Source organism: Ursus arctos, unplaced genomic scaffold, assembly GCF_023065955.2.
Source record: "Ursus arctos isolate Adak ecotype North America unplaced genomic scaffold, UrsArc2.0 scaffold_20, whole genome shotgun sequence".
NCBI lineage: Eukaryota > Metazoa > Chordata > Mammalia > Carnivora > Ursidae > Ursus > Ursus arctos.
The window spans coordinates 35,349,765-35,421,853 of record NW_026622875.1 but is presented as its reverse complement, the minus strand read 5'-3'; positions in this window follow the sequence as shown (position 1 = coordinate 35,421,853).

Genomic DNA, 72,089 nt, shown 5'->3' with positions numbered 1-72,089 from the left:
AGAATACTTATCAAATTCTTCTGTGGGGTACTTTTTGTTCTCCTGGTCATGGTTTTAAAAGCTTTAAAAGAGTCCTTGGTAGCATAGCTAAACAGATAGCAAAATATGAATATGAAATATATAACATTTCTTCCTTTCAGCATATAGAAGCATACAGAAAGAGAAATATAGTAAAAAAGATATAATTTTAAATTTTGTTTCAAACATATTGAAATTATAGATAAAGTATAAAAGACATAGATAGGCTCAAAATATAGAGGAACATTTCAATGGGCAGAAAAATCAAAGTTTGATTGAGGTTCACACTGTGGATTTGCTGGGCTTTGGGTGAACATGAAAATAGGGACTATATGGGGCTTCCTGTTTAATGTCTCTCTCTCTGGAAATGAGACAGAAAGAGACTATTGTGGGCTTATGACTAATAGGAATCTATAAGCCTGGGGAAGTTGGGATTCAGACTTAACTGAACAAGCCTCCCACTGGCTTGGAGACTGAACTGGATTTTTGTACCCCAAATCACTCAGGGATAAACCCTTTTTTTTTTTTTTAAGATTTTATTTATCCATTTGGAGTTTATCTTTGTGTATGGTGTGAGAGAGTGGTCAAGTTTCATTCTTTTGCATGTAGCTGTCCAATTTTCCCAGCACCATTTATTGAAGAGACTGTCTTTTTTCCACTGGATGTTTTTTCCTGCTTTGTCAAAGATTAGTTGCCCAAAGAGCCAAGGGTCCATTTCTGGGTTCTCTATTCTGTTCCATTGGTCTATGTGTCTGTTTTTGTGCCAGTACCATGCTATCTTTGTGATCACAGCTTTGTACTACAGCTTGAAATCCGGCAATGTGATGCCCCCAGCTTTGTTTTTCCTTTTCAACAATTCCTTGGCGATTCAGGGCCTTTTCTGGTTCCACACAAATTTAAGGACTGTTTGTTCCAGTTCTTTGAAAAATGTCATTGGTATTTTGATTGGGATGGCATTGAAAGTGTAGATTGCTCTGGGTAGCATAGACATTTTAACTATGTTAATTTTTCCGATCCATGAGCATGGAATATTTTTCCATCTTTTTGTGTCTTTTTCAATGTCTTTCAAGAGTGATTTGTAGTTTCTAGAATATAGATCCTTTACGTCTCTGGTTAAGTTAATTCTGAGATAATGTATGATTTTTGGTGCTATTGTAAATGGAATGGATTCCCTCATTTCTCTTTCCTCAGTCTCATTGTTTGTGTATAGGAATGCAACTGATTTCTGAGCATTGATTTTGTATCCTGCCACATTACTGAATTGCTCTATACTTCTAGTAGTTTGGGGGTGGATTCTTTTGGGCTTTCCATGTAGAGTATCATGTCATCTGCAGAGAGAGACAATTTGACTTCTTCTTTGCCGATTTGGATACCTTTTATGTGAGACAGGAATCCATCAAAATCCTAGAGGAGAACATAGGCAGCAACCTCTTTGACATTGGCCACAGCAACTTTTTTCATGACACATCTCCAAAGGCAAGAGAAACAAAAGAAAAAATGAAAGTGTGGGACTTCATCAAGATAAAAACCTTCTGCACAGCCAAGGAAACAGTCAAAAAAACTAAGAGGCAGCCCACGGAATGGGAGAATATATTTGCAAATGACACTACAGATAAAAGACTGGTATCCAAGATCTACAAAGAACTTCTCAAACTCAAAACACAAGAAACAAATAAACAAATCAAAAAATGGGCAGAAGATATGAACAGACACTTTTCCAATGATGACATACAAATGGCTAACAGACACATGAAAAATTTTCAAAATCATTAGCCATCAGAGAAATTCAAATCAAAACCACACGGAGATACCACCTTATGCCAGTTAGAATGGCAAAAATTGACAAGGCAGGAAACAACAATTGTTGGAGAGGATGTGGAGAAAGCGGATCCCTCCTACACTGTTGGTGGGAATGCAAGTTGGTACAGCCACTTTGGAAAACAGTGTGGAAGTCCCTTAAAAAGTTAAAAATTGAGCTACCCTATGATCCAGCCATTGCACTACTGGGTATTTACCCCAAAGATACAGACATAGTGAAGTGAAGGGCCATATGCACCCCAATGTTCATAGCAGCAATGTCCACAATAGCTAAATCGTGGAAGGAGCTGAGATGCCCTTCAACAGATGACTGGATTAAGAAGATGTGGTCCATATATACAATGGAATATTAGCCATTAAAAAGAACAATTTCTCAACATTTGCTGCAACATGGACGGGACTGGAGGAGATGATGCTAAGCAAAATAAGTCAAGCTGAGAAAGACAATTATCATATGGTTTCACTCATTTATGGAACATAAGAAGTAGGAAGATGGGTAGGAGAAGAAGGGGAAGAAGAAAGGGGGGTAAACAGAAGGGGGAATGAACCATGAGAGACTGTCAACTCTGGAAAACAAACTGAGGGCTTCAGAGGGGAGGGGGGTGGGGGAATGGGATAGGCTGGTGATGGGTATTAAGGAGGGCATGTATTGCATGGTGCACTGGGTGTTATACGCAAGTAATGAATCATAGAACTTTACATCGAAGCTAGGGATGTACTGTATGGTGACTAACATAATATAATAAAAAAAATAAGTATTTAAAAAAAAAAGAAAAACTTTACAAAACTCCAAAAAAAAAAAAAAGATTTTATTTATCTATTTGACAGAGAGACGGCCAGTGAGAGAGGGAGCACAAACAGAGGGAGTGGGAGAGGAAGTAGCAGGCTCCCAGCAGAGAAACCTGATGTGGGGCTCGATCTCAGGACTCCGTGATCATGCCCTGAGCTGAAGGCAGATGCTTAACGACTGAGCCACCCAGGCACACCAGGGATAAACCCTTTGAATCATCAATATAAGTTCACCTGGAATGGAGAGAGAAAGAAAGAGAGAAAGAGACAGACAGACACACATGAAGAAAAAATGTTCCCACTCAAAAAAGAGTCTGAGACTCAAAATTCTACAACAAATGAAGAAATTTTAAGCTAAGATTGAAGGTAAAGTAAATCAACAATCAGATGAAAAAATTAGTCCAGATAAAAACAATAAACAACAAATCCCAAAGCTATAAAGCAAATGGACAGTCTTGACTGTGTAAAGATAAAAGAAAATTTGTATTATAAAAGTCACTGCACTGATGGTGGTGGTTAAGATTTGTTTGCTAAAGAAGATTCAAAAGACCCCAGATGACAGTGTTTTTAAACCTGCAGTTCATTGTGGGAAAATGGTATAATATAGCAACAACATTAAAATAAGGAAATGCATCAGCTAAGAGCAGCCTGGCCGCAAGGGGTCTGGAGAGGCCAGGTGCCAACTCCAACTATACTCTGTCTGGAGGGCCATACCAGGATGCACTTCATCTTCCAGATCGGTAACCACTGATGTGTGCAGACATTTCAGAATCTGGGAGCCTCAAATGGAGTCTCAGCTAGGGCTTCTTTTACCTTGCTGGTCATGTAAGCATGTTACTTCCATGTATCCAGCCTGTGTGTCAGAGCATTTCTAGGGGCCTTAATGAGACTAGATATAAATCATCAGTCTCACTATCATCAAGGAGCAATACTACAAACTGGCATAAACTACTCCCCAACTCAGCTGAAATTCATAGTTACAAAGCAACATTATTAATCAGTTCATTTCATACTTTGACCTGGAGGTCAGTGCTGTGTAGGGACTTCAGCAAAACAGTTCCGGCTAATTCCAGACCTGCAGGAATTAGTCCTCACAATACAGCCACCATGAACAAAGTCAAAAGACAAGTGACAAACTAGGAAAATGAATTGCAACTTAGATTGTAGATAAAAGATCAATTTTATACAAAGAATTTTTACTAGTGGCTGCCTAGAGCTGTGGGGGATAGAGAATTGGGGTATGATGTCTAAGAGATATGGAGTTTGGTGGATGGGATGAAAATATTCTAAAATTGATTGTGGTGATTATTGCACAATGCTATTAGTACACTGATAACCATTGAATTATACATTTTAAATTTGAATGTATGATATGTGAATTATATCCCCCAAAAGCTGTTTTTTAAAAAAGGGAAAAAAAGAATTTTTACAAATCAATATTGTAAAGACAGCCCAATTGAATACCAGCCAAAGGATATGAAGAGACATCTTGCAGAAACATCATCCTTAAACATGTAAAAATAAGCATATGAAAAAATGTTTAGTCTTATTCATGGTAAGGAAAATGCATATTAAGACAACTGAAATGCCATTTCTCACCTATCATTTGGGAAAGATCAGCAACTTTGAGTGCACATTGTGTTGGCAAGGTTGTCAGCAAACTACTCTCCTCATAGCTAGGCAGTCAGTCCTTTCTTGATAAGTTATCTAGGAATCACATTTCATTGTCTACATTATAAAACATCTTTGATGTAGGATTTTTATACCTATAAACCCTACTATCAGGAGCAATTTTCTTAGTGCATAAATCAATGTCCTTCCATTGTACCAGCCACTATCTTAGTGTCCCTATTCCTTGCTTCTTACATTCCAAGGATCATTGCACATGCTAATCCCTTCACCAGGGATGCAAGAAATAACAAATGAAAATTGGTATAATAAATTAGTCTACCATGGGGCGCCTGGGTGGCTCAGTCGTGAAGCGTCTGCCTTTGGCTCAGGTCACTATCCCAGCATCTTGGGATTGAGCCCTGCATTGGGCTCCCTGCTCGGTGGGGAGCCTGCTTCTCCTCTCCAACTCCCCCCTGCTTGTGTTCCCTCTCTCACTGTCTCTGTCAAATAAATGAATAAAAAAATCTTTAAAAAATAAAGAATAAATAAAATAAATTAGTCTACCTAATTATTATCTAATAAGAAAACTCCCTAATTTTAGGAAGTTAAAATGATGAATATATATGTATGAATATATATATAAATAGATAAATATATATGCACACATATATACATATGTATATATGTATATACATATGTGTGTGTATATATATGTATATGAAATTTACGAGATGTATAGTGTTGAATGGGTATGTGTAGTTGAAATATTTTAAGTTCCCAATACTAATTGGGATTGAAATCTGAATACCTGAAATATTTTATTTAAAAACATTTAGCAGTGAAAATGCTTGAAAAAGTATATAGGATTCATTCATTCCTTCCCTCCTCAAACATTTATTGAATGCTTTTTCAGTAAGTGGGCTAGACATTGTGGGGGAATATCAACAAAAATGAGACAATGATTCTTTCCTCTAGTAGCTTATGTTATGTCTACAAGAGAAGTTAAATGAGTACAGAAATAACCTGGGACAGGGGTTGGAAAATTTTGGACCTGTGAAGGGCCAAATATTAAATATTTTAGGCTTCACCAGCCACATGGCCTCTCTTGCAACTATTCAGCTCTGCTGTCATAGTGCAAAAGCATCCACAGGACAGTAGGTTAAGAAATGGGTGTGGCTGTGTTCCAATAAAACTTTATGAACAAGTGGCAACCTGGATTTGACACATGGGCCATTGTTTGCTTATACCTGAAAGATTTAAAGTAATAATTTCATTTCAGAAATTCTAATAAATGGGGTTTGGAGGAGGGAGAGCTTTCATCTAGACAGCAGTCATCTGCAAGGACTTCATGGGGGTGATGGTACTTAATCTGGAAACTTAGTGTGGGTAGAATATAAATTTGGGGATATGATAGGGAGAAAGGTGAGGTTGAAGCAGGAAGGATGTTCTTGGTAGAGGAAAATATGCAAACAGAAGCATAGTGGAGTTAGTTAGCCAGTGCGTGTATAGTAGCAACTCAGTTTGGTTAAGAATAGTATACATTAAGTGGAGTAATAGAAACATAGCTGGGAAGGAGTGTTTGGGCAAGACCAAGAAAGGCTTTACAATTAGAAAAAGGAGAATGGATTTATTATGTTGTCAACTTGGGAGGGCTGGCGGAGAACCATTGAGTCACAGAGTGGCATGGTCAGTCATCCCTTAGGAAAGTTAAATCTGGTGTTCTAGAGGTCCTGAAGCTTAAACAGTTAGGGGTATTCTTCAAGAAAAAGAATACAATACTACATGTTTGACATTAGATATAGGACTTTAGAAGGGCTCAAATAAGTGTTGGGCGCCAAAATCTAAGTTTCATAACCTCCTGAAAAATCACCTCTGTGTGTAGTATTATGTAGGGTGGCTACAACAGTAGTCTTGGCAAAAGATAACAAGAAGGTGACATGGAAATGACAGCGGGAATTGGGAAGAAGGGCAAACATCAGAGTCTATAGAGGTTAAAGTGTAGGGCTTGGCAACTAGCAGACTAGCAAACTAAAAATGCACAGATTTACATTATCTGCTGGAAACAAAGAAGAGGGGACAAAGATGGATCTGAGATTTACAGTTTAAAAGGTGGTGATGACGTGAATAGAAAAAGATAACACAGAGGAGGTGCAGCTTTGCAAAAGAAAAAGATGCAATCAGTGTTGAACAGAATGATCTTGAAAATGTCTAGCTTAAATTATCTAGCAGGCCATTGAAAATGTGAGATTAGAGGTTGGGAAAGAAGTCTGAATTTGGGGGTTACCCACATAAACACGAGTGTTGTGAGAGAATGAGATTATCTAGGGAGAGGATGCAGAGAGATCCAATGTCTTTGGATAGAACTGCCTCCTTATTTGGTGGAGGTTAAAACGGAGGAAAATGGCTGCTCAGAGAACTGATATTCTGTCTTGATATTCTTATTTGCTTTCTGGCTTCCAAACTTTTCTTTGGAGATCCCTTAACTTTAGCAGATTATTTGGAATGAAACTACTTTTTGTGCTACTTTATTATCCATTAGAGGGCATAGGTATTGCCCTGAAATATAACATTTAAATAAATTATTTATATTCATTCTGACTTTAAGCACCTATTTCTTAAGATGACATTCACTGTGTTTTTTAGCCTCCTTTCATGAAACTACAGAAATGTGTGAAGTATATGCCCCCCCCTTCTGACAGATAACCTTTAAATCTGTCTTTCTTCCCTAGTATTTATAATTACTCTACCTCAGAAGGGATCAAATCTCTAGAAATGGAAGGAAAGAAACACTCTTGAGAAGCATGTAATTATAAGTAATAGTTATGCTCTTTTACTGTAATTACAGTTCCATTTCAGAGCTTCCATTTGTCCCTTCGTGATTCCTTCTGACATTAGCAGGTTCTAAAAGTTTGGTACAAGCGTCTGGAAAAAATACTTCGTGAGAGCACTTGCTTAATTATCTGGTCTCAAATGGCTGGTACAAGAAACCAGGATATTCAAAATGTTCATATCCATCCAATTAGTCATCTTTCCTTTAAGAAACCTCATCATAATGTACGTCATACTTTTCCCCCATTGTTGTTTCTCTATTGCCTTAATGATTTTTTTTCATGAATTCCCCCAGTAATTATTTTCACTGAGTATTTTGAGAAGCATATTCCCCTTCCTAGATTTCTTGGGATTATTTGAAACATGGGAGAAGTACATTTGCCAGAGAGTTTTTTAGAAAAAAATATCATAAAACTGCAGTTTCCAGCCTGGTTCATTATCCAAATCACCCGAAAGACTAAACCTACACAGATTTACATCAACACATTGTGCCTTTTCTTGGGTTAGCACGCAATACTTTCCTTCTTTCTTTCCTTATGTTTTACTGACATATGTCACCTATTCTTAAGGCTAAAAATATTACCTATTTTCTGATGACCCCCAGTTTTATGTCTCCAGTCCAGTTTTTTTTTTTTTTTTTTTTTACCTGAGTCAGCTACATGCTTAGCATTTCCACTTGGGTGATTCACTTATATCTTAAATTTAACATGTCCTGAACTCATTCACCCCATCCAACTTGTTTTTCTCCATATCTTTTCCTTTATCAGGGAACAGCCACCATACATGCACATATATAGGAACCACCCTTGATTTTACTTTCTCTGACATCCTATCCCAGCTCTACATCAGTTCCTGGACAATTTCTGTAGAGTCTTTCTAAAATATAGCTGAAAGCTGTCCATCTCCATGCCATCAACATCATCCAAGCTTCGATGTTCTCTCATGTGGACTAATGCAAATATCCTAATTGGATTCCTGGCCTCATTCTTGCTTCCCCATCCAGTGGTCAGTGGCGTTTAACCTGGTTGTATATTGGATTCAGCTGAAAACACACAAACTACTGGTACTTGGGTCTCACCCCCAGAGATTCTGATTTAATTGGTCTGGGGTGTGGCCTGGGTATGAGGCATTTAAACAATTGTCCCAAGTGATTATAATGTGCAGTTAAAGTTGGGAATCACTGCTCCATCGCACATGCAGTGTGGAGAGCCAAATCCTTAATACCTTAATCAGTCTGCTTAAAACTCCTCTATGTCCTCTCATTGACCTCAAACACTCATATTAACATCTCTACTCTATTGCATCTGTTGATCCCTCTGACTAATAATGCATCCTCATCCCTTCATCCACTTATTCTGCTTTGCTTCTGGGTTCAGCTTCCTCCCTTTCCAAGTACATTCTATGCAATGGATCTTGGAAGTGGTTAGGTGCATGTAACTTGTTGGCTATTCTTCTGCAAAGCAATCCCATCTCATTTTTCAATCTTAATTTGGACTAAGAGAACTTCATTCCTCTATCCCTATCCCTATTCCTACTTTGTGGTTAGGAATGTGACCTAGGATTTGTTTTTCAGAATATCCTATCAGGACTAATCAGCATCTTTTCTGATAGTTTTTAGCTGGGCATACCAGGAGTCGTGAATTGCTGAAGTTATAAACCTGCTGCCATGTCCCCTTGCTGCATGCAGAGAGTCATCTCCGGTAGGAGGGAAAGTGACTGGAGTGTCAAGAAGAGAGAGGCTTTGAGATGTAGGGTGCTACATTTATATGATTTCATTTAATCCTCAAAATAACCCATCAGATTATTGCTATTCCCATTTTGCTGATGAGAAAAGTGAACTCCAGAGAAATTAAGTAATATGCTTACATATTACTGTTTGAGTTAGAATTCCATTTTAGATATAAGAAATATTGGCTTATAAAAAATAAATTTCTGAAGTATATTTTACAATATTAATTCTCTCCACCCAAGAATAAGTTTATTGTGAATATTTCACATCAGTACACAAAAGCAATCCTTAAGAATATGCATAATTACTTACTAACACTGTTGAAGAAACAACACACATTTTGAATAAGGTTAGTGGTAGTGGTTGTTGCCAGAAGTATAACATGGCTCTGAATACTGTTGGCTCTGATGGATTATGTCAGTTAAAACAGTACTTCTCTGTGTGTGTGTTTTTAGATTCCATATATAAGTAAAATCATATACTATTTATCTTTCTCTGATTCATTTCACTTAGCACAATGCTCTCTAGGCCTATCCATGTTGTTACAAATGGCAAGATCTCATTCTTTTTATGGCTGAGTAATATTCCATGGTGTGTGTGTGTATGTATTCCATGGTGTGTGTGTATATGTATACATATATATATACACATATGGAGTATATATACCACATCTTCTTTGCCCATTCATCTATTGATGGACTCTTGGGTTGCTTCCAAATGTTGGCTATTGTAAATAATGCTGCAATATTAAGCATAGAGGTACACATTACTTTTTGAATTAGTACCCAGTGGTACTAATTCAATGAATTAGTGGATCCTATGGTATTTCTATTTTTAATTTTTTGAGGAACCTCCATACTGTTTTCCATAGTGGTTGCACCAATTTATTCTCCCACCACTATTTCATGAGGGTTCCTTTTTCTCCACATCCTCACCAACACTTGTTATTTCTTGCCTTTTTGATATTAGCCATTCTGACTGGTGTGAGATGATTAAAAAAAAACATACTCATAAATACAGAGGACAAACTGATCATTGCCAGAAGTGGGGGGCAGGGATAGGTGAAGGGGATTAAGAGGTACAAACTTCTAGTTGTAATATAAATAAGTAACAGGGATGAAAAGTACAGCTTAAGGAATATAGTCACTATCATTGTAATATTGTGTGCTGACATAATGACTACACTTATTGTGGTGAGCAATGCGTAATGTAAAGAATTGTCAAATCACTATGTTTTACATCTGAAAACGAATATAACATTGTATGTCAACTGTACTTCAATTAAAAAATAAAAACCCAGTGCATCTCAAAAATGTAATGTGACTAGGAATCACCTGGAATCTTGCTTAAATGAAGCTGCTGATTTAATAGGACTGGGATGTGATCTGAAATCCTGAATTCCTAATAGGCTCTCAAGTGATGCTCGTGCTGCTAGTTTCTGCACCACTCTTTGAGTAGTAAAGGATTAGAATTTCAGTGATGTAAGTTATATTCATTGCACCAATATCCCTGTAGCCTTCTCATAGATTATAGCCTAAATTGTAATCATACCCAATTGAATATCACACGAAATTCATTGACACTTAAAACAAAAAGACTACATCATGGTTGGCGCTCATGTGACTACTTTAAGAGCTAGATACCCACTGTACTCTCATTCTGAGGATAGCTTGGGGGAAACTTCTATAACTCTTCTGAAATTCTGGGTGAGGAATAAGTTTTTCCAGAATAGTAAATTGAAATTCTGGTGATGGGGAGACTCCAGAAAAAACACAAATGATGGAAGTGAAGAATCTGCAGAAAGGAGATATTACTACTTAAGATGTAAGTTCTTCCCAAATGTCAAACAATATACAGGTGCCAGAAATAAATGACACTTGTTATTCAAGTGTAGAACCATTCTTGGTAAATAGAAACCTTAACATTTATATTTTTAGGGGTGCCTGGGTGGCTCAGTCATTAAGCGTCTGCCTTCGGCTCAGGGAGTGATCCCAGGGTCCTGGGATCGAGCCCCACATCGGGCTCCATGCTCCACTGGGAGCCTGCTTCTTCCTCTCCCACTCCACCTGCTTATGTTCCCTCTCTCACTGGCTGTCTCTCTCTCTGTCAAATAAATAAACAAAATCTTTAAAAAATTTATATTTTTAAACAGTGAGGGTTTTTTTCTTTTCTCTCTCTCTCTCTCTCTTTTTTTTTAAGAGTGGGAGTTTTATTTCTCTCCCTGTCTATCTTTCAAGCTGGTTTTCTAGGAAAAACAATTTGTTTTGTCTGTCTGTAAATAAACTAACTTGAGGGCTAAAAATAAGTCAGGTTTCTGAAAAGTTGAATATCCTGGAGTTCCTTTGCCAAATATGAGAAAAAAAAACTATCCGCTGCCAGTAGATACATAAAAAAATTAATGAGGTATAATGTTCCATGAAAATTTACGAAATTGAAGTTTTGAAAAATTTTACATGGGAGAAGTCATACTTTTGTTTGTTTCAAATTTTTATTTAAATTCTAGTTGGTAACATATAATGTTATACTGGTTTCAGGAGTAGAATTTGGTGATTCATTACCTACATATAAACCCAGTGCTCATCATAACAAGTGCACTTCTTAATACCTATCACCCATCTAGCCCATCTCCCTCCCACATCCCTCCATCAACCCTTAGTTTGTTCTCTATACATAAGAGCCTCTTAATAGTTTGCTTCTCTCTCTTTTTTTCCCTTCCCATATATTCATCTTTTTTGTTTCTTAAATCCCACATATGAGTGAAATCATATGGTATTTGTCTCTCTCTGACTGGCTTGTTTCGCTTAGCATAATACACTGTAGCTCAATCCATGTTGTTGCAAATGGCAAGATTTCATTTTTTTGATGCTTGAGTAATATTCCATTGTATATTATATACCACTTCTTCTTTAGCCAGTCATCAGTTGATGGACATTTGGGCTCTTTCCATAATTTGGCTATTGTAGATGCTGCTGCTATAAACATCAGGGTGCATGTGCCCCTTCAAATCTGTATTTTTGTATCCTTTGGGTAAATAACTAGTAGTGCAATTGCTGGGTCATAGGGTAGCTCTATTTTTAACTTTTTGAGGAACCTCCATACTGTTTTCCAGAGTAGCTGCACCAGTTTGCATTTCCACCAACAGTGTAAGTGGGTTCTCCTTTCTCTGCATCCTTGCCAACATCTGTTGTTTCCTGACATTAGTTTTAGCCATTCTGACTGGTGTAAGGTGGTATCTCATTGTGGTTTTGATTTGTATTTCCCTGATGCCAAGTGATGTGGGGCATCTTTTCATGTGTCTGTTAGTCATGTGTATGTCTTCTTTGGAAAAATGTCTATTCATGTCTTCTGCCTATTTCTTAACTGGATTATTTGTTTTTTTGGGTGTTGAATTTGATAAGTTCTTTATAGATTTTGGATACTAACCCTTTATCAGTTATGTCATTTGCAAATATCTTCTCCCATTCTGTAGGTTGCCTTTTAGTTTTGTTGATTGTTTCCAAAACTGTGTGGAAGCTTTTTATCTTGCTGAAGTCCCAGCAGTTCATTTTTCCTTTTGTTTCCCTTGCCTCTGGTGACGTTTCTAGTAAGAAGTTGCTACAGCTGAGGTCAAAGAGGTTGCTGCCAGTGTTCTTCTCTAGGATTTTGATAGCTTCCTGTTTCACATTTAGGTCTTTCATCCATTTTGAATTCATTTTTGTGTATGGTGAAGAAAGTGGTACTGTTTCATCCTTTTGCATGTTGCTGTCCAGTTTTCCCAACACCATTTGTTGAAAAGACAGTCTTTTTTCCATTGCATATTCTTTCCTGCTTTGTTGAAGATTAGTTGACCATAGGGTAAGGCCATATTCTTAAAAACTAGTAACATTCTGGGGCGCCTGGGCGGCTCAGTCATTAAGTGTCTGCCTTCAGCTCAGGGCGTGATCCCAGAGCCCTGGAATCGAGCCCCACATCAGGCTCCTCTGCTGGGAGCCTACTTCTTCCTCTCCCACTCCCCCTGCTTGTGTTCCCTCTCTCGCTGGCTGTCTCTCTCTCTGTCAAATAAATAAATAAAAATCTTAAAAAAAATAAACAAACAAAAACTAGTAGCATTCTCCTTGTAACTGGGCCCATGGGAGTGTAATATTCCTTTTCTCTTTGGGGCAGCATTGTGACGGCAGTATGAGGCTTCGGGGGGTGAAGAAGTAGAAGGCAGTACAGAGTAATAATTTCATTGCCTTTTGTGAAATGTGAAGATAATTTTTTTGTATGAGTAGGGTTGAGGGCAATTTTGAAGGTTGTAGCAGGCATGTAAACAAAAGGGATTGTTTTAAATTCAGCAGAAAGAAGGATCTTGCTGGGCGGTCCTGAATTATTTTCAATATTTCCAAAAAGCCTAAATGAAATTCTTTGGTGATTAGGCAATAGGTACTTGTTATAACATCACAGCTCCTTCATTTTGGCTAGTATTGCAAAATTTAAGGAGATAACACTGGTTTTCTGGAGGCAATCAGAAGTACTGATTGGGATTAAGTGCCTTTGTTTAAAGATGAGAGACATTATTGATTATAATATGGTAGAATAAGTTTCTCAAAATAGGGGATTGATGTGGATTTGGAATGAAGACTTTTGAATATTGAAAAATTTGGGGACTATTATTAAAAATCAAGTATATTGCTTCTTTGGAGATACATCTTGAACCAATTAACATATCTGTCATCAGCCAGCAAGTATTTAATGAGCATCTTCATATGCCAGACACTGAGCAGGGTATTTTGGGATATAGTAATGAAGAAGTCAGGGTCATTTCTTATGAAACTTATGGAAGGAAAGGGGTACATTGAAAAAACAGCTGCATATAACGTAAGTTATTCTGGAGTCTCCTGATGCTAAATAAAATGTTGATGTATTTCATTTCCTTATTTATACATTTAAGATATAAAATTCTGAGGAGAAACCAAAAAATAGTTACCTGTGAGTAATACAGATAGTGAGTGACCCTTGGTGCCCATTTGATGCATATCCCTTGGTTTGGTTGTCATCCTACACATACGTCCCTTATAGTTTTTATCCTAGATGTATTTCTTGCAGGCAACTCCTGTGAAAGAGCTGATATCAAACACTTTCATTCAAACAGCATTTGTTGTGTTCATTTTAGGTTTTGAATTCTTGTCCCAGATATTTCCAATTTTAAACCTTAGAGTTCAGGGGCACCTGGGTGGCTCAGTTGGTTAAGCATCTGCCTTCAGCTCAGGTCATGATCCCAGGGTCCTGGGTTCAAGCCCTGCGTCAGGCTCCCTGAAGATTTCTATCTCACAGGAGAGCCTGGAGCCTGCTTCTTTCTCCCTCTCCCACTCTCCCCCTGCTTGTTCTCTCTTTCTCTCTCTCTCTCTCTCTCTCTCTCTGTTAAATAAATAAATAAATAAATAAATAAATAAATAAATAAAATCTTTATAAAAAATAAAGCTTAGAGTTCAAGTTCATGCCTTTCTGCAATGATTAGCTGTTGACTGCATTTGGTACTTTGTTTCATGAATATTTTCATTTACTCTTTTTGTCACCTGTTTATCCTGGTTTTCATAGAGAGCCATAAATGATCTCGATTTTTCTGTGGGTACACTTTCTTCTAGTTTTTCATATTACTCAGCCATTTTTACATTTCTTCAAATGCTTGAATATTGATTGTGTAATTAAACTTTCAGAAACACACAAGTTATTTGATTAAGTAAAGTAATGTTCAGGAAAACAGAAACATCTAAATTCTTTTATATGTAATATTTTAATTTCAGAACTGGTGACACATGTTTGATGTTATGCATTGTAGAACGTCAGAGTTCTATTTCTTAAACAACTTGATGAGTGCATGAGCACAAATAGGTTTCTCTGTTGTTCTTTTTTATGCCTTACACATGTTTTTTTTTTTTAAGATTTTATTTATTTATTTGACAGAGAGAGACAGCCAGCGAGGGAGGGAACACAGCAGGGGGAGCGGGAGAGGAAGAAGCAGGCTTCCGGCTGAGCAGGGAGCCCGATGCGGGGCTCGATCCCAGGACCACGCCCTGAGCCGAAGGCAGACGCTTAACGACTGAGCCACCCAGGCGCCCCAACACACATGTTTTATAATTATTCCTTCATATCTATTGTCTATTAATATAAATAATAAAAATTAATTTAAGATCAGAGGCTATTATTTTCAGTAAGAGGAACCTGGAGAGAACAATGGATGTGAGAACGTTTGAGAGCTTAAAGACCACAGTTAAGCATTACATTTTGTTTCCATTGACCACACATAAAAAAGTGAACACTTCCATTGTATTTGCCATGAAAGTTAAATCAAATTTATTTTGTTGAATTTATGTCTGTTTCCAGAGATTTCCTAAAAGTTGAAAATTTTATTGTTAATAATTCAAGAACTGGGTTGTAAGCCAGTGTTGAATGTTATGGGAAATTTTACTTGTTACAATGTTTGTGGCGGAAAAAATATTGTATTTGTTCATTTTAGTTTATAAGTTTGCAATAGCAGATTGGTTTTATGCATCAACTTTGTAATAATTAATTCATGGAGTTTGGTACTAAATTTGAATGAATTCAGCTATTTAAAAAAGCTGCGAGGATTTTTCTCTACATCAAGAAAATATCAAAAGGCCTCTTTTTTTTTTTTTTTAGATTTTATTTATTTATTTGACAGAGAGAGAGACAGCCAGAAAGAGAGGGAACACAATCAGGGGGAGTGGGAGAGGGAGAAGCAGGCTCCCAGTGGAGGAGCCTGATGTGGAGCTCGATCCCATAATGCCAGGATCATGCCCTGAGCCGAAGGCAGACGCTTAATGACTGAGCCACCGAGGCACCCCAAAAGGCCTCGAACTTTTAAAGCTTATTTTCCAAGTAAATAAGTAATAGTATAATTTAAAAACATATAGAATCTTGATTTTCTGAGACACTATCAACATTTAAATATTAAGGTGAAGTTTTCCTGAGATCATTGAATGCTTAAGTATTCTTTGGCTGAATGTAAATACATAAATATTACCCCTAGCTAGACTTTGGAAATATTGCTTAGATTTTTTTTTTTTAACATATAAGTCTACACACACACACACACACACACAGCACAATTGTGATTGGTGTTACAGTGAAAAATTAAAACCTGCAAAAATATTGTACCACATGGGACTTAATCTAGTCTGAGTACATCAAAATAAATTGTTTTGTTAGAGAACAGGATGCTAAGTCACTGAAACACAAGTTAAAATTTAATTGGGAAACAGGCTGTTGAAAATAGGCTGAGGCAGGAAGCCAGGATGGGAACACCTGGGTTGTGCAAATGAAAAAGGAGAGTGGGAAACATTTTGAGGTTAAATTGGCTTCTTCACAGCCAAGCCCATGCTGTGGTCTTTACTTGGATCATTCTTCTTCCTCCCGCCACTCCCCACTCTGCCCTCTTTCTCTGTATGGATGACTTATTTTATAGTTCAGGTCTCAGGTCTAGTGGCTTCTCATCAGAAATGCTCTTACTTTAAGTCTACACCTGCCTCCACCAAATGGCTCCCAGGACCTGTATCAGAGCGCTTACCACAATTTGCAATCATTTATTTATTTGCTTACGTTGTGGTTGTCTGTCTCCCTTTGCCATTGCCCACTTCCAGTCTGTTTCCATTCTTGGAACTCCATGAAGAACCGTTGTGTCTCCCAGTGCCTACTAGTGTGCCTGGAACATAGTAGCTAGTCAGTGAAGATCCGGTCCCTCTTACTGCTTTCACGTGGCAATACAGGTAAATCATCTCTGACATGAGAATCAAGCTTTCTCAAAACATTTCTATGTAGGATGATCTGTAGTTCGTTTTATTCCTCCTCTCACCCGCACACTATGCCCTGTCCCATTTCAGGCTTTTCTATCAATTTAACATAGAACAAATAGCTTTTAGTAGGGAGAACATATATACTATTAAAGAGCTTTCATAGATCACTGGAATTGTGCTTCACAGTTTCAAGCAGAATTCTCTTTCCCCAGTGATATGACTAGAAGGCAAGAAGCTTTCTATCTGTAGAGTTTTCTCAAAGCATGGTGTGCCCCTATTCTACCATTGTCCTTGTTTAGCTTGGAGCTACTTTCAATGTTACTTTAGCGTCCCTTGAGGACTTATATTTCTGTAATTAACTTTTAACTTATCATTAGGCTGTGGGTTTATTATTCAGAAAGCATTCACTGAGTGTAGATGAGTAGGGAGCTTTGTACAGGGGATCACTCTTGGGACCTAAAGATTGAAGATGACATCATCCTTGTATCTGAGTTGATTAAAAACTAGGTAGTAAGACCACATATTGGTATACGGAATAATGAAAGACAATTACAAGTTGCTTAAAACGGGAAAATTAGAAACAATGCAAATGTTTAATAATGGGTGAATAGTTAACTGTGAGATATCTACATGTTGAAATTTGACTTTAAATTATGTTAATAACATAGACATGAGGGGCGCCTGGGTGGCTCAGTCGTTAAGCGTCTGCCTTCGGCTCAGGGCGTGATCCCGGAGTTCTGGGATCGAGCCCCGCATCAGGGTCCTCTGCTGGGAGCCTGCTTCTTCCTCTCCCACTCCCCCTGCTTGTGTTCCCTCTCTCGCTGGCTGTCTCTCTGTAAAATAAATAAATAAAATCTTTAAAAATAAATAAATAAATAAATAAATAAATAAATAAATAAATAAATAACATAGACATGAGTATAAGTTTAAGTATGGAAAAAAGTCAAGATTCAAAACATCAAAAATTTAAATTGTAGGCTTCATTTCATTGCTTTTTCTCTGTACCAATAAACACCATTTAACATGCTATATAGTTTGCTTATTTATTTACTGTATTTGTTTCTTTCCATGATAATATAAGCACCATGGAGGCAGAGTTTGTCAATTTTTTGGTGCTGTAATTTTCATTGTATAGAAAATGGTGCCTGATACGTAGTACTCAGTAAATATTAAATGAATAAGTATATGATTAGAATATGGAAGAGAATAATGGAATATTAGAAAAAACTATCAGTGATGGTTATGTTTGAGTGAGGATTATAGGGAATGTTAACTATTAAATTTATGTTTTCTTGTATAATAAATATGCATTAATTTTATAACAGACTCTATACACACACATATACACAAATATATATTTAAAGACTGGATGGAAATACAGTAAAAAAAGTAACTTTCTTTGAATGGCAGAATTTAAAATAAATTTTTTAAAAATTTGGTTTCCACATAAAATATAATAAAATGTATTAGTTCAAAAATTATTTTAAAAAGGAAAAAAAAACCTTTCATTTGTGGTGGTAGTGGTTTGAGTCAGAATATAGAGGAGAATGCATAAAAAACAAACACCCTAACTTCATGTTACTTTTATACAGTAATATGAGACTTCCTAAAAAAATCAGGAGGTTTGACAGTTTGGGGCTTAAACTATATCTTGTTTGTTAGCGATAATGTATATACTGGAGCTTTTATACTGAAGGGGTTTCAATAATGTAGACAGAAGGGAAACCAGAAGACATTTGATTTCTTGGGATTTAAGAATTTGTGCTTTGTATTTTCTTTAACACTTTGGTACATAAATCCTTTCAAATACCAAAATGCCCTCCCTAGCGAACAGTGATAAAAAAAAGAGTTCCCCTGATAATAAAACTGGAAACCACATGAGAAGGAATGTCACAACATGAAGCAAGAAACCTTTTAAGACAGCTATCAAGGGTCTGTTTTGAAGTGTGTAATTAATAGAGCTCCTCGTTAAAATTTAATGAATAATATGCTCTTTATCAGGATCATTTCCAATCTAATGGAATTTAGCTGTGTTTTGCATATCAACTTAGATTAAAGGAATAAAATTTGGGGGCACCTGGGTGGCTGAGTTGGTTAAGTGATTGCCTCTTGATTTTGGCTCAGGTCATGATTTCAGGGTTGTGAAATGGAGCCCCACTTGTGGCTCTGTGCTCAGATCATAGTCTGCTTATCCCTTTCCCTCTGCTCCTCACCCTGCTTTCTCTCTCTCTCTCTCTCAAATAGATAGATAGAGAAATAAATAAATAAATAAATAAATAAATAAATAAATAAATAAAATCTTTAAAAAAAGAATTAATGTTGAACATTAATTGTAGTTAACTTGGCAGTTGTTCTCACTGCAAAATGGGAAAACTAAGCTGTTTTGGTTAGGTGGCTGGCAAACAGCATTATATTTCTTGCCTCTTCAAGAAGAATCCTTTTAGATCTCTTCGGTGTGCCAAAAATGTTTTGGTCAGGTTGTTTTAGTAATCCATGAGCTAAGAGGAACTTTAGCGGGCAGATTGAAGCTGAGTTGTTAGTGTCCATCTGAAGAATAAGACACAAAACACATGTACTTATAGGTACTGTGATATAACTTGGTGTGGATGTGCAAAGAAGGGGATTTAGTTTAGAGAGAGCCAGTGAGAAATTACAGGCATGGACACTTCTATTTCTAAGGATAACTTTAAAAGAGTTGATTGGGAAAATCCCAATATCCTGCAAAAATCAACATCCATGTATCTTTTCCCATTTAAAATTTAAATAGAAAACAGCTCCTTTCTTTTTATGACATTCAGTTCAAAGAGAGGAAGAATTTCTTAATCTCTCAACCATAGTGCTTCTCCAACTTTAACATGCACCACCTGGGAATCTTGCTAATGCAGATTCTGATCCAGTAGGTGTGGGTGGGGTCTGATTCCGCATTTCCAACAAGCTCCCAGATGGTTCCAATGTTGTTGGTCAGTGCTCCACTGTAGTTGTTTACCCTGGGTCTCTCACTTCTCCTGCCGCTTCCCAAATGACCCGAGCCTATTAGAATACAAACGATTCAGGGAAATATAAACTAAACTAAGGAAATAAATATAAACTATTTAAGGAAAAGGGTGTTTAAAAATTTTCCTTAGTGTGACTTGCACAGAATTTAGCAATATTCAGATGCGGTTTTTGTTTTGTTTTGTTTTTTAATAATATCCTACTCTAAATTGGTAGATTGGGAAAAGCATGGGACTGGGAGACAAACACCCTTTGGATATGAACCCTGACTCAGCTATTTACTACTTGTGATACTTTACGTATGTAATGTCAACTCCCTGAGCCTCAGTTTCTCCATCAGTAAAATGGTGAAGTTAACACCTGCCTTGCAGGGCAATTGTGAAAGTTAAAGGAAAGAGTATATGTTCACCATCTAGTCCAGGTTTGGGAATATAGCAGGCACAGAGTAAATGCTAATTTCTTTTTTCACCTTTTCTACTCTGTAGTCCTGAATCAGAAAAATGCAATTTCTGTAAGTTTGGAAATCATATAGTTTTCTTATTAGCATCCACTTCAGATCTACACTTACCTTGCTTGTTTTGAAATAGAAAGATATATAAAATGACTTGCATCAAAAAATTACCAGAGTTCACATTTTGAATTATAAAAGTCAGGTTTATTTAGAGGGAAATCACAACTTTATTAATTGGACTAAAAAATGTTCAAGCTTTTTTTGGGTCATAATTGGAGCTGAAAGTTACTCTATAAAATATGGCAGAATTAAGTTTTCCCCAATTATGAAAATCATTGTATTAAATTGATTTGCTGAATAACAATATTACCACAATTGTAGTGGCTTAAAAAGCACAGATGTACTATCGCACAGTTTCCATGAATCAGGAGTCCAGTCATAGCTTAGTTGGCCGATTGCAAGGTTGCAGTGAAGGCATCAGACAGGCCTGGGTTCTTACCTGAAGACTCAATTTGGGCGGTATCTGCTTCTGAGCTCTCGTGATTGTTGGCAGAATTCAGTTCCCTGAAGCTGTAGGGTGGAGGGATCCAGTTCCTTGCTGGTATTGGCTGGAGGTTACCTTCAGTGCCCTGAGACTGTCCTTAGATCCTTGCCACATGAGCCTCCCAACATGTCCACTTGTTTCTTCAGAGTAAACAAGGGAGAGAGTCTTCTTGCAAGATGGAGGCCATGATCCTATGTAGCATAATCACAAATGGAAAAAAATAAATTGCAAAAAAATGAAAAACAAACAGAACAAAAAGAAAGCTAATTGTTTTTATAGACTTCTTCTGCTCTTCCATGTTAAGCATTATGCACAAAAAGCCTCTACATTCACAAAACAAACATAGAATATAAGAAGAAAATGCCCTGAAACTCATTTGGATATCAATTTGTCACCTGGAACTTTGTTTAATTGGTTTAATGTTATGAATAACTTTATCAGAAATTTCTACTTTGCTGCTTTAATCTAATGATGTTCAGAGCACTGAAAACAAAAATTGTACCTATTTAGGAAATACCAATTTTTCTATTAACAAATGATTTGGAATATGTTTAAAGGTGGAATAAAATTTGGAATGTTTTCAAAGGTGGCACCCTGTGCCAATTAATTTTGCTATTTGCAGAAAAGAATGAAGGAGGGGCCTTGCCACCATAGTTTAAGAGGTTTGGAAAAATTCTGGGCTATTTGTCCAACCCCAAACAAGAAAGCCTTCTGCATCTGTAGCATTTGATGGTATTTTCCCAAATCACACTCTTTGAGATAACAATTCCATATCCAAATTTATTCAGCAGATAAACCTGCACATTTACAAAATGATACACATACAAATATATTTATTGCATCTCTGCTTTTAATAGCAAAACATCAAATCAGGACTAATTAAAGAAATCATTTAATCCTTTTAATGGAATACAAGAGTTTTTAAAAGATTAAGAAAAGTCTTTGTATGGTGATATGGAATGATCTCTAGGATCATTTTCAGATGAAAAAAGCAAGGCTCAGAACTGTGTATATAGTGCACTGTCATGTGTATGAAAAGCAAAAAAAGACAAGCACTTTGCATACTTAGGCATAGAGTAACTCAGGAAGAACAGTGAGGTGTACGGACATGTGTGGGAGGGAGACTTCACCCTTCGTACTCTGTTTTACTGTTTGAATTTTGAGTCATATTAATATATTTCCTATTCAAAAATCAAATTAAATAACAAAAGAATTGCATGTGTGTGTGTTGCCTTTGCTTTCTCTCTTCCAATTCATTCCTTGATACACCGAAGCTGACTTCCTTAGCATATCTTTAAAAACTTAATTAAACTGCTTTTGTTAAGGTCACCAGTGACTTCCATGTTGCCATGTGCAGCAGTCACTTTTCAGGTCTTACTTTATCAAACTTCCGTGTAGCATTAGACCTGGTTTACTATTTTTCCCTCTTGAAATATTTTCCACTCTTGGGTTTTGGGACAATATTCTCTCTTGGTTTCCTTTTACCTCTTTATTCCATCTCACTCTCTGTTGTAAATGTTATAGTCCCTGATAGTGGCTTTGTGCCCTCCACCCTCCTCTGTCTTCTTTCCCTAGGGAAGCCCATCTATTTTCCTTGTTTAAACATCATCTGCACACAGATAGTCTTGCTTTCATGACACAAACTTGGGTTTCTCCTAGTTTTTCCTATGTCATTAAATTTCTTCATCTTTTTGTTACTTGACCCAGAGCCTGAGGAGTCATCACTTCCCTTCAGCTACTCACCCCCATCACATCTTATCCATTAACAAGTTCTGTTGTTTCAACTTCCAAAGGTAGAATATATACATATCTCAAATATATCTCCAAATATCACCCACTTTCTCCATTTTTCCATCACTACCATTTGAGTCCAGTCAACTCTTCTTGGAGCTATTGCAGAGTTCTCCAAACCCTTCCCACTGTTCTTCCCACCTTTATTCTTGCTATCCCACACTCCCAACATTGATTTCCCACATTGCAGCCAGAGTACTTTTTTTTTCAAGGACTTGGATCTTTCCACATACCTCTGTGGAATGGCTCCTGCTGATGAGGTTGTGGAATATAGGTGAGGTTCAGTGAGAATTATAATTCAAAGAATTCTTGAGACATCTTTGGTGCAAAATTGGTGGTTTATTAAAGCATGGGGACAGGACCCATGGGCAGAAAGAGCTGCTGAAGGGGGGGGGGGTTGTGAGGGGTGGCTGATTATATACTATGGGGAGGTAAGGAAAAAGGGAGGCTGAGAAAATACTTTCATATGTTAAAGATTCACAGGATACCGGAGGCCTTGCCATTGTCAAGTTAAGGTTGTTTTTCCCACTAGCAAGGCATTAACATTAAGATGGTTGGGGGCTTCCTGGAAGAATGTCACATGTATCCCACCCAAGAGTGTGAGGGGGGAGGTTGCAGGGTGTCAATTTATGCTTTGTCTTCAGCCAGCCTTCTGTTCCCTCATCACTGCTGTGCTCAGCAGCAAACCATAGCACGTCCTGCAGTGTGATGTATGAACTAGGCCTTCCTGACTCTCCAAGTTCATTTCATGTGCTTTTCTCTCCGGTTGATCACACCGGTCTTCTCTGAGTTCCTGGAATATGACACTCTCTTTCCTACCTCGGGAACTTAGTACATGCTGTTTATTCCTCTTGGAGAGTTCTTTCCTTACCTTGCTCATGCCTGATTCTTTATCCAACATATCTTAGCTTAAATCCCTCTTCCTCAGAGAGGAATTTTCTGGCCAGCCTATATAGAAATGACCTTCCCCAGGTATTTGCTATCATTTTATTTATGACATTACATCTAACCACTCTGTTTTTGAGTTCTTTTGAGGTTCTGTAGTGTTTTCCAGCAGGTTAAGGGTGATGATCATTTGACTATAGAAATAGTGAGACGACAGACAATACTGTGTGCCTTGCTTTCTCAAATATATCTCAGCCCGGGATAAGAGAGTGTACATCATTTCCAAACTATATGTGTAATAAAAGAGACAAGAACAAATTCAGGAAAGGACTAATGATTATTATCTTGGCTCAAGGGAATTGGCAGATGGGGGAATAATGTCCTTTGAGAGAAACAGGCATCCATTTACCATCTTGCAATCCCAAAGGATACCTAATTATCTCAAGCAGCAGCATTCATTACAGTCTAAATATGGCACATTGCACTGAATTCTGAGCACAGTCAGGACTGTAAGAGGTCTTTAGAGTGTATACAGTGTATCTTTTTCTAATAAGCAAATCAAGAACTGGAGAAGTTAATTGATCTGCTCAAGGTCATCCCACTGCCGAAACGACTTGCTGCCTTCTGCTCCAGGGAGATGTCCACGACATTCTATTAATGCTCAAGCTTTAAATTCCCAAAGGCAAAGCCCTGAGAACTACAGGGATCCACTGAAACCTTAAAATTGTTTTCCTAGCTATCTCTGAAGTTACAGGAACATATCAATTTCTTCTTGTTTATTTCCTTACATGCAAGTTTTAACTCTCCTTTCTAAATGAAACAGCCTTTAACAATATAAATAAGGTAATCATTTAGAAATAGGAAATAGAGATTAGTAAAAATGATAAAGATAAAAATCATCCACAAACTTGTCATCATGCCCTGGATAGTCATATTTTTATATAGTTCATCTTCTTAAGGACGGCTCAGAACAAGAAAATAGTCTTCTTTAATCTGGAGTCTACCACTCTGCTACCAAGAAATGTCAAAGAGAAAAGTGGGACTTAAGTTTCTTGTCTTCAAGGATCTCTGGAAGCAAGATGGGGTAAACAAAGTAGGTATATATTCGGGGCTTAAATACTTCCCTATCTGTTTGAAGACATATTCAATAAGAGCTTAAGGGTTTTCATTACATGGATAAAGTAGGTGAAAAATCTTTTTTTTTTATTTTAACTCTAGGTATGAATATATGAATCATCTTCTCAGTTATTCATCTCATTTGATTTTAGCTTCTTAAGATGGACATGTGGGTGGGCTGCTATGGTTTTTCCTTTTGTTATTGTTACTGTTGTTATTTTTTCCCCAAGCAAAAACACATTTTCTTTGCCTAGGATCCAGCTGAGGAGCTTGTAGGGAAAGGAGCCCAGCTGAGAAGTGATGCCGCAGTGTGTCTGGGTGCTGTCCCAGGTAGTTCCTGATGGATTAGACTTCCAAGGAAGGAATGACCAAAAAAAAAAAAAAAAAAAAAATTCAATTCTGTTTTGGCAGGTTCAAGATGCCGACATATTTTGTTATTTCATCCCTGGGGAGTAAATTAAAGTGACATTGTTTCTCTAATACACCTTGGAACCAGTAAAGAGAAAATAATGACTTGTGCTGTCTTCGTGTGGCTAAGTTGCTGGAAGTTCTGGGACTTACCCCCTCAGGTCATTATATCAATATCTTCAAATATTGAATTTAAAGTAAATGCTCCTCTCTCCTTGTGGTCAAACAGAAGGCTTTTCAGTGTAAATTTCGCATCAGATCTGATTATGATCTGTCTATTCTTGGGCAAGTTATTTATCTACCTGATCCCTAATTTTCCCTCACTGTGTGATCATGAAAATTAAGTGAGACAATTAGGCAAATGGTATTGCACAGGGTCTCAGACTTAACAAATATCTCCTGGCAGACAAGAGGGAGGAATGGAATTTTGAGAGTAAGTAAAGAACTAGGACTGGGGAGTTGCTATGCTATTGAGAGAAGGCTAGCTCAGGTTTTAACCTCAAAACCATGGTGATTTTGCATGTTAAAATTTTCGATTTCTTTTTTTAAGATTGATTTATTTATTCCAGGGAGAGAGAGAGAGCGAGCGCACACACATGTGCTTGAGTGGGGCGGGGCAGAGGAAGAGGGAGACAAGTCGACTCCCCACTGAGCAGGGAGCCCAACTTGGGGCTCAGTCTCATGACCCTGAGATGATGGCCTGCACCCAAACTAAGAGTCACACATTTAATGGAGTGAACCATGAAGCCACCCCTAAAAATTTTAATTACAGGGAATAATGGTTAAATATGTTGTTTGTGATGATAGCAAATGTGAACAATAGCTCTGATATTTGAAAAACTGAAAATCCTTCTTTAAAACTTAGTAGACTTTGAACATCAGCCAGCATCATCCTATGTAGTCAGATACTTGTTCATTCCAACGACTTTGGAGCCTTTAGCATTTCTCCCCCTCTCCTGGACCCCCTGATGTGTCTCTTTGCTTAATCAGGAATGAAGCTGAACTTTTCTGCCACCCACTGTTTCTCAATGTATATGGAGGGCTTTCTTTGAGTTGTGCCCAAAATAACATCTGATCTGAAAGCAACACTAGGAAATTCAATCATCAATGAAAAGAAGAGTGAAAAATAAAAGCAAAGTCATGCCCCTTGAAAGTTCAGCTTCAGCTCTGGAAAATATAAAAAGGGGATTTGGGCGAGTCTATTTCTGGAAATCTGACTGCTCCAGCACAATGTGCTGAACAGTGAGGGGGATTCTTTTGTGGTTGATGTACAAGTAGAGAGCCTCGCTCTACTGTGTTGGCCTTTTAACCTGCTGGAGGGCAAAGCCAGTCTCAGCTGCCTGTCCTACACTGGCTAATCCATCACTTGAGAGTTTTCCCTAGTATACTATACTATAGCACTTACTCTGCTTTTCTAGATCTGCTGGGTCTTGGCAGACAGGCGTTTCAAATCCAAGACAATTATCCAAACTGATTCTGGAGTTGATTTCCTGTTGTCTGGCTTATTTCTCCTCCTCACTAACCAGTCTAACAAGTATACTTTTCCCTAGGGGCCATTTCCCTGCATCAGGGCGTCCATATGCATGTTTTCCACACTCTAATGAGACTTTCTCTTAGGCCTGCTGGAGAGAATAGGAGAAGTCATGACAAAATGGCCTGGTGGTGCCTACTAATGTGAACAAACACAGTAATGTGGATGGCTGCTGCTACTACTTCTGGAATTACAGCTCCCTCCCTCCCAACTCATGACTTCTTAGATCTAGTGTTGACAGTTGGGCATGAAGCATCATTGAAAGCCTCTTGAAAAAAAAATCAAAACAAAACAGCTATCTCATCTTATATTCCTCAGGGCTTCTAGACTCGTATATACTCTATTCTCTTCTGGTTTTCCTATTTGGCCATGATTTAGTTCTTAAAGGGATGTGGGTCCCATCATATTCATCATAGGCTGACTCTAGTTCCTGATAGGTCCTCCTGCGCTTTTCTTATCTATGGTATGCTGAAGGGTATTTTGAGAAAATAAGCCCTGGCAATTATCAGCTCAATACAACAGCAAACAACAATAAAAAATCCTTTCACTTGAAATTATCTGGCTGTTTCTAGGTGAAAGATTTCATTTTTGCTTTGGACTGTCAGGATAATTGCCTCGTTTTCTCACTCTGCTTTGCTAGTGGCCTAAATGTTACTGTGAGCTTTGAGTCCTTTATCTGGTTTGGTCTCTTGTTCCAGCTATTCGTATTTGAAATGTTTTTGCTACTCCCCTTTTTCTTTATTACCTGTAACCAAGGAAACTGATACATACTAAAAGCTTTTAGTTATTTTCTTCATTGCTGGTTGTTTTTGGTTTGTTAGTTTGTTTCTTAAATGGGGTGGAGGACCACCCTCCCCTAGGCATGTGGGGTGGAGGAACACTGCGTCCTAGGAGTGTGGGGTGGGTGTCTTTATGATAATCACCTGTGACCAACAAAGAATAACTAGCCCCTAAAAAGGAAGTAAGCCATTGAAGGTATTATCAATAGAGATGTTAAAAGGATTTCCCGTGGTAGCTTTAGGTAGAACTCTAAAGGCCCTCGTTGGCAACCCTGTCTGGACCCCTCTCACTCTTGAGCACTTTTTCTGTATCTTCACTTAATAAACTTTACTCAAAAAAAAAAAAAAAAGAAAAAAAATCCATTCTTCTCTGGATTTTATAGGAAATACCACTCCTTCTTGAAGAGAGAAAGTTTAGGTTCAGATAAACACAAGGTGTGGATGTGAGAATAGAATAAAACTTTAGCAATTCATGAGGCTGCCCTGGACTTATGTTGTAGGGAAAGACTTATTTGTTTACTTATATTTTTTTATGAGAGACAGAGAGAACAAGAGAGAGAGAGAGTGAGTGGGGTGGGGAGGGACAGAGGGAGGGGAAGAGAGAGAACCTTAATCAGGCTCCATGGTCAGTGCGGAGCCCCACACAGAGCTCAGCTTCATGACCCTGAGAACATGACTGGAGCAGAAAACAAGAGCTGGACGCTTAACCAGCTGAGCCACCCAGGTGCCCTGGGAAAGACTTATTTTTGACAGTCTGTTTTACACTTTGGAGTGGATAGTTGGGGTGAGGTAGTGGCAGGCAGATAATCTTAGTATGTCAACTGAGCTTGGATGGCATCACTCAAAGTAATAGAAAAAGTCATGGTTGGTTTTCTCCAGGTCTTTTGAGTATATGCCATGCAATATGGTAACCACTAGCCACAAGTGGTTATTTAATTTAAAATTAATTAAAATTAAATAAATTAAAAATTCAGTTTCTTGATCACACTGACCACATGATAACTGTGCCATTGTCACATGTGGCTAGGGGCTAATATATTAGACAACACATATATATAACACACATATAACACTGCAGCAGAAAGTTCTATTGACAGCATTGCTCTAGTTATTACCTTGCTTAAGTTGCTTCCATCTAGGAATATCACCTTCCCATATCACTACCTCCGTAAAACCTACAGTCCTACTGAAACTTGGCTTGCTCTCACCTCTGTCATGCATTGAAAGATACCCCACACTTCATTTTCCAGTTTTTAAATTTCTTGGGCAGCATTTGTAGAATTTAGAACACAATAATATGTAGTCAGTATTCTTATTATTTTGTTAGTCCTAGATTTTTAACTAGACTGAAAGCTTCTTAAAGATAAGAGTTATGCTGGGCGCCTTGATGGCTCAGTTTGTTAAATGTCTGACTCTTGGTTTCGGCTCAGGTCATGATCTTAGGGTTGTGAGACTGAGCCACGCATTGGGCTCCATGCTGGGAATACAGTCTGGTTGAGATTCTCTCTCTCCCTCTCCCTCTGCAACCCCTGCCCCCAGCTCATGCTTGATATGTTTTGTTTTTATAGTCCCTCAGTGCGCTGTACAACTTGAGACCATATTATTATCATTATTGTTAATTTTTTAAAAAGTATAGTCAGAGACAAAGCTCAGGGATTTATTTGTGCCTTCTAGCATGCAGTCTCTTGTAAAGCAATGCTCATAATTTATTTATTGTTGTATCTTTTTTTTAAAAAAGATTTTATTTATTTATTCGACAGAGATAGAGACAGCCAGCGAGAGAGGGAACACAAGCAGGGGGAGTGGGAGAGGAAGAAGCAGGCTCATAGCAGAGGAGCCTGATGTGGGGCTCGATCCCACAGCACTAGGATCACGCCCTGAGCCGAAGGCAGACGCTTAACTGCTGTGCCACCCAGGCGCCCCTATTGTTGTATCTTTAGTGCCTCAGTAGGTACTCAATAAACCTAAAGAAGGGAGAATGATTTCATTTGATTTTCATGACAGTGAAATTGGTATTGTCCTTATTTTTACAAATTCAGGTTTAGGAAAGTTCAAGAATTTGATGAAATGCAGTGCTAATAAACCATAGTTTTTTGCACATTGGTGCTTTTGCATGTGACCTTTCTCTCCACTTGGTGTCTCATCTTTCTCTCCAGCAGGGTAACCTGGATTTCTTACATAGCAGCTCAAGGCTCCTTAAGGGAGAAAGAGGTTACCAAAACTCTGCTTCTTTATCATTCAGTCAGTCAAAGCAATGGAAAATCTAGCACAGATTCCCAGGACAATGGTCATGGGTTGGTTTGCAACCCATGCAGGCTTGGTTTATGTAAACAGAGGGTGAGAGACTGTTGGAGAATATCCTTGGAGACTAGCTACCACATGAGTCACCATCTCTATAGGGTCCAGGTTTGCTGGTACTATGATTCTTTCTATAATAATTTCTCACCTCAGAATATCCTTCTGTGAGATTTAAAAGCCATTAAAAGCAAAGCTGTAAGCTGCCAGAACATTCCTATTAACAGAAGTGACCTGGGTTTGATTTCTAGAAATAAGCAGACTTCTGAAAAACCTAGGATGACCTCTTATTCTAGAAGGAGGCAAATATAGTTGTCAGTAGGATGCACAAGGAACTGGTGCTCTTATCTTGGATGGGGATGCTTATGTCTCCCAATGAGAGGCCTTTTGATTAGTGCTACTATCCTGGGATTCTGATAGCTAGAATTCTTGCCTCTAAGGTAAAGTTCCTCAAACTGTGAAGCTGAGACACTTGCATCCTCCTTCCAAAGTGAAAACAAGCAATTTCAGGAAAAGATGGAAAAGACATTTCTCCTCAAAGGATTCTTTTGGCATCCTTCTGCAACCCACTCAGCAACTTCAGAGTTTTACAATCAAATAATGTCTTTTCAGCACATATTCATCTTTTATGGGGAACTGGGCTTTTATAGTTGTATGAATTACTCATGTTGGAAGTAAGGAATAACACTTTAAAGAAAACCTTCTGAATTTACTGGGGTGATATTCTAAGCAATTACTTTGAAAGAGGAAATTATAACAAAGAGGCTTGTGAATGTTTTTCTCCCTGTTGCAGTCAAAGAAGAAAGTTAGTGAAATGTTGCTTTAGGGACACGAAAGGAGGAATCGACATAAGAACATGGAAGACAATATAAGATTTGACTTAATTTTAGGTTCGGTCAGCTGAATTGTGTTTTGGGGAGCAATTAATTATTTGACACAATGTGTGTTTTTAACAACTACTCCCCCACCCCCCTTACATGTTTCTTTCTCAGCTATCCTGTTAAAAAGAAAATTATAAAAGTAGCTGAGCACAGCATACTTTCAGAAAACACAAAGGGAAGCTAAAGTAACTGAGCCAGGCTCAGTCTGAAGTTTGGCCATGTCAGTTATTCAGAGATACAGTGAGCATGGCTGTCTTTTCTGGAGGCCCCTTTGATCCTGAACTCTAAAGTTCTTGGAAAGGTGTTACGGCCTTGACTAGAAAAATAAAGACTCAGAAAGAGCGAACTCCTAGTGGGCAAACACTGATTCTGAATATGCATCATCAACTTGGATCTAGTAGGCTGGGATTTAGATACTAGCGTTCTACATAGCCTTGTTCTGATATGATTCACTTTGCAGGAGAATTTAGAAATAAGGCCCCGGACCCCAGTCCCCGGAGGTCTCAAAAAAATTTGGTTAAAGCCTGTTGCATTTACAATTGTGTATAGTGATCCATTCCAAACTGTGTGGTTTAAAATAACACCATTTATTAAGCCCCAAATTCTTTGAGTTGGCATTTCAGTAGGGACATAGTAGGGATAAATTTCTTTGCTTTGTGATGTCTGGGACTTCAGCTGGGAAAATTCACATGGCTGAGAGCTAGAGAATCCATTTCTAAAGATGACTCTTCACTCACATGTCTGGATGTTGGTGCTGGTTGTTGGCTGGAACCTTGGCGGGTGTGTTAAGTGGAGCATCTGTATGCAGTCTTTTCATGGGGGTTGACTTCCTCACATTTTGGAGGACTTCGAGTAGTCGGACTTCTTACAGGATGTCTCAGAGTTTTAAATGTGAGTGTCTCAGTGAACAAGGCAGAAGCCACATCATCATTTTTTATGATCTAGCTTCAGAAGTCATAGAATGTCACTGTTGCCATATTCTATTCATCAAGGCCATCATAGATCCACCCAAATTCAAGGGGAAGGGAAGTAAGTGCCACCTCTGGATGAGTTACTGGTAAGGTCACATGTAGAAGAGCCTGAAGAATGGGAGACATTATTGTGGTCTTTTTAGAAAATACAATCTTCCACGTTCCTGTTTAACTTAGAACAAGGCTTAGGACTAAGTGTTGTGACTTGCCTCAAGGGTCAAATCTATCTAGCAACTACTCAGATTTGTACTCTGTACAAGGTAATGGACCAAAGAGCTCATACCTCATGGACAGGGAAGATTGTAAATATCTTCTGTTCTCATAAAAGTGGCACAAGAACACAGCCATTGAGTTTTGAGATTTGTAGCACATCTCTGGCTGGCTGTTACAGGGTATAAATTCAGTGTACATTGTTCAATTTAATTTTCATGTATATAGCAAATAACTAGTAGAATATATAACTCTTAAATAATGTTACTTAAATGTTGACACACACTCGTGTGTGTATGTGGTGTTTATGTAGAGAAATCTAGAAATAAATCTAACAGAAAACACATAATACTTTTATGAAGAAAAAATAATACATTCTAGAAGATTTCTTAATGAAGAGATAAATTTTTATAAAAGTTTCCATATAGTTGACATGATGGCTTTCCTCAAATTGGCCTATAATTCAGTGTATTCCAGTGAAAATCCCAGTAGGGATATTTGGTTTTGTCGTTGGTTTTTGTTTCATCTTGTTTTTGTTTTGGTAATCTAATTCTCCTTTGCTTTAGTTAGCTACTGGGTTTCTGTCACTTGCCACCAAAGAACCCTAACTCATAAAATGGGTTTACCTACCATCCATTCTCCCTTTCTTCAACTCTAACCTGCCTCTAACCTGGGGATGACACTTTGATGGAGGCACAAAAATATGTGAGTAGTAAGCACATGTTGTTTTTTTTACCATTCCATTTGATGAGAATTAAAAATCAGGGTTTAAATGGCTCCAACTCAGTTTCATCAGTGTCTCTATGTTGCTAGCAATATAATTAAAGTCCTCCCAAATGATTTTTTTTCAGTTCATAATTATTCATCATTCACTTATTCTTATTCCCCACTTAATTATTGAATGTTAGTTGTGAGAGAGGTGCTAAGCCAGGTGCTAGAGATAAAATGGGGGAAACAACAACAAATAAAACATAGTTTCTGCTCTCAAGGAGTTAATATAAGGAGACAGTATATAAATAAATAAAGCACAAAATAATGCAAGATTGTGGTAACTGCTATGATGGAGATCAAATGAATGTTCCTTATCTTACTGGATGCAAGCGTACGGACAAGATGTTGGAAATTTTCAGTGTAAGCCTCTGTACCTGACATTTGTAGAAGGGTGTAGAATTATTTAGCAAACATTTGTCTTCTAACAGAATTCACATTAGATTATTATATATTGATTTTATTGCTTAGATATCATGACAACGTTTTGCCTTTATCTATCATATTCCATATCTTCTGCTTAATATTAATATACTTAATTTATTGCATTAAGTGACGAGATGGTATCTGAGCCTAATGTGCTGAGAAGATGACTTAATCTTTGGGAGTAGCTTAGATTTAGAGGGAGTGAATCCATTAAACATGGATTTAATGATCTTAATGGAAAAGTATTTTTTGGAAAACAATCAACATTAAAAGATAAACTAATTGATTTCTAAATAAGTGTCATTATTAATTTAAATGAAAGTTGAGGATATTTTAATGCTAATTTTTTACAACTAACTTCTCCGTCTATCACTCAGCTCTGTCTGTGACTCCTGCCTCATTCTCTGTCACTTTCTTATGTGAATTCCAGACAGCGTGAATTTCTGATTGCTTCCTGAACATAAAGACTACTTTGCTTTTTTGCCTTTGTCTTTGGTTCTTCCTTCCTGACATTTTCTTTCTTTCTAGAATGTCTTTTCCTTCTATTGTCATTTAAGAAGAAAGTCTCATAGTTTTTGGTTAGTTTTCCAGTAATTTTCCAGAAACACAAGTTATTTAGGATAGAATTTGGTTTCTTCATCCAGGCTATGTGTCATATAATTAAATCATCCCCAATGAGCTATTGGCTGGGGTTATAGCAACAGAAAGTTTGTAGGGGTAGATCAGTCTGTGTAACTCTGCAACCACATGTTTTCAGACTTCTAGAGAGCACTTGAAGTAGTTGAGGCAGCTGAATAGTAGTCTCTCAACCTTTTCCCCCTGTTCTTCCAGTGTTTCTGATAATTGGGGTCTTCACCATTTGTGTCTTGTTTTTAATCAACCAGTATTTATTGAACAGCACCCCATTCTAGGCCCTGTAATAAGGGTGGTGGGTACAAAGCTGTCACAGATTGGGTTCCCTGGGAAGCTGATTCTGAGACAGATATTAGTATGCAAGAGGCATATTTGGGTGGGTTCTTAGGATCAAACCCTGTGGAAGGAAAGGGAAAGAGCTAGATGGGGTAGATGGAGAGATTGAACCATGATGTGGTCTCAGTGGAAGCTTCAGCCAACCATCTGGGGAGTTCTGAAGAATGACCCTTCAGAGCTGTTCTGTGCTGGGGCAAGAAGCCTGGGTCTTATACATCTGCATTAATGTTGGTTCCCTCTAGTAGGGGGTGCAAGTTTGGGGAAGGTGGCTCTTTCAGTTTCCAACTTTCTATAATCCCCCAAAGTGGCAGGCAGCAGAGGGCTCTCTGCCAGCAGCTCTCCCAGAAATGGAAGTACAAAGTCTTCTATTTTTGAAGGGAGACCTGGGAAGCACATTACAGTATCCATCACAAATGGCAGCCGGAGTTAATGGTCTACTCAGGGCAGCAGCTGAATAAGCACCCAATTCCAAAATTGTGTGATAAAGCAAGAGTAAGTGTCTCACAGGAGGAAAACTTAATGTAGTTTAGGGGAAGTTTGGAGAAGCAGTAGCTTCTAAATCTGAGAGATCACTAGGAATTAGAGGGACAGAGATGAGGTAGTAGTAAGGAGAGAGATTGAAAAGTCAGGAGGTGAGAAAATAAGGAAAGGTAAAGGAACTACTTCCAAACTAAATTCTTGGAGCCAGTAACCTGGCGATCCTAAAAGGAGTAAGGTATAAACTGAGATTAGCTAGGTGAAAGAGGTGTGAGTGTGTGAGTGTGTGTGTGTGTGCGTGTGTGAGTGTGTGTGTGTGTGTGTGTGTTGGAAGAACAGGTGTTATGGGTGGGAGAGCTTCTAAGAGGATTGGAAAGTAGAAAGGGAGGGAGGGCAGGGAGAGCTGGGGAGGGAGGGGGGAATGGGATGGAAGAGAGGGAAGGGAGGAGAGGAGAAAGAATTGAGTAATTGAAGGCAGTTTCTGCTTGGCTGGAGATCGGAATTTGTGACCACGAAGGTCCTTGTGTGCTATATTAACAGGTTTAGACTTTATCTTGAGTGCAATGAGAAATCCCTAATGGATTATAAATAGAGGAATGACATCATCATTTTTTGCTGTCACCTGTCCTTTATCTCAGACACCTTACATTTTTATTTATTTTCTGAAGGCTTGTGTACAGCACCACTTAGGTACAACTGAGTCTGAAATAGTTTCATTTTAACCTCTTGTCACATAATTACCATGTTGTATTAGTCAGATTGTGACATAGAATAAGGGATTTATTACTGGGTTAGATTTTATATAATTGTGGGATTATATAAATATATATATTTATGGGATAGGCTTTGCAGGCTGTTCCCTCCCCATTTGGTATAATATTTGGCTGGAAGTCTCTATGGATCAGTCAGATCCATAATCCGGAAGAAAGCCTGGATGCAAATGATAGCAAGGAGAGATGGGAACCCATGAAGATGAACTGGAACCCATGACTGTCTCTCACCACCTCCAATCTTGACAATGTGAGTGGCCTGCACACAAAGCTGGTGCCCTTCACTATGTAGCTGCACATGCATCTGGTCCAGGACCTGGAGAAGCTAAAGGATGAGAACCCGTGGGAACTGGGAGAACTGCAGATCTTGGGGCTTCCCCATGACAACCAAGCAGGTCAGAGGTCAGTGAAAGTGTGTGTGAGCTGCCATAGTGCCTGGTGCTCTAAACTGAGCTTCAGAGTGCAACAGCTACTGCTTCACCTCTGCCTTCCAAACTTTGTGTGAATTTCTTTTGTGGCCAGTGCTAACCTACAATTATACAGAGAAGGGAAGCATTATTCCAGCTCTAGTTGTTTAGAAGTGGACACTGTACAAAAACTACCACACCTCATTTTTTGAGCACAGTTAGGACTACTAAGCATTCTGCCAAACACAATACACATACATGTGTGTATGTAATATATATAAATATAATATGTACATATACATTGTAATACATATATATGTATATGTAATACATATATATGTATTATGATATTCTCTGAAGGATTATTATCTTCATTTTATAGATAGAAAAACAGAGACAGAGAGATTGAATAAATTGCTTTAGTAAGAAGCAAAATTGGCATTCGTATTTGATTGGTCTAATTCCCATCTTATAATTTCATGGACTATGTAGAATAGCTTTCTTTGCCAACTACTCTAGGAAGGTGGACAGATGCTAATTTTTTTTTTTTATAAAACACCAATTTTGTCAACATAGCATAGTTTGACACATCTACTCTAAAATGAAGGTTAATACACACTGATGCTTGCCAGTGATTCTCACTGCCTGATACTAAAATTTCTGTGTGCTGCTCTGATAGTCATCCGGCAGCTCGTCCATCACTGCTGCCATAGAGGCATTGAAGCTTTGAGTGGCTTCCTGATTCTCTGAGGCTTATACAACATTCTAAAGCATGGACATCCAGATTTGGCACATCCATATTATCGCTGGCCATATCCTAAAGTCTTTTAATGACTGATTTGTTTGACCAGCTGTTAACAACTTATTTACCACTGATGGAGGTACTTTTTGTGATGGGGGGGAATAGACTCTGAGGAAAGAGGACAGGTGTGGTAGCTGTTCTTTCGTACCCCATCCTAGGGCTTTATAACTTCAGTGTTTTTGCCACTTTGGGTTGCCAGTTTCTGTATCTCTGCCTGTTTTCTCAAGCCAGGGAAGACCTCTGCCTGAGTGCATGGCAGGTCTGAGGTAGCAGGAAATTAACTTCATTAGGACCACCCCTCAGCCAGTGACTGCTGAGAGGTGGTGTACAAATACTTCAGGTACCTTGACTCAGCTGGGAAAAATCTAAGGCATGTGATTTTACACAATTTTCCAGAATTTTCTTGCGGGATTAAACTCTAGTTATCCACAGTATTAACTTATGAGATACACGCCATTTATTGATTTTTTTTCCCCTTCCTTGACCTCTTTCCCCACCCCTGTGTAGGACTTCCTGCACTTTCTAAACAAATTACTTGTACTTGAATCTTTGTCTCAGAATTTGTTTCTGCTGGACTCCTAACTAATATAAATGGGAAGGGCATGGAAGGGAGGTGAAGAAAGCAAAACATAGGGAAATAACTAGAGGGGAAGAACTAGTGGGAGAGGTTGGATAGAAAAAGGGACCTGGGAAGGATGGGGAATAAATAAGGTAGAGAAATTACTAGGGACAAGGAGAAGGTTGTTAACCTAACTTAAAAATAAAATTGCTTGGTGAGCTTACGCAGACCTCATCAGTTTACTGCACATAAATCATGTCTGTGATTCAATCACATCACCTCAGGGTGATGTGGCTCAGGGTCGGAAGATACACTCACTGGGTGGAATCTTTGAATTCCATTTGAAAGCAAAACTTAAGGGGTACAAGAGACCTTTTATAAGAAAAGTCTAATTTCACAAATGTATCACTACATACTCCTGTGGGGTCTGACTTTTCCTCCTTGCCCCTCTTTCCATTTGCATATTCAGAGAAAAGCAAGGGTTTTTCTCACTTTGTGGTCCATCTTTTCCATTTTGGATTTTGAAAAAGTCAAACTCAGAGCCACATTTATTAACCTCAGCACGTGTAATATGACTTGGCATTTTCTAAAGTGGAATAAAAATTCAGGCTAAGCGCACTGATAGACAATTTCCTATTCAATTTCTTTATCAAATGGCTCAGAAAATAATTACTGAAAACTTGAAGTATAATTTAGTTAGTGAATAAGCCTTTAGTTTCATACAATAACTTCTCTGGCCAGAGGACTCTCCCTGGGTTTTTATCTGAGTTTCCGTTAGCTTCTACTTCTCAGACAGTGGACCCCTAATGGTTTCCTTACCTGGCACTATTCTGATTAGTTTGTTCTTTCATTTCCTTACTGGGTTGGAGTTGCCTCCCTCTAGAAGGAATTGTGTTATTATAGTCACAAAGGGTGACTGTATTAAAAGAGAGACCAACTATCTGAAATATTTCAGAAGACATTTCCAGTCACCAATGCCAATAAATTTTGCATCTTCCTGGGAAACAATTGTGCTGTCTATCCACTAATGACTTTTTAGCCGACCTTTTTAGGCACCTTTTCCTCTATATTTTGGGAAACTAAGATCCAAACAGATTGAAACACTGCTATTGTTTTGATAACAATAATAGGTAGAAGAATGGCAGGGTTTAGGAGCAGTGCTTTATTATTGCTAGGAACCAAAGAACCACCTACCCTCAGATTCCTTTTGTTTACAATCATGGATTAACAGAAGGAACACAAACCTAACTATCTGTAAAATAAATTAAGATTGATCATCAGTTCACTTCCTGGAATATAGCATTCTTTTAGCTAATGAGATCATTTAAGTAGGTAGGTACAACCTAGACACAAAAAAAGTGCCCTACACTTTTATGGAATCCCAAAAGTAGGTATCAGTACTCTGTGGGGCCAAGGGAAAGAATGGGCAATTCTCCCTGGGAAAGAGAGAGAGGGAAAAGTTTCATTGAAGTAGTGACATTTGAATTTAGAATTGAAAGATGAGAAGTCATTTCCGGGAATGCTTGGAGTAGGGAATTTCAAACAGGCTAGCAAGTGTGAAAGAAGCATGGAGTCTTTGGTGGGACTGTCAGTTCCTCTGTGAGCAGGACTGCTGGATCTGAAGTGTCAGGGGAGTGCAGTGAGACAGAAGGCTGGAGATACAGGAGGAGCCTTATAAATTATGTTGAGGGATATGGACATAGTCTGTGGGCAAAACCATTATAGGATTTTAAGCAAGGGGTGTTAGAATTAGATGTATATTTCAAAACTATTACTTCAGTTGCAATTTGAAAAGTGTTTTAGAGGCAGGGGACCAGAAAGATCATTTAAAATACTTTGTTCAAGGGACGATGAAGGCATTAACTAAGGCCAAATCAATGATGGAGAGATGGACAGATTCCAGTGATTGGGGAACAAATTCTAGTTACCATGTACATGTTGGAGAGGATACAAATTAATCCAGATTTTTTTTGCCTAAGTGATCATAGATGGGAAGGGTGGAAGAGGGTGAGGGAGGGTGAGAGAGGGTGGCAGAGAGGTCTTGAGAGTCGGGGTCTCTTGTTAGAACATCTTCCTGCTATGGGTGACTCTGAAAACGGAATCTGACTGATACATAGATTTTCTTGGGTAGGGGACCAGTGTACGGCTCCCAAATAGCTGGTTCCCAGTACTGTACTGGAGGCAAAAGCTAGATTTAATGATAAAGGAGCATTCTGACATAAGAACATTTAATTTGAAACTTATTCCTTTATTCTTCTATCAATTTATTCATTTATTTAGAAAACATCTAGAAAGAAACCCTTATGTACCAGGCAGTATGCTGGAGATAAAATGATGAATGTGATTGAGATTAAGAAAGACAATAAAAAGACAGTTTCATATGGCAAAACAAGATCTATGTTAAAATGTTTTAAGCTGGATTACCCTCTAAGAGAAGGATGTGAGTATTGAGAATATTTCATATGGAAGATAATTCCAAAAACCACCAATAGGGAAGTAGGGAAGTTAGGGAAGGAAGGAAGTCAGTAGAGGGTACATTAATAAGCAGGTTATCATTGTGGGAGTCTCCTGAATTCATGGAACTAAGGTCATTTACACAGAGCAGAAGATACTGTAGATGGCTGAAAAAAACTTGAAAAAGAAGGGGGTACAAGAACAAGCTGATGATACTCATTAATCTTTTAGTATGTAGAGACTTAATCCCCTCCAGTTTCTGCAGATGCTGATACCACAAATGATTAATGATTTCCTGAACATTTATTTATTCTTGTTATTCCATCATATTTGTGGGGAGGGGTTTAAAGAAATGAGTGTGCATCACAAACTTGATTTTCAATGCAAAATTGATTGGTAAATGCATTTGCTCAATGACTATTTTATATAAAATGTCATATTTTTCCCCCTTTTCAGACACAGAGTTTTGATTGTTGGACAATTACACATATTTTGAATGTTTTTTCACTCGATTTATTTGACAGATTCATATAAAGTGAAAGATTTTATAAACTAAATATACACATTTGAATTTGTATATTAAATTATTATTAAAGGATTAAATGATTTAACCCTCCTTTGTCCCAATTCTTCACATGTAAAATAGAGATGATGATAATTCCTACTTCATAAGGATGTTATTAAATAAGGTACTATAAGTAAGAATATCTAATAAAGAGCCTGTTACACTTTTAGGACTTAATAAATGGCAAATAATATCATTTATTATAACTTTTCAAAGTTTATTTTATGTATCATTGAGTTGTTTTAGAATTAAGGTATCTAAACTCCAAAGATACTATATTCCAGGTCCTAGACATTTGTGGTCCTCGACCACTTTCTGCTTTGAGGTAGTATTGTGTAATGTTTAAAAGCACATACTCTGCATCTATGGGTGGATCTGGAGGGCATTATGCAAGTGTAATAAATCAAACAGAGAAAGACAAATATCGTATGATTTCACTTATATATGAGATCTAAAAAAGCCCAACTCACAAATCAGAGAGTAAAAAGGTGGTTGCCAGGGGCTGAAGAGTGGGGGAAATGGGGAGATGTTGGGTTTAAAGCTGTATAAATTTCCAGCTATAAGATTAATAAATTCTAGGGATCTAATGTACAGCATGGTGACTATAGTTAACAACACTATATTATATACTTGAAAGGTGCTAAGAAAGTAGATCCTAAATGTTCTTACCACAAAAAAAAGAAGTGGTAATTATGTGACATGATGAAAGTGTCAACTAATCCTAATGTGGTAATGATTTCACAATATATAAATGTATCAAATCATCACATTGTACACCTGAAATTTACACAATGTTATATGTCAATTATATCTCAATAAAACAGGAAAAATAGGGACTCTGAAACCAGATTGCTATTACTAGGTGTATGAGTTTGACAAGTTACTTAGTATCTCTCTGCCTTAGTCCTTTAGTGTGAAATAGGTATAATAATGGTATTTACTATGTAGGGTTATAAGAATTAAATGAGTGAGTACATTCTTAAAACTTAGGACAGTGCTTGACATAGAGTGAACACTAATAATCATTTATCATTATTACTGTTATTCTACTAAACACAGTAGGCGGCCTTAAAGAGCTTCCCAAAGCACCTAATAAAAGACAAATTTTGCACTATTATCATTATCTTACATTGCATAGATTCCTGGTGTGCTTTACAATAGTGAAACAGGGTTCAGTGGAGTCAGTCCTGAGGATAGAACTTAATAAATTGACTTTTCTGTTGAAATTTAGAAAATGTATATTCCAACTTTGACATTGTTGCATCCTCCTAGAAAAGGTAAACTTATTTCTACTGTTGCATAGAAGAGATCTGTTTAGAGTCAGTGTGTAAACACATTGGATGCAATTTGCTATATTTATGATCTTTGTTTTTAGGTATGTTTCCAGCTAGGCTGTATAGTCACATTTTGACAATGTCTCAATCTTTATTTGTCTAATGGGTCCCACTATAAAGTTAGTTATTTTTGGAGATCTACAAGATAGAACTGTTGGTGGGTTCTGGGTTCTACCTAGATGGTTGACAAATGGAAGGAATTATTTTCTGTGGGCCACATTCCTCTGGAGACAGATGACAACCCAAAGGAAAAGCTCCTATTAGTGTCAAATCATTACAAGAATACATTGGATAACTCTCTCAAGGTATACTGTGATGAAAATGATCACTTTTGACCTAGACTCTCCCCATATTTCTATTCTGGGGCTCAGGGTGATAGGCTATGATAAGGTCCTTCCCTGTTAAACTATCTTTGTCTACACTCGTGGCTTTTCTGGAGAAATAAGAGAATGCCAAGAGTGATGTAAACTGATGTGCTGTGGAGAGGTGCAGATATATTTATGAATTATTTTAGGAATTGTTTGCTTTTTGGTCCTTTCTTAAAGTGATGCCTTGAATGTCTGGAAGTAAATGTCCTTCTTCTCATCTTTTGCCCCCAGGTTGTGTATGGAATGGCTAAATTTGGTTTTATTTTGTTTTCCCATAAAAGTTAGACTTACTATTCTAGTGCCTGGCTTGATAAATACCCCTGAGTAATAAAAGCAAACATGCACAAAACTAAGCCAAACCAGGCCAGGCCAGACAAGTCAAGGCAAGGCTAAATAAAACAAAGCACAACATGCAAAGAAATCAATCAAATCAAAAATGTCTGGGCTGATCAGTAAAGTCATATTGTATCTTAAGCAGTATTTATAAGGGTGAACTACATTCTTATAAAGTTAAAATCTTCCTTTATGTTTTTCATTGCTTCCAAAAGCTGAACCATATCAAATAATTCAAACCAAAGCAAACACCGACCAAACAAACAAACAAAACTCAACTCCAATTTCCACACCTTTCCCTTACTTTGCAGTTCAGTCCTGCAGGGTAACACATCCATGTAGGAAAAACAGTCATTAGGTTCAATTAAAAGAGCAGATTTGGGGACACATTATTTATATATGATTCAGTGAGGGATGCTATGGACACCCTGATGCTGGTTGACTCCTGAAAGGTGGAACAAAGAACACATGGCATTATTTTGGATTTTTTTTTTTTTTTGGATAGTTCTTAATTTAGGTGCATGACCAAAGTCTAAAAGATTTTGCAATCTGTGGCATCATAACGATTAGCTATTGCCTTCACTTTGATTCTGATCTATCCACGTGATTTCAGTTCAGTAAACATTTTCCTGAGTCCCTACTATGTCTGTGGCATAATCTTACCCTTGAAGAAGTTATGGCTGGGAATGGGTACTGCTAGCACTTGTTAAGTAACAGCTTTATTGAGAAATAATTCACATACCATACAACTCATCCATTTTAAAGTGACAGCTCGATGGTTTTCAGTATATTCGTGGGTGGGGCAACAATCACCACAGTCAATTTTAGAATAGTTTTGCCACCTCGAAGAGAATCTCTGTATCTGCTAGCAGTCACTCCACATTCTGCCTCAACCTCCTAGTGCTATGAAACCACCAGTATGCTTTCTGTCTCTATGGGTTTGTCTATTCTAAACATGTTGTATAAATGGAATCATGCAATATGCAGTCCTTTGTGCCTAACTTCTCTCCCTTAGCATAATGTTTCAAGATTTCTCCATGCTGTAGCATGCAACAGTGCTTCATCAATCTTGTTGCTGAATAATATTCCATTATGTGGATGTTCCATATTCTATTTACCCATTCATGAGCTGATGGACATTTGGTCTATTTCCACATTTTGGCTGTTCTTGTACAAGATTTTGGTAGACATATGTTTTCTTGTACAAGATTTTGGTTGATATATGCTTTCATTTCTTTGGGTATATACCTAGGAGTGGATCATAGGGTAACTACATTTAATCTTTTGAGAATCTGCCAGACTTTTTTATAGTGGTTGCACCATTTTATACTCCCACTAGCAGTGTGTTATCACTTTTGTTGTCTTTCCTCCTTATGCAAATTAGCATCAGCTTTACCTTGTTCTGTAACTCCAACATCTAATCACTTATTGAGCCCTGACAATATAGGTTTGTGTGTGTGAGTGTTAAAAATGCCTTTTCATCCTCACTGTCACTCGCCATTTTACAACTTCACAGTAACAATTGCTTTAGTTGGTCTTCCTGCCTCTGATCTCACCTACCTTCTTTGCATCCTCTGTTATTATTCTAGAGTTATTTTTCTAGAGTGAAAAAATTGTCATATTTTTTCATTCCCTGAAATCCCTTAATGTACATCCTGCCCAGTTCCTATCGAAATCACTCTTCTGGTTCGATCCTAGCTTGCTAAGCTCACTTCCTGCAGCTTTGCTGGCAGGCTGTGCTCCAGCTACCATAAATCCCTTGCTGTTTCATGGAAACACATGCCAGTTCAGGCTTTCCAGGACTTTGCCCAATTTTGTTTTGCCTGGCATACCTTTCTCCCATTTTGTCATTCTATTCAACTCCTATTTGTCCTTTAAGACCTCAACTGAAGAGCCTTTTTCTCTTTTGAAGACTTTCTTTGCCAAGACCGCCATGGAGAAATAGTACGTTTCCTCCGAGTTTTGTTGCTATATGCCTCACATTATCTGACAATTTTCATTTATTCCTTTTAAAAATTTTTATTTAAATTCAATTAACATATAATGTCTTATTGGTTTCAGAGGTAGAGGTCAGTGATTCATCAGTCTTATATAATACCAAGTGCTCATTACATCACATGCCCTCCTTAATGTCCATCACCCAGTTACCCCATTCCCCCATCCCTCTCCCCTCCAGCAACCCTTAGTTTGTTTCCTATGCTTAAGGGTCTCTTATGGTTTTTCTGCCTCTCTGATTTCATCTTGTTTTTTTTTTTCCCCTCTCTTCCCCTAAGAGCCTCTGTTTTGTTTCTTAAATTCCATATATGAGTGAGATCATATGATAATTCTTTTTCTGATTAATTTATTTCACTTAGCGTAACACCCTCTAGTTCCATTCACATCATTGCAAATGGTAAGATTTCTTTTTTTTTGATGGTGGAGTAGTATTCCATTGTGTGTGTGTGTGTGTGTGTGTGTGTGTGTGTGTGTGTATGTGTGTGTGTATAACTTCTTCTTTATCCATTCATCTGTCATTGGACATCTGGGCTCTTTCCATGGTTTGGCTATTGTGGACATTGCTGCTATAAACATTGGGGTGCAGGTGCCCCTTCAGATCACTACATTTTTATCTTTGGGGTAAATATCCAGTAGCGCAATTGCTGGGTCAGACGGTAGCTTATTTTCAACCTTTTCAGGAACCTCCATTCTGTTCTCCAGAGTGGCTACACCAGCTTGCATTCCCACCAAGAGTGTAAGAGCATTCCCCTTTCTTTGCATCCTCACCAACATCTGTTGTTTCCTGACTTGTTAATTTTAGCTATTCTGACTGGTGTGAGGTGGTATCTCATTGTGGTTTTGATTTGTATTTCCCTGATGCTGAGTGATGTAGAGCATTTTTTCATGTGTCTGTTGGCCATTTGTATGTCTTCTTTGAAGAAATGTCTGTTCATGTCTTCTGCACATTTCTTGATTGGATTATTTGTTCATTGGGTGTTAAGGTTGATAGATTCTTTATAGACTTTGGATACTAGCCCTTTATCTGATATGTTATTTGCAAATATCTTCTCCTATTCTGTTGGTTGTCTTTTGGTTTTGTTGACTGTTGCCTTTGTTGTGCAAAAGCTTTTTATCTTAATGAAGTCCCAATAGTTCTTTTTTGCCTTTGTTTCCCTTGCCTCAGGAATAGAAAAAAATATTGCTACAACCATATCAGAGACATTACTGCCTATGCTCTCTTCTAGGATTTTTATGGTTTCAGGTCTCACATTTAGGTCTTTGATCAATTTTGAGTTTATTTTTGTGTATAGTGTAAGAAAGTGGTCCAGTTTCAGTCTTTTACATGTAACCATTTAGGTTTTTTTTCCCCCATTGTGTATTCTTACCTCTTTTGTCAAAGATTAATTGACCATATAATCATGGATTTGCTTCTGGGCTTTCTATCCTGTTCCATTGATCTATCTGTCTATTTTTTGTGCCAGTACCATACTGTTTTCATCACTGCAGCTTTGTAGCATAACTTAAGATCTGGAATTGTGATACCTCCAGCTTGTTTGTCTTTTTCAAGATTGTTTTGGCTATTTGGGGTCTTTTGTGGTTCCATACAAACTTTGGATTATTTGTTCTAGTTCAGTGAAAAAAATTGTTGGTATTTTGATAGGGATTGCATTAAATCTGTAGATTGCTTTGGGCATTATGGACACTTTAACAATATTTGTTCTTCTAATTCATGAGCAGGGAATATCTTTCCACTTATATCATTTTCAGTAAACTTTCAAAACTGGCTATGAACAAGTAGCAATACTGAACTATACTGCTGGTTTTATTTTACAGTACTAAATATTTCCCTCTAGTTCTACTCACATCAAGTGTAATACAAGAAATAGTGTAGATATTCTAGAAGGACAAGTAATCAGTTTCTCTCTTGAGGTAGATTAAAAAGCCTTTTGAAATCTTCTCTGGGCCATTTTCTAAGGCAGTAAAAGAGACTTATAAGCAGTTGTTATAGATTAAATAGATTTGTAAAGTCCTGAAGTGTAGGCGCCCTTCTCAGAGAGAATGGTGAAGGTTACAGAATCATGAAGAGCTGTTAGAGTAATCAATACCTTCTAAGCAGGTCCAGATGTAGGGCAATACTTCTAAGTTCCATTTCATGTTTTATACAAAGATAGAATGTGGTGAGTTTTCATTTTATTTCCACAATATTGATGTGAACATCACTGTGTTTTACCATATCTGTTTCTTTTTCCTGTTTCTCTAATTTGGGCCTGTTACTCATCTAACTTGATAACCAGGACAACTTTCATTCTGACATCAGAGGGACACCACACAGCTCTGACAGTGCCACTCTTTACTCTGTCTTTATTGAGCAGCTATTATTTTCTGGGCATTAGCTAGGCACTGGCACAGAGGGTTGAACTTGCTTTTGTGCAATCTTCTCAGAAGGACAGACCTTGCACAAGACATTATGCACTTGATGCACTACTACCAGGGGTAGTGTTAGCCACACTGGTGGGGGACAAGAGAGGGGAACTTTCAAGAAGAGGAGATTGCATATGTAAAGGTTGTGACATGAGGAGAGTTGAACTGGGGTGTGGTAACCAAAGGAAAAAAATAGTAGGAAATAAATATGAAGATGAGCATGGTCCAAACCATCCAGGGCCTTGCAAGCCACTTTAAGGGATTATAATTTTACTCATCTGTGATAGGGAAGCCATTGAAGGATTTCAAACAGGGGAGCAATGTGCAAAGATTGACATTTTTAAAAAAAGTCATCTTTGTTTTTGTGTGGAGAATAATTTGGAGAGGGGACAAAATCAGAAGTGGAGGACCACTTAGGCTGTTATATTCATTCAGGTGAAAGCTAACATTGACTTGTGCTAAGGTTGATTTAACTAGGATTAAAGAAATAGGAAGATTCAAGAATGTTTAGGAATTTGATTCTAGGTTAGATATAGATGATTGGTTATAGATGGTGAGGGAGAGGGAAAAGTCAAGGATGGACTCTAAGTATTGGGTTTAAAGAACTGGGTGGATGATAGTGAAATTATTCTAATATAGAAACAGTTGGGGCAGATACCTGTTTGATTTTTGCATGGTCAATTGAAAGTTTGTCTGTGATATTTCTGCAGGGAGATGTCCTCAGGAATTGCATGGTATGAATTCATGGATGTGAATTCAGGGAAGGGGTCTAGGCTGAAGATGTAGATTTAGGTCATACAGGCTGTCACAGTGACATAGGAGTAGATGACATCATCTAGAGAAAACTGTGAAAAGAGTGAGGTGAGAAGAACAGAAGACAGCCACAATTAATGCCAGAATTCTCCATTGGTTTCCAGCAGCATACAACATGCAAACCCAAATATTCATTTTGGCATTCAAACCTACCCATTTTCTTGTCCTCATCTACTAGTGTTTTAGTTTCAAATTCTATTACTATTTTTCAGTTTACCTGGTATTCTAAACACACCTAATTCTGTACTATTCTTCATGTTGTTTCTCAACCTGATTTCCCTCTCTTTTTCTCTGTGTATTGAAATCTTCTTTGTCCTTGCAGGCTCAAAACAAGTGTCATTCCCCCTTGAAACCTTTCCTGATCCCAGAGTAGATCTCCACAAAATATGGAATGAATAATTGAATGAACAGGGTATACTAAATGCATTAGATTTAATTCAGTGAAGAAGAAGGAAACTAACATTTATTCAGTACCTAATGTGTGTTATGTACTGTGTTGAGCCCTTTAACTATACAGTCTTGTTTGATCCTCACACCATCGTATAAGTGATGTATTATCATTGCTCGCATTTTACACAGAAAGGAAAATGCCTATGGACGTTTTCACAATATCACACTGTGTTTTAAGAAGTTGAGTTTGTCTCATTTGCATAAGTATCAAAACACATCTGAGTCAAAAAATAATACTGAGCTCACCGAGTTACTAAAAATTTAATGTCCCTTACTTTTCTCCTCCCTCAGGTAGGATTTTATGCTATTACATTTTAATGACAGTAATTACTTTGTTCTCATTGATGCTGTCTCCATCCTGCTTATAGGTTCAACTTCACTCTCACATTAAATCTTCTAATTTAGTAAATGCTCTGTTGTTTTTCATGCCCAATGACCAATTCAATTCAATTTAGTAAACAATTATGAAGCACCTACTAAACACAAGGTACTCTGCTAGAGGAAGAGTAAACAGAGATGGGTAAGATAAGAGATCTACTTCCCAGGGTTCTGAAATCTTACAAGAAAGTTAATTAAAAAAAATAAATATATGCAAGGAAAAATAGTCATTTATTTATTCAGAAAATATTATTTGTTACCTTCTGTGCCAGATGTTGTGGTAGCTTCTAGGGCTACAAAGATCAATACAGCACATTCCTTGCCTTGAACAAAGGCATTGTCTGCCAGGAAAAGTAATTTGAGAAGCATCCTTGACTCAATAAACTTCTCAAGCTAGATGTAGGTAAAGATCTAGATAGAATAATAAAGATGATTTTGTTTTGTGTTATTGAATTTTTTTCCCCCAGTGATACAGGAGAATGTAGGGAATATATTGGAGTGAACTAGAGAAATTATGTAGGAATAAGAACACAACTTTGTAGGAATAAGGATGTAGAAAATGTAAGTTCGGTAAAGAGAGATTATCATCTATTACAATGTTTTTCAAACTTTAATGTGCAAAAAATCACTTAGAGATTTTGCTAAAATGAAGATTCTGATACCACATGTTTGGGGGGATGCTCAAGAATTTGTATTTTATTTTTTATTTTTTTTAAAGATTTTATTTATTTGAGAGAGAGAGAGAATGAGCAAGGGAGTGGCAAAGGGAGAAACAGGGGTAGGAGACTCCCCACTGAGCAGGGAGCCCAACACAGGGCTTGATCCCAGGACCCCAGTGATCATGACCTGAGCCGAAGGCAGACTCTCAACTGACTGAGCCCCCTAGACACCCCTCAAGAATCTGTATTTTAACAAGCTCCCTGGTCTGGGGTTATACTTGGTGTAAAAAGACCTAATATATGCAACTTTTATGGTTGTCTTAGTCTTTAAGAATTATTACTGATTCTTTTAATAAAAAAATTAAGGACTATTTTAGACAAAATTTCCTTACATGATAAATAAGAAGTCATACTAATATTTCTTGTCTTTAGAAGTTTTCTCAATTCAAAGGGGAGGGAAAAGTTCATGGAGTAGATTCAAAACCATACACACAAAAAGAGGGTTAATGTAGTGAATGAACATTATCTATGAAATAATAACAGAAATATTATGAATGGGGGCGCCTGGGTGGCTCAGTCGTTAAGTGTCTGCCTTTGGCTCAGGGCGTGATCCTGGCATTCTGGGATCGAGCCCCGCATCAGGCTCCTCTGCTGGGAGCCTGTTTCTTCTTCTCCCATTCCCCCTGCTTATGTTCCCTCTCTCACTGCCTGTCTCTCTCTCTGTCAAATAAATAAATAAAATCTTAAAAAAAAAAGAAATATTATAAATGAAAAAGACTCCTCAATAATTGATCTTCATTTTCCATAGTTTCTATCAATTTTTGTCTGTGTATATCAAGTACTGTTTATATCGTTTTAATTACAGCACAGAATAAAATTTTAGTTTCTTCTCAAGTATACTTTGAGTGAACTCATATCATGTAGATCAAATTTATGAATTTGTCAAAAGCTTTGGTTTGGTGAAAATATCTAGACAAATCCATAAAGAGTACAATTGAATTGAATTTGGTAGACAAGGTATGTTCAACTTGTTAGCTATTCTAGCAAGCACAGTCTCCCAAAAGAAACAGCAGCTTGCCTGGTATTTACCAGATGTTGATTTCTACTTGTCAAGTCTATGTTTGAAAATCACACCAATCAGAAAGGAAAGTGGTTGATGATCCACATATTTTACTCTTTTGCTGTTTTCTTATCTGTCATTTATTAACTTTAGAAGATAAGCAATCTTCCTAACTTAAGCCTTAGTTCAAAACCCATGCTCTTGGGGGAGGGCTTTGGGTAAACTAAATAAGTGAAGGAATCATTACTGCAGTGACTACAGTGCAGCCGGTTCAAGTACAAGGAGTTGGAAAGATCAGGGTAAAAATGAGCATTTTTTAGTATTAATTTTTCAAAGACTGGAAAGTTCGCATTTGATGCTCTAAAGACACAGTATGGGGTCAATGTTCAGAGTATGGGTTCTGGAGTCATACTGCTTTAATTGCTGTGTGAATTTGCACAAATTACTTCTATCTACCTAATTTCTATATCAGCAAAATGGAGATAGTAATGTTATATACTTCATTTCATCCTTATGAGTTGTAGGTGAAATAATCTAAAAGAGTTTAAGATAATACTTGGTTCTTAGTAAACAATAAATATTTTATTACTACTAGGTGTAATATAATTTTAACTACTGTGTCTTTCTTGGAAGTCTGTACTCATTTGGCTTCTTTAATAGCAAAGCTTCCTGTGCCTCCTTCAACCCTTGTGACCATTTTTTTCCCAATTTCCTTCAGGGGATTCCTCATAAATGTTGGTTTTTCCTAGGGTTCTCTCTTTGGCCTATCTCTTTTATCGCTATAGGTACTACATACATTCTACTCCTATCACTTTAATTATTAGTTATACCCCAATGAAACCCAAATCTATAACTTTGAGCCCCGATTTTTCCTGCAAGCTTCTGTCTCATATGTATCCAACTGCCTTCCTAAAATCTTTATTTGTGTATTTAAGCCAACATATTATTGACTGAAAATTTTCACCTTTGTCTGCACCTACATCCTTACCAGAGCTGATTTGTGGGTAATGGATAACCCATTCTCTGACTTTGGGTTGGCCATGTGCTATGCCTTGCTTTGACCATGGATCTATGGGTGGAAGTAATGGAATGACAGTTCTGAGTTCAAGCCTTAAGAGCCTTTGTCTATTTCTACCTGCTCTCTCCCACCTCTGCTATACTCACACACACACACACACACAATCACATGGCTAGCCTGCTGGTTCAAGGAGAATGAATGAAAAATGGAGTAGAGAATCCCCATCTAATCCAAGACCTGTAATGAGAAGCAGACCCATCCATCATAGTATTTTAAAGCAAAGTTGCCCAACTTTAAAGCAAAGTTGCCCATGTATAGATACATGAGTGATAATAAGTAATTGTTTTTTTAAACAAATATGTTTTGGAGTTGTTCTGCATAAATAACTACCTAATATAATGTTCTACAGGCAACTGAAATTCAGCTTGCCTGAAATTAAACTCCTTTTCTTTTTTTTTTTTAAAGATTATTTATTTATTTATTTGACAGAGAGACAGCCAGCGAGAGAGGGAACACAAGCAGGGGGAGTGGGAGAGGAAGAAGCAGGCTCACAGCAGAGTAGCCTGATGTGGGGCTCGATCCCAGGACCCTGGGACCACGCCCTGAGCCGAAGGCAGACGCTTAACGACTGCGCCACGCAGGCGCCCCTAAACTCCTTCTCTACCACTCACCATAAACCTTTCCCTTTGTCCTGTATTTTCTTTGTTGGTTGGTGGCCTTACCACTCATTTTGTCACTCATCCAGGTATCAGGATATCATCCTTTACTTTAATCTCTCCCTTACCCTCTACATCCCTAGTCTTCAAATTCTGTCAATTTCATTTCGTAACTAGTTCTAAAACCTATTTTTCATTCCCATCCTCAATGTTGCTGCCTGGGTCTAGGACCTAATCCTTTTTCACTTGGGCTATTGCAGTGGAGCTCTAATGGGTCTTCCTGCCCTTATTCTCACTGGTCTCTGATTCTCTCCCCCGCCCCACCCTGCCAATGGTAACCAGAGTGATATAAAATTAGCCATGTCATGGTGCTGTTTCAAATCTTTCACCAGCCCTCACCATCTACAGGAGAAGTCCAAATTCCTTAGCATGACTCCAGACTTCATCATCTGGTCATCATCTGCCTATTCATATTCATTTCACACTTCTTTCCCGTTATACTTTGCATCTATCAGTTTAAAACTTTATTAATTCCAAACATATCATGGGGCTTCCTACCTGTGTGGACTTATAAATTATGTGGCTTCTAGAACGTCTTTCCATCTTTTCTCCATATGATAAACTTACCTTCATCCTTTAAAATAGGACTTAGGCATTACCCCCCTTTGAAGCCTTGTTGGCTGCCTCAATCATTTCTTCTGTTACTTGGCAGTGTTTATGTTACTAAACTTTTCACTTTGTATAATGATTGTGTTTGTCTGTCTCTTCCACAAAACTCTGACTACCATGTGGGCATGGACGGTGCCCATAATTTTTGGTTCTTAGTACAGAGCTTGAGGTGTAATACGATAGTCAATATGTGCTTTCTTGGTGAATTAATGTTGTGGAAATTATGTAAATTTATTCAGCAATGTCCTGGTGGAGAAGTCTCACAAACTCAACCAGGCAGCTCCCAATGACAGCCAGAGCCAGAAGGTTACCCTTCCTATTCTCAGAGGCTGTGCATTGTCAGATGGTCATATATCCTGAGCAGGATTCTGGAAGAGGGGCAGGGTATGAGGGGATTCAGAGAGAAGCATGGATGGTGATGGATGCGATCTCTTTCCATTATTTCTCATGTTTTGAAAATTCAAATTTTACTCCTGAAACCATGAATGTGATTGGATTTTGGGTGTTCACAGCCAAAGGACTGATTTCTGTGTGCTCTACAAGAATGAAACTTACTAAGGTGTTACTCCCAGATGAAGGGGCTGAGACAGAGGAAACCCTGCAGAAGTAAAGTTGGAAGTTATAGGAATTTGGGGGAGTGTGTTTTTGCTGATCATGCTGTGAAAGAGGTTTCAGGCCCGGGAAACTGAAATCTCTGAGTTGCAAAAAGGGTCACTGGATTACAATGCTTTCTCTAGTGTATGGAAAGTTAAGATATTGAAAAGTGCCTAGCACAGGGAATAGCATTTAGTACACTAAAAGTAAGTTTTTTTCCTCCCCGATTCTTCTTTCAGAGGAAAGAGAAAGAAAATACTTTCCCTGTTTAACTACCTTAATATAAGCCTAATTAACACACTTACATTTTTTATGGTTTAATTTCAGTTAAGATGCAAATACCCTATTTATAGAGTTACACAGTAAATATCCCAATAACAAAAATTGACAATTGACAATGAAAAATCTAACCAGTTCTTGAAAGTAAAAATAAGGAGTAATCCTATTGTTGAAATGCGTATTGACAGTGTGTGCTCTTCCTCATAGCTTCCTGGCCCACATTTTACTCCAGTCCTTCCTATGACAACCAACTTAGTGCTGGTGTGACCCCCCCTCAGTCACACCACATACTTTCAACCTTCTGCCATGGGGTTTTCTGACCCTGTTGCCTGGGAAGCTTGTGGGAATCCACCCAGTATTTCTATAATGGGCAACCTGGAAGTGCAAGGGAGTTAGCATCCCATGGGCAACCCCTGACCAACAGGGAATGGGAGCCAGGGAATAGATGCTCCCTCTTTGTTCCTGAGGTGTTCAATTCTGAGGCATGGTCTACACGGCTTCTCAGAAGGTCCTAGCAGGACTGATCCAGCAGGTGCACACAGTGGTGACTGAGCCAGGAGGAACACTTACACTGGCTTCCTCTCTTTTCTGTTTCTCCATTCCTGTTGCACAAAATCACATCCCCAAATAACTCCCTGCATATGGGCCCTGTCTCAGGATCTGCTTTACCAGAGAAATCCCAGGCTAATATAACAAGCTGTATTAGACACATTTTAAGTGTTATCTTAGATTCTCTCAGAGTCACTTCTGTGGGCCTCAGCCACTAGCTCATGGGACGCCAGCTGCCAACACTATCAGAGCTTATTCAGCTAGAATGACTCCATAACATGCACCATGGTGTGAGCCTGGACTAGTCTGATCCATGGACCATGGTTCCTTTCTTTTTCACTGGACTCAAAACAGATTCCATGCCACAGGGCATAGGACCTGGCTTCCCCAACAATATCAAAAGGGACCAAATAAAGTAAATTGGAAGAGCAGAAGAATTGATCTCTGGGGTAAAACTTTGACCAAATGCAAGACAGGGGATGAAAATACGGAGCCATCAGATAAATTTCTCTTCCTCCTTCCTTTTCATGGGTGGTACCAAAATATAGTTTTCTATGCATCTTGTTTGGAGATATTCATACAGGTGAGTGACCAGCTATGTCTCTGTGACTTGTGAAGCAATAACTGCCATGGTAATACATCACCTTATATTTACTCCCCATCTTTCTCTGTCTCTCTTACTGTTTGGGTATTACATCTCTCAACACTTAAAACTTTCCTCAAGCTTGTTTTCTAGGGTACCTGGACTAAGACACAGGTCATTGAGGGCTTTTGCTAGGTTTCTGATAATACAGAATAACTAGGGGCAAGTAGAAATCAATTTTGAAAGAGGTTATACAACAGGATGTAGGCCTTGGAAAGGTCTCAGGATTACACTTTCTATTTACAGCTCAACACAGAAGACATTAGTTCCTTTGATGGGGTCAATAATAATACAGTTAAGAACTATACCTACCTCAACTTTGGGTGGAGAAGGAAGTTCAGCCTAGGCATTTCCATTCCCATGGTGCCTCATTCCTCCCCTAAACAAGGTAAGAAGGATATCTGCTGAAGGATTGTCTGGTTTTGTTTCAGCCTTTACCTGTTATTACCAAGGGTGTACAAAATGCTTTGAAAATGAAAAAAAGTATTTTCTGACTATGAAGAAAAGCATGTGTCCTGTCAAGAATTTGGAAAATTCAGAAATTTGTCTAGAAGTAAAAAAAATCCCCTGTGGTTCTCCCACCCATAAATAATCAGTTAAGTTTTGTGCATTTTTTCTTAATATTTAAAAATGTTTGCATGCTTATATGTATGCATACACAGGCTCACATGTGTAATTTTACTTCTGGAAATCTCTTCTCTCATTGAAACTTTCCTTGGCCCTCAAGATAAGCTTATTTGGAACCTCTTTTATAAAGGCTTCTCTGATTCTCTATATCATATATTCTTCTCAGACATATCATGTTTTGTTTGTATTATATTTATTTTTGTTCATAGGTATATATTTTCCCAAAGTAGATTATAAATTTTTAGACTAGGAGACAGAGGCCATGTGTGATTCCTCTTTGAAATCTCACAATACCTGACAAGTATTGAATTAATATTTGATAAGTGAACAAATACACAATTCATCTTATAGTTATTTTCAACACCTTTATCACAGTATTATTTCTTACACATGATTATCATTTTATGACATGCTTTTCTCATTTATGAATTACTTCATACAAATGTGTCTCGTTTCACCAATTAGATTGTGAAATTTCTAAAGGCAAGGACCTTTGCTTATGTTTCTTTTATTATATTTATCACATTGTTGAATACAGAGCAGGTATCCAGCAAAACTTTGTTGAGTTTGTCCACTAGCCATCAAATGCTGCATATTTATACCCCAAATAGACTGAAAGCAAATCAACTCTAGGTTTAGAAAATGATTGGAATGTATAACCATGATGTTCCATGGCAATTAAAAGAGGGTTTGCCTAGATGTCCATTGACAGATGAATGGATAAAGAAGATGTGGTATATATATACAATGGAATATTACTCGGCTATCAAAAAATGAAATCTTACCATTTGCAATGACATGGCTGGAACTAGAGGGTATTATGCTAAGTGAAATAAGTCAATCAGAGAAAGACAATTATCATATGATTTCACTCTTATGTGGAATTTAAGAAACAACAGATGAACATAGTGGAAGGGAAGGAAAAATAAAATAAGACGAAATCAGAGAGGGAGACAAACCCTAACAGACTTTTTAACTATAGGAAACAAACCGAGGATTGCTGGAGGGGAGAGGGGTGGGGGGATGGGGGAACTGGATGATGGGCATTAAGGAGGGTATGTGATGTAATGAGCACTGAATGTTATATGCAACTGATGGATCACTAAACTATACCTTTGAAACTAATAATATACTATATGTTAATTAATTGATTTTAAATAAAAATTTTTTTAGAGAGAGGGCTTGTCTATGCGTATCTGAGAATGGTTATAGCTTATTTTTGGTGATCAGTCACTCTGGGAAAAAGAACCAAATGTGTCTTTATAGACATTCAGTAGCTCCAGAGAAGTAAGCTTTTGCGAAAATGTAGTTTTCACTGTTTAAAGTTATAACCGTGTAGTATGGGAACATTGCTGCTTTCATGAGATTGAAATTCACTTATTTGAGAGAAAATACTTAACAAATTCAAAATTTGAAGAACACAATTATCAACTACACTGACTTTATCCAAAATGAGATATGGAATGGGAAAGTAAATTCTGGAATGGGTGCCGCCGTTTTCCCCCTGAGTAGCATGAATGTTTTTCAGGACATTCCCATGACAGTTTTGAGTTAATCCAGGTTCCAGTCACAGGTTGTCCATTCGCTTCATGTGTAACCTTAGATAAATCACTAAATCTCTTTAAGCCTGTTTTCTTCTGTATAATGGGGATAACAGTGCTTTCTATTTTATAAGATTATTGGAAGATAAAGACTAATATAAAGGTAGCTCATGGAAAAGATTTAGCAAAATGCGTCTGTCACCATTGCTTAATAAATATTAGCATTTAAAAATAAATAAATAAATAAATATTAGCATTTATTACTTTTGCTACTTTTTTTCTCAGACTTAAAAAAGAAATTGGCATTCATTAGTATTAAATTGTTTTTTCCTATTAAAGTCAGTATGCATTTCTTTTTCCTCTTTTCCCCTGTTTAGGTCCTATTTATACCTTTTCAGTAGCAGAGTAATGACAGTCACTGTCACTGGAGTTCTTAGGGTTAAAGAGTCTACTGTCCCTTCCCCAACACAAATCCTCCTTACGTGGGGCAAATATTAATTACTGACATTAGAAATAGAAGGCCTTTGATGTAGACAGAAGTGTATGTGAGGTCAGTCAGCAAGACACAGCTCTTTCTTTTGAGGAAATGTGTGGAAGTGACAAGCATCATAGAATCATTAATTGTTCTAGCGTGGGACAGGCTCACAGCATTTGAGCACAAGACTATTTGTCTTAAAACTGGCAAAGCAGCTTGATTAAATGGTACTATATAAAGACATGTGAAAGTTAAATTTCATTAATAATTATTATAAATAATAATAAGAGCAATGCAACACACACAAAAAAAGAGAAATTGAGAACAAATTATATAAAAACAAAGTAACTTTTGGATCTGCAAGCACTTCCATTTAGTTAATAACAGCAAAGTAGACAAGCTAATAAATGCAGTATTATAAAGACAAGAGAATGCATACTGACTTTGATAAGAGAAAACGCTCGATTTAATACTAATGAATGCTAACTTCTTTCTTTTTTTGACAGTCTGGGAAACTCTTGTCTCTGTGCTGCAGTGAAGCTCATTGATTCTGTCTTCAAAGACTTTAAAAAAAACTGTAAAAGTCTTTTTTGCCTTGTGGAGAAGACAATGCAGAAGACTATTAGGAAATTTTTTACGTCCTTGATTCACGTTCTTTTAAAAAGAGGTACATGATAGCTCTTGCTTCCCACTCCCTTAACAAATAAATTGGCTGACCCTATTTTTTTTTTCTTTAATCTGCTTACCTCTGCAGCGCGTTCCAGAATTTGTTTGATTGCAAAGATCCTTTCACTCAAGGGATTTAATTAAAGAAAGAACAATGCTCACAGTCAGCAGTGCAGGAGCAGGGTAATTCGTAATATAGCCTCAATATGAATAAGAGTGCCCAGAAGCCCTCATTGTAGGACTTGGGGGTTCTTCTTACCACTGCCTGAGAGAGATGTATATAAGTCAAGCTGATGATCAACTCTTAGGTTTAGACTTGAAGCTCAATAGGTGGTCTCATCCCTTGATGTATTTCCCAGGAAATGTATCATGGCCTGGAGAATTAAACACACCACTTCTCTGAATGAAGAGATGCTTTTAATCATTTGTGTTGTGGCAACGTGCATCTTCATTCTTGAACAGTGTCTCTCTGGCAGTGATGGTTTCATGGCTCTTGGTGGAAGACAGTGTTCTTTTCTCATCTCCATTCTCTGCCTTCAGGTGCCCTTGAATATTTGCCAGACTGACTATCCTTTCTCTAAAGGTGTGTTGCTCAAACTTCGGCATCCAGCAGAATCCTCTAGTGAGCTTTTTCAAAACACACATGTGGAGATTCTTCTCACCCTTGCTGAGTCAGGAGTTGGGAGTATGCATGTGGTTTTGGGGGGCAAAAAGTCTCTAGGTTATTTCTATCTATACCAAAGACAAAGAACCTCTGTTGTAAACTCTGGTTCCTGTCAATGCACAGGCTCAGGAGTTTCAGCTACGGCTACATATTAAAATCACCTGTAATCATGAAAACACTACTGCTGGGTTCTCCCTCCAGAGATTCTGATTTAATTGGGAACTGGGCTTTGAGAGTTTAAAAAGCTCCCCAGGTGATTCCAGTATTCAGCCAAAGTGTAGACTAATTCTCTAGCTACATACCGGCCTAGGCGAGAGAAGCATTCTGAGCATTCAGAGTGCCATATTTTATCTGAATATCTGCTAGCACTAATTTTTTCTTACTTTTCATTAGTAGCTCCCTTGATAGAACTGCTATACTGGGAGTGCTACATGTAAGACTGCTATACATAAAGGATAATCTATATTCATTTGTTCATTCATTCAATCATTCATACATTTATCAAGTATATTTTCTACTCCATGCCATATTCTGTTCTAGGGTTTGGCAGTGGACAAGAAATACACAGTTCATTGCCTTTGTGGTGATTAACAGAAACACCTGGACCCGGGACACCTGGGTGGCTCAGTCTGTTAAGCGTCTGCCTTCGGCTCAGGTCATGATCCTAGGGTTCTGGGATGAAGCCCCGCATCGGGCTCCTTGCTCATCGGGGAGCCTGCTTCTCCCTCTCCCTCTGCCTGCCACTACCCCTGCTTGTGTTCTCTCTCTCTGTCAAATAAATAAATAAAATCTTAAAAAAAAAAAAGAGAGAGAAGAAACAGCTGGATCCAGTATTTCAAGTTCTCTTCAGTTGGCTACTGGGTTTGTTTATGCCCTCTTCTTATGACCTTCTCTTTCGTATCTAGATGCTCCATTTTTTTTTTTTTTTACCAAACTTATGTTTCTCTGAAAGAATCACATTTTCCCACACTTCTGGGTCTTGTCCCTGTTGTAATCTCTCTGCTTGAATGTCCCTTCCTCTTCCTCTCTAACTAGCTAGCTTCTATCCATGTTGGCTATCATCTTTCTCAGAAGTCTTCTTGGACTGGGGTAGATGTCTCTCCTTCATCCCCCACAGTCCCTTAGATTGGGGTAGGATTGGTCAAATAGGAAATCTATTATACAAAGAGGGGAAAATGTATTGTATTTGATGTCAAAATTGAATATGTTTAGTGAATTCTTGGTGGACATTTGTAAAAACAAAGATGATGAGGGTAAGATTATTGTGTGCTTACAGTTTTGTGGCCATGCACATCAGGTGAGTTAAGAGCAGCATTGGAGTTCAACCTAAGGGAGCAGAGCCTAATGAGGACCAAAATGTATAGGCTTCTCTCTCAGTTGCTCTGGCCCCTCCTCATTTAGGGACGTTACATCCAGAAAAAACAAGTGCACACAGGTCTAATAAGAGGCTTAAAAAGCAATGATCTAACTGATCCTATCTAATTAAAAGAAGTAGTTTTGGAGGATTCTGTGAGGTACAGAAAGGATGCATCAAAGAGAAATCTTCTTAGGTGTTAAATAAATAGTTGAATGGAGCATGTAGACTGGGAAATTTTAGGAATATTGCAAATCTGTTGTCTTTTCTTCCAAAGCTGTTATAATCAGGGTAAATAAATTGGATGTTTGTGAATTTGCATTGCCTCTTGTTCCAACTGGTGCCATGTTAGATAGGAGAAAGCCCAAGGATGGGAAAAGAATAGAGTCCACTGCTTTGATTACATTCTTCACCCCTGCTGATGCTGAGGGTTGAGCTTCTCCCAAGGGGTTAACTATTTGCTTTTCAAAAATGCTTTTCATCCTCTATTCCAATTGTTGGTTTATTTCATCTGCCTTCTACCTTAGATGTAAAGTCCTGGAGAGCTAGGACCATGACCTTAACTTAATCTTGCTTACAGCTACAAGAACTGGCATATAGTTGGTACTCAGAAATATACATTGGTTGATATGTTCCTATTTTTACAGTGTTCATTAAAAGTTTTGCCATTTTGAAATATCTTCAGCAAAGTAAGGAGAGCACTAGGAGAATTCAAAAACCTATGCATAGTTTCTTTATCACTACTTCTTAAAACTTTATTTTTAACCTCTAGAGACCAACTTCTAGAGGTCTTTATGATTTATGCCTTGCTATTACTCAGGGACTTTCTGATTTTTTTAAGAAGACTATTCTTAGACTGCTGTTCATTGCCTTGAGGGAGGTCCCTCAGGTTTTTCAAAAGACGAGTGTAGGTGAATTTCTACCCTGGAGAGGAAGTGGATGGTGGTGTAATAGGCAAGCTGACATTTCCTTCTTTGAACATAGTCATTTGGCTGTGTGAGGGGAAAGGAGAGTCCTAACAGTGAGGTGCCTTAAAAATAAGAGGAATAATGTATAGACCCTGGAGAGTGAAATGATAACTTTGGATTGTAGCACAATTGGTCCCTTCAGAAATGTGTGAAGACAGTTTAATAAGATCAAATGGCCCTTAGGCTACTAGCCTTGACTGAAGGTATTTGCATATATAGGAAAAGAAGATAACAAAAAGAAGTGGTTGGTCACTTTGGTTAATGTAGGAAAGGAAGGTCAGAGATAGAGGGACTCTATCCATGCCAACAATCTCTAGAGTAAAAGAAATCCCATATCTTGGTAACTAACATGAGCACTTGATACCAAATGCATGTATGTTTCTATTGTGAAAGTGGATATTTGGGACTATCATTTTTCTAGTAAAAATCAAAGCAAGAATTATATAATTAATTTCCCTACTTTTGTCCCATGTTCACCATGAATTCTTCTTTCTATAACTTGCTTTTGCATGGAGCTCTACAAGGAGTTTTCTTTGGAAGAGAATGTGCTTATCACAACAGAATGGGTATTCTAGGTGGATTGAAAGTAATATACCTTATTGTAAATATAATAATTGGTATCTTATTTAATCCAGCATTTTCTTTGGTTAATGTAAACTTCATTCTCCTGGTGGTCTCTCTACTCTGATATTCACCTTCCTTCACATTCTGGTTTCTATACTCTGTACCAATAAATTATTTAACATGATTATTCATGAAAGTGAACTAAAACATTGCTGCAGAAACTAGTGCATGATTGCCATATATCTACTTCAGATATATGTGCCTTTCAAGAAGTTTATGTACCTTCTCCATATTTTATTTTGTTAATTTTTTTAAAGTGCCTTATTGTATTTTTTACAAAAATGGAGAAAACAACACCTATTGGTTGTTACAGTAATGAATAGTAATGTAGATTCTTTTGCTGAGCCTTAAATTCTGCAAACTTGTCAAAGTCAAAATTGATCCTCCTGTAGTCATGCTCAATATGTGGCATAGCAGATTTGTCAATCTTTCTTCACTCATAGTTGAGGAACCTGTTTATTAATTTTAATTTTAAATAATTAATTTAATGAATTTTAATTGACATGAAACAACAGATATACAAATAAGTTGAGGGAAGTCTTGAAAGATAGATTTAGTGGAGATTCACAAAAAATTCACATTTCAGGCACACAGAAAGTACAGTCCTACCTGTATCACTGTTTCTTTAGAATCTATGCTAGCAGATTTCAATTGTCCCATAGTCAAAAAATTTTAAACACAAATGAAAACTTCCAATGGTCACTTAGAATGACAGAACTGAAATAATTCAAGTTCTTTTTTCCTCATTTTAGCAATCGCTGTGTTTTCATTCTTTATTTCACATCCATTGTTTATTTTTTTAATTTAAATTCAATTAATTAACATGTGATATATTATTAGTTTCAGAGGTAGAGGTTAGTGATTCATCAGTCTTACATAATACCAAGTGCTCATTACATCAGGTGCCCTCCTTAATGTCCATCACCCAGTTACGCCATCCCCTCACCCCCCTCCCGTCCAGCAAGCCTCAGTTTGTTTCCTATGCTTCAGAGTCTTTTGTGGTTTGTCTCCCTCTATGATTTCATCTTGTTTTATTTTTCCTCTCTTTCCCTCTGATCCTTTGTTTTGTTTCTTAAATTCCACACATCATTGAGATCATACGATAATTGTCTTTCTCTGATTAACTTATTTCACTTAGCATAACACCCTCTAGTTCCATTCATGTCATTGCAAATGGCAAGATTTCATTTTTTTGATAGCCGAGTAATATTCCATTGTGTATATATATATATATAACATTTCTTCTTTATCTATTCATCTGTTGATGAACATCTGGGCTCTTTCCATAGTTTGTTTATTGTGGACATTGCTGCTATAAACATTGGGGTTCAGGTGCCCCTTAAGATCACTACATTTGTATCTTTGGGGTAAATACCCAGTAGTGCAATTGCTGGGTCAGACGGTAGCTCTATTTTCAACCTTTACAGGAACTTCCCTCAGTTCTCCAGAGTGGCTACACCAGCTTGCATTCCCACCAGCAGTGTAGGAGGATTTACCTTTCTCTGCATCCTCACCAACATCTGTTGTTTCTAGATTTGTTAATTTCAGCCATTCTGACTGGTGTCAGGTGGTATCTCATTGTGGTTTTGATTTGTATTTCCCTGATGCCTAGTGACGTGGAACATTTTTTCACGTGTCTGTTGGCCATTTGTATGTCTTCTTTGGAGAAATATCTGTTCACGTCTTCTGCCCATTTCTTTTCTTTCTTTTTTTTTTTTAAAGATTTTATTTATTTATTTGACAAAGAGAGACAGCCAGCGAGAGAAAGAACACAAGCAGGGGGAGGGGGAGAGGAAGAAGCAGGCTCCCAGCGGAAGAGCCTGACATGGGGCTTGATCCCAGAACGCCGGGATCACGCCCTGAGCCGAAGGCAGACGCTTAACGCCTGCACCACCCAGGCGCCCCTTCTGCCCATTTCTTGATTGGATTATTTGTTCCTTGGGTGTTGAGTTTGATAGGTTCTTTATAGATTTTGGATACTAGCCCTTTATCAGATATGTCATTTGCAAACATCTTCTATTCTGTTGGTTGTCTTTTGGTTTTGTTGACTGTTTCCTTTGCTGTGCAAAAGCTTTTTATCTTGATGAAGTCCCAGTAGTTCTTTTTTGCCTTTGTTTCCCTTGCCTTTGGAGACGTGTCTAGCAAGAAGTTGCTGTGGCTGAGGTCAGGGATGTTGCTGCCTCTGTTCTTCTCTAGGATTTTGATGGATTCCTGTCTCATATTTACGTCTTTCATCCATTTTGAATCTATTTTTGTGCTTGGTGTAGGAAAATGGTCCAGTTTCATTTTTCTGTATGTGGCTGTCCAATTTTCCCAACACCATTTGTTGAAGAGGCTTTTTCTTCATTGGATATTCTTTTCCTGCTTTGTAGAATACTAGTTGACCATAGAGTTGAGGGTCCATTTCTGGGTTCTCTATTCTGTTCCATTGATCTTTGGGTCTATTTTTGTGCCAATAGCATACTGTTTTGATGACTATGGCTTTGTAATAGAGCTTGAAGTCCAGAATTGTGATGCCACCAGCTTTGGTTTGCTTTTTCAACATTCCTTTGGCTATTTGGATTCTTTTCTGGTTCCATACAAATTTCAGGATTGTTTGTTCTAGCCTTGTGAAAAAAGCTGATGATGTTTTGATAGGGATTGTATTGAATATGTAGATAGATTTAGGTAACATAGACGTTTTAACAATATTTGTTCTTCCAATCCATGAACATGGAATGTTTTTCCATTTCTTTGTGTCTTCCTCAATTTCTTTTATGAGTGTTCTATAGTTTCTGAGTACAGATACTTTGCCTCTTTTGTTAGGCTTATTCCTAGGTATCTTATGGTTTTGGGTGCAATTATAAATGGGATTGACTCCTTAGTTTCCCTTTCTTCTGTCTCATTGTTAATGTATAGAAATGCAACTGATTTCTGCATTGATTTTATATCCTGCCACTTAGCTGAATTCCTGTGTGAGTTCCAGCAATTTTGGGGTGGGTATTTTTGGGTTTTCCACATAGTGTATCAAGTTATCTACACAGAGGGAGAGTTTGACTTCTTTTTTGCTGATTCCAATGCCTTTTATTTCTTTTTGTTGTCTGACTGCTGAGGCTAGTACTTCAAGTACTAGGCTGAACAGCAATGGTGATAGTGGACATCTCTTCTGCGTTCCTGACCTTAGGGGAAATCTCTCAGTTTTTCCCCATTGAGAATGATACTTGCTTTGGGCTTTTTGTAGATGGCTTTTATGATGTTGAGGTATGTTCCCTCTATCCCTACGCAGTGAAGAGTTTTAATCAAGAACGGATGCTGTATTTTGTCAAGTGCTTTTTCTGCATCTATTGAGAGGATCATACAGTTCTTGTCCTTTCTTTTATTTATGTAGTGTATCACGTTGATTGATTTGCAGATGTTGAACCAACCTTACAGTCCAGGAATAAATCCCAATTAGTTATGGTGAATAATCTTTTTAATGTACAGATGGATCCTATTGGCTAGTATCTTGGTGAGAATTTTTGCATCCATGTTCATCAGGGATATTGGTCTGTAATTCTCTTTTTGTTGGAATCTTTGTCTGGTTTGGGAAACAAGTAAGGCTAGCCTCATAAAAAGAGTTTGGAAAATTTCCTTCCATTTCGATTTTTTGAAATAGCTTCAGAAGAGTAAGTATTAATTCTTCTTTAAAAAAATTTTTTTTATTATGTTATGTTAGTCACCATACAGTACATCATTACTTTTTGAGGTAGTGTTCCATGATTCATTGTTCTTAATTCTTCTTTAAATGTTTGGTAGAATTCCCCTGGGAAACCATCTGGCCCTGGACTCTTGTTTGCTGGGAGATTTTTGATTACTGCTTCAATTCCCTTGCTGGTTATGGGTCTGTTCAGGTTTTTACATCTCTAGGAATGCATCCATTTCTTCCAGATTGTCTAATTTGTTGGCATATAGTTGCTCATAATATGTTCTTATAATTGTTTGTATTTCTTTGGTGTTGGCTGTGATCTCTTTCATTCATGATTTTATTTATTTGGGTCCTTTCTCTTTTCTTTTTGATGAGTCTGGCCAGGGATTTATCAATCTTATTAATGCTTTCAAAGAACCAGCTCCTAGTTTTGTTGATCTGTTCTACTGTTCTTTTGGTTTCTATTTCATGGACTTCTGCTCTAATCTTTATTAATTCTTTTCTCCTGCTGGGTTTAGGCTTTTTTTTTTTTTTCTGTTTTCTCCAGCTCCTTTAGGTGTAAGTTTAGGTTGTGTATTTGAGTTCTTTCTTGTTCTTTGAGAAAGGCTTGTATTGCTATATACTTCCCTCTTAGGACTGCCTTTGCTGAGTCCCAAAGGTTTTGAACAGTTGTGTTTTCATTTTCATTTGTTTCAATATATTTTTAAAATTCTTCTTTAATTTCCTGGTTAATCCATTCATTCTTTAGTAGGATGCTCTTTAGCCTCCATTTATTTGAGTTCTTTCCAAATCTCCTCTTGTGATTGAGTTACAGTTTCAAAACATGGTGGTCTGAAAATATGCAGGAAATGATCCCAATCTTTTGGTACCAGTTGAGACCTGATTTGTGATCCAGGATGTGATCTATTCTGGAGAATGTTCCATGTGCACTCCAGAAGAATGTTGCTTTAGGGTGGAATGTTCTTAATATATCTGTGAAGTCCATCTGGTCCAGTGTGTCATTCAAAGACCTTGTTTCTTTGTTGATCTTCTGCTTAGATGATCTGTCCTTTGCTGTGAGTGGGCTGTTAAAGTCCCCTACTATTATTATATTATTATCGATGTGTTTCTTTAATTTTGTTATTAATTGGCTTATATAATTGACTGCTTCCATGTTAGGGGCATAAATACTTAAAATTGTTGTATCTTCCTGTTGGATAGACCCTTTTCTTATGATATAGTGTCCTTCCTCATCTCTTATTGCAGTCTTTGGTTTAAATCTAATTTGTCTGATATAGGGATTGCCACCCCAGCTTTCTTTTGATGTCTCTTAGCATGATAAATGGTTTTCCACCCCCTCACTTTCAATCTGGAGGTGTTTTTGTGTCTAAAATGAGTCTCTTGCAGACATCATATCAATGGGTCTTGCTTTTTTATCCAATCCGATACCCTGTGTCTTTTGATTGGGGCATTTAACCCATTTACATTCAGAGTAACTATTGAAAGATATGAATTTAGTACCATTTTATTACCCGTAAAGTCACCGTTTCTGTATATTGTCTCTGTTCCTTTCTGGTCTATGTTACTTTTGGGCTCTTTCTTCACTTAAAAGATCCCTTTTAATATTTCTTGTAGGGCTGGTTTGGTGATCACACATTGTTTTAATTTCTGTTTGTCCTGGAAGCTTTTTATCACTCCTTCTATTTTGAATGACATCCTAGCTAGATAAAGTATTCTTGGCTGCATGTTTTTCTCATTTAGCACCCTGAATATATCATGTCAGTCCTTTCTGGCCTTCCAGGTCTCTGCACAGGTCTGCTGCCAAACCAATGTTTCTACCCTTGTAGGTTACAGACCTGTTTTCCTGAGCTGCTTTCAGGATTTTCTCTTTGTGTCAGATTTGCAAGTTTCACTATTCTATGTCAGGGGTTGACCTATTTTTACTGATTTTGGGGGGGGCATTCTCTGTGCCTCTGGACTTGAATGCCTGTTTCCTTCCCCAGATTAGGGAAGTTCCCCACTATAATTTTCTCCAATATACCTTCTGCGCCCCCCCTTTCCTCTTCTGGAATCCCAATTTTTCTAATATTATTTTGCTTTATGGTATCATTTTTTTTTCTCTAGAATTCTCCCCTCATGATCCAGTAGTTGTTTACTTCTCTTTTTCTCAGCTTCTTTATTCTCCAGCATTTTGTCTTCTATTTCACTAATTCTCTCTTCTGCCTCATCTATCCTAGCAGTTAGAGCCTCCATTTTTTATTGTATCTCATTAATAACCTTTTTGATTTCTACTTGGTTAGCTTTTAGATCTTTCATTTCTCTAGAAAGGTATTCTCTAGTGTCTTCTGTGCTTTTTTCAAGCCTGGCTAGTATCCTTATAATTGTTATTCTGAACTCTAGTTCCAATCTTACTCATGTCCATACTAATTAGGTCCCTGGCAGTCAGTACTCTCTTTTGTTCTCTTTTTTGAGGTGAGTTTTTCTGTCTTGTCATTCTGTCCACAGAAGGATGGATGAATGAGAGAACAAAATACTAAAATGGCAACAATGACCTTAGAGAAATATATAGTAAACAAATCAGAAGAGACCCGAAAGTGAAAAAAAAATTAAAAAAAGAAAAAAAGGAAAAAAAACCTATATATACAAAATAAAATTAAATACATTGAAAGGATAGAATGTAAGTGTAAAGATAAAAATAAAAAAGATTTTAACAAAAAAAAAGAAAGAAGAAGAAGAAGAAAAAGAGAGAGAATATGATCAGGCAGGTGAAGAGAAGAGAGGCATACACTAGATTCTGCATGTATTTTGGTCTGTTTGCTAGAAGAAACTGCATCCCAAAACTTTAAAGAAAGAAAAACTTATACACACACACACACACACACACACACACACACACACACACATTTATGTAAGTTTTGTATATACAGATACGCATATATTTATACAAAATTAAATACAATGAAAGGATAGAATGTAACTGTAAAAATGAAAACTAAAAATGTTTTTAAAAAGGAGTTGTAAAATAAGAAATTTGTTGAAAAATGAAAGAGAGAAAAATTAAAATTGAAAGACTAAAAAATCAAGGACAAAACATGAATTCTATATACTATTTTCTACAGCACTGGAGTTCTGCAGTTCTCTATGATTGGTAAACTTGGTCTTAGCTGGATGTTCTTGCTGATCTTCTGGTGGAGGGGCCTGTTGTACTGATTCTCAAGTGTCTTTCGCCTGGCTGGAATTGCACCACACTTGCCAGGGGTCCTGGCTAAGTAAGTAGCTCCAGATTGCTCTATGTGACTTTTGTTCCCTGAAGGTTTTCTGCACAGCTTTAGAGCATGAGAATGAAAATGGCAGCCTCCCAATCTCCTGGAGCTGAGAGCTTGGGGCCCCATTCCTCAGTGCACCCTCAGGGAAAAACAGTCAATCACTTCTGTCTCCCTCGTCTCCATCCGCACTCTGTGTTCACCCAGCCTGTGACTGAGTCTTTCTTTCTTTCTTTCTTTCTTTCTTTCTTTCTTTCTTTCTTTCTTTCTTTCTTTCTTTCTTTCTTTCTTTCCTTCCTTCCTTCCTTCCTTCCTTCCTTCCTTCCTTCCTTCCTTCCTTCCTTCCTTCCTTCCTTCTTTCTTTCTTTCTTTCTTTCTTTCTTTCTTTCTTTCTTTCTTTCTTTCTTTCTTTCTTTCTTTCTTTCTGTGTGAGTGTGTGACTGAGTGTTTCTATCCCAGGCACCCAACCCTGTTTCGAGTCTCCAAACCCTGCAGACTCCTGTGGTGTGTACTTTCACTGCTCCTCCCAGGGAAGGAGGGGGGGGTCTCACCTCAGTTCTGCTGCTCTCTGGGCCCCTGCTTGGAGAGAGTTGCAGTCACCCATCTGTGCCATGGTTTATGGTATGTGGCAACCCAGAGCTGAGAGCCCACTCCTGGGTTCACTGATTGCAGCTGGCTTCCCTGCTCTGATGCCTGGGAACTCTGCCACACTCAGGCACCCCTGGTCTTCCTGTGACCGCAGGGATCCTGAGACCACACTGTCCCATGTAGGATTCCACCCCGCTTCACCCCCTGAACACCTTTCAGGCCTGGACGTCCCTCACTGGAGCAGACTTCTAAAAGTTCTGATTTTGTGCTCTGCTACCATATCACCTTCTAGTGTTGGCTTATGGCGGCTCCCTCCCCCCATGGTTTGTCTTCCTATATATCGCCTTGGATTCAGTTCTCTGCACCTCTTACCTTGCAGAAAGTGGTCGCTTTTCTATTGTAAAGTTCTATCCTTTTCTTAGATCTCTGGTTGAGTTCACAAATGTCCAGAATGATTTGATAGCTATCCAGCTGATTTCCTGGGACCACATGAAACTAAGGTCTCCTACTCCTCTGCCTTCTTGGACAATTGGGGTAGGTCTCCATATTTTAAAATGTTAAAGACTTCAATTATGTCTCCTAGTAGCTCTTATGTATTCATTATTTATTATGTTAAATACTTATGTATTTATTATTTCATCTGATCCTCACACCAACCAAGTAATGTAGCTGGAACTGATTTCTATTTTTACATTAGGTTCTAAGGTGTAATGTTTATTCAAGATCATAGGTTGATGTAGTGGATAAGTGGAAATTGAAAGCAAATTTCTGTATCTAAGACCAATAACATGTTCACATGTCAAATGATGTATCTGAGGAAAGGCGTAAGAATTTCTCCACATGAATCTCGATGAAGGATCCCACTGAATATTCTCTATGGTCACACTTCTAATCTTTGAAGAATCATACTCCCATTACATTATACAAAACAGAGGTTGCTGGTTTAATTTTGTTTATTTGACTCACTTCCCAGTTACTTTCTTAAATATTTACACAACAAGGAGAAATCACTATTCAAAATTTGATATTTTTAGAAGGGAAGATCCTGGTAAAGGAAACCTTAGGTTTCTACTGGCCTTTTGTGCTGCCAAGAAAATAGATTGGCCATTTGATGTATTTAATACATGATCAGTTTGGGATTCATCCAACATAAAGTAGATTTGGCAGTAAATTTAGAAATAATAGCCAGAGAGAACTGAATATACTAATAAATGGTAAGAAAAACGTAGATTTCAGGGACATTTCAACAGGGAGTAGGAAATGGGAAGTAGGAGAAAAGAGCAGTATTAACAAGTTGGCTGGGAGGCACCTGAGTGGCTCAGTCAGTTGAGTGTCCAACTCTTGATTTCAGCTCAGATCATGATCTCAGAGTCCTGAGATCAAGCTCCTCATCTGGCTCCCCTCTCAGTTGGGATTCTCCCTCTCCCTCACCCTCTGTCCCTCCTCCTACCTCCTACTCTCTCTCTCTCTCTAAAATAAACAAATAAATCTTAAAAAAAAAAGAAATTGGCTGAAGTCTGAAGTCTGGGACATAAACTGGAACACAACAGAGTGTAAACAGTCTGTAGTGGCAGAGTCAACAAAAGAACTTCAGGGAAATTTGTCTCATAATTAAAAAAAATTTTTCATTACTATGATGCTTAAATGCGTCCTTTCCCACCTTCTCTGTAAACCTTTAGTAAAGTCAGCTCTGCATACAAATGGTCTTTTTGAGGTGTTTTTCTTTATAGGAATCAAGAGAAAAGGCCAAGTTTCAAGTTTGGCTCAATGCAGTGTTGGAAGAAGGTGAGGATCAAGGGGAAATTGTTAGTAAATTGAATAATTTATCTGCAGCAGAATCAGATAATTGGAGATCAAGTGACCACAAGAACCCAGGCTTCCAGTCCATTTGCAGGAATCTTAAAGAGAGTATTAGATATCCTAGTATTATGGCATGGGGTTTAAACCAATTTTCATTTTAAGGGGCAGGGTGACCCTAGCTGGCATATGATTACTTTAAAAAAATCCTCCTAATGATTGGCTTATTTTCCCCATAATTTTACTTGATTCACATTTTATTATATTCTGGCCAAAACCTGTACATTAAAAGTTTTGTTAAGTTAGGACATAAAAGATTGATTATGCAGTAAAGCCAATACGAGGAAATGATTGATTTAATAAATGAAGTCCAGAGGCTTTCCCAGAAGTAGTTCATGTTAGTTTAAACACTCATTGTCAATACAGTAGGCAGTTTGGAATTTCTTTTGAAGATGGAAAATATTAGGTAAATTACATATTCTTCTTTGAAAACTGAAGCTACTACATATTTTAATATTGGTGTTGACCACTCCTATTTAAAGAGCAGAAGCAGAAGTAGACATGTATGAAACAAACCAAGAATTGACTAAGTTTGCTTGTGAGAATGATGAAATCCATGCGATGGTACTAATAGCTACTATAATTAAACATTTACTAAATGCTTAGGGGCAGGGCTAAAAATTTTATCATATATACCATTTAATTTTCAAAACTCCATAAAGATAAGTATTATTATTCTTATTGTATAAATGAAGAAACAAAGGTTCAGATAGGTTAATAAGTTGCCCAAGGCCACACAGGTAGAAAATATTAGAATTTGGGCTTGAACTCGGGTCTATTTCATTCCCAAACCTGTATATACCACCTAGTGTGTCCTGGTGGGACCATGATTCAGGTGGAGTGTTTTAACAAAACTATATCACTAGGCCTAATTCAAGAAGTTATTGCAAGCTGCTGACTTTCGTGATTTGAAGTACACATCTATTTAGAAAATAAAATTGCCACCAACAACTTAACCTTAGGAGAGCTACTCATTTTTTTTGTTGTTGTTGTGGTTTAATCTCCATATTTTAATTTAATTTAATTTTAATTAGATGTAGTGTTCAACAATTGATCAGTTGTATATAACACCCAGTGCTCATCACATCACGTCTTTTTTGGGAGAGCTGCTCATCTTATAAATAAATTGATTTCCTTTCTTCTAACTGTCATGTTTTATAGAGCCTAAATTATATACTACTACTTAAAGTGGTATATAATGTATATTACTAGAAATCTTGTCAGATTAGGTAATCATCTGGCCACCTCATATTCTAAACCCCTCCTAATCTTTCTTCTAGCTTGTTTACTCCCCATGATTTACTATTTCTTCTTCTCTAAACTTTTCTTATTAATCAACAAATATGTATTGAAAGAATCAAAGAATATTGATAGGAATCAAGAGGTGCCCTGGAGGTGATAAAAAAGAAGTATGAAAACTTTGAGGTGGATCCAGAAATTTGAGTAGAGCAAGAAAAAATAAAGAAGATAGGAAGGGACAGGATAGGATGGAGAATAGAGGGAGTTATTCAACGGTGGTGCCTGACATAGAGCGGGGACTTAGATTCTTCTTGAATGAATGAATGAATGAATGAACGAGTAGTTAAGTGAATGGATAGGTGGATGAGTGGTTGAATGAGTGAATGGATGAATGTGTGAATAAATGAGTGAATGGATGGAGGGAATAAATTGACTTGAAAAAGATGAGTGTGGAAAGATGGGTACAACAGAATCCTATCTTGCCTCTATGGACTGGGCCCTTTTATGGAATATCTGCTAAAAAAAAAAAAAAACTGGCAATGGTTCCAATCATCTGAACATGGCATGAAATGAGATTCTGACTCAGGCTTCTCCCTATTGTTTAGGTTTGAACAAGTCAGAAGATACCTGAGGACTAGAGGATGGAATAAACAGTCTCTTCAGTGTTGGGTACCAAGCAGGAAAGGTTATAGAGATAAGCAAATGAAATTCCTTTTCAGTTTGTTATAGAAAACCTGGGTATTTAACTAAATCCTAA